This window comes from Pan paniscus, chromosome 1 (assembly GCF_029289425.2).
Source record: "Pan paniscus chromosome 1, NHGRI_mPanPan1-v2.0_pri, whole genome shotgun sequence".
NCBI classification, from domain to species: Eukaryota; Metazoa; Chordata; class Mammalia; order Primates; family Hominidae; genus Pan; species Pan paniscus.
The window spans coordinates 198,069,768-198,121,343 of record NC_073249.2 but is presented as its reverse complement, the minus strand read 5'-3'; the positions used below and the strand labels follow the sequence as shown (position 1 = coordinate 198,121,343).

The 51,576-nt window shown below is 44.3% G+C and overlaps 1 protein-coding gene across 2 annotated transcripts; it reads left to right on the top strand.

Annotated features, from left to right (window-relative positions):
• The first annotated feature begins 13,594 nt into the window (after nt 1-13,594).
• On the top strand, nt 13,595-48,735 carry YTHDF2 (YTH N6-methyladenosine RNA binding protein F2). 2 transcript variants are annotated; one of them, XM_003828101.7, is made up of 5 exons: nt 13,609-16,183; nt 16,694-16,718; nt 17,296-17,375; nt 21,441-23,024; nt 47,889-48,735. In XM_003828101.7, exons 1-5 carry the CDS (start codon nt 16,157-16,159, stop codon nt 47,910-47,912), a joined length of 1,740 nt encoding a protein of 579 aa, XP_003828149.2. In that variant the 5' UTR covers nt 13,609-16,156; the 3' UTR covers nt 47,913-48,735. The 2 variants fall into 2 exon arrangements, with proteins under 2 accessions (XP_063449609.1, XP_003828149.2); XM_063593539.1 differs by lacking the exon at nt 47,889-48,735 and having other exon boundaries at nt 13,595-16,183; nt 21,441-36,763.
• Nucleotides 48,736-51,576: the final 2,841 nt, after the last annotated feature.

The following is a 51,576-nucleotide window of genomic DNA, read 5'->3' as shown; positions in this document are numbered from 1 at the left end:
AAAAATTACATAAACACATGGATTTATTTTTCTAGTTTGAGAACAAGAATGAACAATAGGTTTGGATTGCATATAATGGTAAACATGAGGCTGAGTTAGGACCCAGAGAGAAAGAGCTTCCTCACTGGGCTTTGTAGGAGGTACTCTTAAGAAAAGCACACATAGAATTTACCTGATTTCAAAATTTACTTTTTTTTTTTTTTTTTTTTTTTGTGAGGCGGAGTCTCACTCTGTCACCCAGGCTGGAGTGCAGTGGTGTGATCTCGGCTCACTGCAAGCTCCACCTCCCGGGTTCGCTCATGCCATTCTCCTGCCTCAGCCTCCCAAGTAGGCGGGACTACAGGCGCCCACCACCACGCCCGGCTAATTTTGTTTTTGTATTTTTAGTAGAGACGGAGTTTCACTGTGTTAGCCAGGATGGTCTCAATATCCTGACCTCGTGATCCGTCCGCCTCGGCCTCCCAAAGTGCTGGGATTACAGGTTTGAGCCACCGCGCCCATCCTCAAAGTTTACTTTAAAAAAAAAAAAGGGGGGGGCCGGGCGCGGTGGCTCACGCCTGTAATCCCAGCACTTTGGGAGGCCGAGGCGGGCGGATCACGAGGTCACGAGATCGAGACCATCCTGGTTAACACGGTGAAACCCCATCTCTACTAAAAATACAAAAAATTAGTCGGGCATGGTAGCGGGCGCCTGTAGTCCCAGCTACTTGGGAGGCTGAGGCAGGAGAAGGGCGTGAACCTGGGAGGCGGAGCTTGCAGTGAGCCGAGATCGCGCCACTGCACTCTAGCCTGGGCGAGAGCGAGACTCCGTCTCAAAATAAATAAATAAAATAAAATAAAATAAAATAAAAATTTTAAAAAGTCTCTGATGTTTTCTTTTTCTTTTTTTTTTTTCCTTTGTGAGACGGAGTCTTGCTCTGTTGCCGAGGCTGGAGTGCAATGGCGTGATCTCTGCTCACTGCAACCTCCTCCTCCCGAGTTCAAGTAATTCTTCTGCCTCAGCCTCCCGAGTAGCTGGGACTACAGACATGCGCCACCACGCCCGGCTAATTTTTTGTATTTTTAGCAGAGACGGGGTTTCGCCATGTTGGCCGGGATGGCCTTGAATTCCTGGCCTCAAGTGATCAGCCCGCCTCGGCCTCCTAAAGTGCTGGGATTACAGGCATGAGTCACCACGCCCGGCCCTCTGGTGTTTTCTTAAATATGTCTATACATTATAAAGCAAACTGGATGCCCATAGCCATGATTCAGCCTGAAGACTGACTTACATTTTTTTTCTGAGGTGGTGTTTCACTCTTGTTGCCCAGGCTGGAGTGCAATGGCGCGATGGCAGCTCACCGCAACCTCCGCCTCCTGGGTTCAAGCCATTCTCCTGCCTCAGCCTCCCGAGTAGCTGGGATTACAGGCATGCGCCACCATGCTCGGCTAATTTTGTATTTTTTACTAGAGACGGGGTTTCTCCATGTTGGTCCGGCTGGAATTGAACTCCCGATCTCAGGTGATCCTCCCACCTTGGCCTCCCAAAGTGCTGGGATTACAGGCGTTGGTTGAGCCACCGCTCCCAGCCTGACCTACATTTTTGTTGTGTTTTTATTTTTTATTGAACATGTATACACGAATGAATACAAATCATAATTGTACAACTTGATAAGGCTAGTCAACACCCATGAAACCAGCTTCTAGATCAGAAGAAATAAATTACCAGCACCGCACCTACCACAATAACCACTACCTACCTCTTTAAAACTATAGCTTGCTTTTGCCTCTTTTTGAGCTCTTTGTGACTGGCTTTCTTCACTCAACATTATTGTTGAGATTAATCCATAAAGTTGTTTGAAGTTGTAGTTGGTTCTTTCTCATTGCTACATAGAACATGTGACTTTGGCCGGGCGCGGTGGCTCACGCCTGTAATCCCAGCACTTTGGGAGGCCAAGACAGGCGGATCACGAGGTCAGGAGATCGAGACCATACTGGCTAACACGGTGAAACCCCGTCTCTACTAAAAATACCAAAAATTAGCTGGGCGTGGTGGCGGGCGCCTGTAGTCCTAGCTACTCAGGAGGCTGAGGCAGGAGAATGGAGTGAACCCGGGAGGCGGAGCTTGCAGTGAGCCAAGATCGCGCCACTGCACTCCAGCCTGGGCGACAGAGCGAGACTCCGTCTCAAAAAAAAAAAAAGAACATGTGACTTTGCCACAAATGATCCTTCCTACTAATGGTGGGTAGTTTCCAGTTCGGACTACTATAATAATGCCTCTATGAACGTTCCTGGGGCCGGGTGTGGTGGCTCATGCTTGTAATCCCAGCACTTTGAGAGGCCCAGTTGGTACCATTGCTTGAGGCCAGAAGTTCGAGACCAGCCTGGGCAACATGGTGAACCCCATCTCTACAAAAAAATACAAAAATTAGCTGGATGCGGTGATGGCATGCCTGTATTCCCAGCTACTCAGAAGGCTGAGATGGGAGGATCACTTGAGCCTGGGAGGTCTAGGCTGCAGTAAGCCATGATTGCACCACCACACTCCAGTCTGGGTGACAGAGTGAGACCCTATCTCAAAAACAAAACAAAACAGCTGGGCGCGGTGGCTCACGCCTGTACTTCTAGCACTTTGGGAGGCCGAGGTGGGCAGATCATGAGGTCAGGAGTTCAAGACCAGCTTGACCAACATGGTGAAACCCTCTCTACTAAAAATACCAAAATTAGCCAGGCGTGGTGGTGTGCACCTGTAATCCCAGCTACTCAGGAGGCTGAGGCAAGAGAATCACTTGAAACTGGGAGGTGGAGTTTGTAGTAAGCCGAGATCGTGCCATTGCACTGCACTCCAGCCTGGGCGACAGAGCAAGACTCCATTTCAAAAAAATAATAATAATAAAAAAAATAAAATAAAATAAACTACCATCAGAAGGCTTGACAACAGTGGGTTCACATTTCCTTACAGTAACACTTAACTGGAATGACACATGTCTTAGGACATGACATCTTCACAGACCCTGCCACTTCTATTACAAATGCAGACATGCAGACATATTTATTTTGGTAGCTCTTTTTTTTCTTAAATTCAATAATCTCTTAGGACACGCTTCCCCCAGAAACTGCAAAGCTTATTTATTTATTTATTTATTTTAAGACAGAGTCTCACTCTATCACCCAGGCTGGAGTACAGTGGCGTGATCTCAGCTCACTGCAACCTCTGAGTAGCTGGGATTACAGGCATGTGCCACCATGCCCAAGTAATTTTTTTTTTGTATTTTTAGTAGAGACAGGGTTTCACCATGTTAGTGAGGCTGGTCTCAGACTCTTGACCTCAAGTAATACACCTGCCTCAGCCTCCCTAAGTGCTGGGATTACAGGCATGAGCCACTGCACCTGGCCTTTGCTTTTTTTTCTTAAATTCAATAATCTCTTAGGACACGCTTCCCCTAGAAAACTGCAAAGCTTATTTCTTTTTTTTTTTTTTTTTCCTTGAGACAGAGTCTTGCTCTATCGCCGGCTGGAGTGCAGTGGCGCGATCTCAGCTCACTGCAACCTCTGCCTCCCGGGTTCAAATGATTCTCCTGCCTCAGCCTCCCGAGTAGCTGGGATTACAGGCGCGCCACCCTGCCTGGCTAATTTTTTGTATTTTCAGTAGAGATGGGGGTTTCACCATGCTGATCAGGCTGGTCTTGAACTCCTGACCTCGTGATCAAGGCCTCCCAAAGTGCTGGGATAACAGGCGTGAGCCACCACGCCCAACCTCTTTTTTTTTTGGGACTGAGTTTTGCTCTTGTTGCCCAGGCTGGAGTGCAATGGCTCGATCTCCACTGCAATGTCCATCTCCCGGGATTCGAGCAATTCTCCTGCCTTAGCCTTCCGAGTAGCTGGGATTACAGGCGCCCACCACCACGCCTGGCAAATTTTCCGTACTTTTTTTTTTTAGTAGAGATGGGGTTTCACCATGATGGCCAGGCTAGTCTCAAACCCTGGACCTCAGGTGATCCACCCGCCTTGGCCTCTCAAAGTGCTGGGATTACAGGCGTGAGCCCCTGCACCTGGCCTGCAAAGCTTATTTCTTCATTTTCTTCAAGTCTCTGTTCATATGTTACTTTATCAGAGAGGACTTCCTTAATACCCGCCCTATAAAAAATGGTAACCTCCCCCTGCACTATGGTTCTTGTTTTCCTTTATTCTCTTTACTTTGCTTTATTTTTCTCTGTTTTACTTATGTGATGTATGTTTATTTTCTCCCTCCAACTACAATGGAAGCTCTGTGAGATCAGGGACCTTTCTTTTTCTTTTTCTTTTTCTTTTTTTTTTTTGGAGACAATCTTACTCTGTCGCCCAGGCGGGAATGCAGTGGCACAATGGTGGCTCATTCAGCCTTCACCTCCCTATGCTCAGGTGATCCTCCCATCTCAGCAGGCTGAGCCTCCTAAGTAGCTGGGACTATAGGCACTAATTTTTTTTTTTTTTTTTTTGTATTTTTAGTAGAGACAGAATTTCACCATGTTGGCCAAGCTAGTCTCGAACTCCTGATCTCAGGTGATCCACCTGCCTTGGCCTCCCAAAGTGCTGTAATTATAGGCGTGAGCTACCGCACCTGGCCAAGACTCTTTAATAAATGTGATTGGTATACAACACTTCAAATGTATGTATGGTTTACAGTAGTAAACTATGTTAGTTTCCTCATTGTAAAATGGGTTAAGTAATGCTATCACAAAGGATTATTGTGACTCTTTTTTTTTTTTTTTTTGAGGCAGAGTCTCACTCTGTTGCCCTGGCTGGAGTGCAGTAGCGCAGTCTCGGCTCATTGAAACCTCTGCCTCCTGGGTTCAAGCGATTCTCCTGCCTCTGCCTTCTGAGTAGCTGGGATTACAGGCGCGTGCCTATCGTTGGCCAATTTTTTGTATTTTTAGTAGAGATGGGGTTTTGTCATGTTGATCAGGCTGGTCTCAAACTCCTGGTCTCTAGGGATCCACCCACCTTGGCCTCCCAAAGTGCTAGGATTACAGGTGTGAGACACTGAGCCTGGCTAAACAGTCTTCAAAAGTACTAGAGAAGCTTAAGCCGGGCGTGGTGGCTCACACCTGTAATCCCAGCACTTTGGGAGGCCAAGGCAGGTGGATCACGAGGTCACGAGTTCAAGACCAGCCTGACCAACATAGTGAAACCCCCCCCTCTACTAAAAATACAAAAATTAGCTGGGCGTGGTGGTGGGCGCCTGTAATCCCAGCTACTCAGGAGGCTGAGGCAGGAGAATTGCTCGAACCCAAGAGGTGGAGGTTGCAGTGAGCCGAGATCGCGCCACTGCACTCCAGCCTGGGCGACAGAGTGAGACTCCGTCTCAAAAAAAAAAAAAAAGTACTAGAGAAGCTTAATACCTAAAACGAACCCTTCAATGAATCATTGTACAATCATGATATTTTATTTGGAACATATTTAGTCTTACTATTATTTTTTTTATTGTAGGGATGGGGTCTCAATATGTTGCCCAGGCTGGTCTCAAATTCCTGGGCTTAAGCCATCCTCTCATCTTGGCCTCCCAAAGTGGTGGGATTACAGGTGTGAGCCACCACACCTGGCCCATGTAACTATTTTTTCTTTGCACAGATTTAAATTTCTTTTTTTTTTTTGAGGCAGAGTCTCACTCTGTCACCAGGTTGGAGTGCGTGATCTCAGCTCACTGCAAACTCCGCCTTCTGTGTTCAAGTGATTCTCCTGCCTCAGTCTCCTGAGTAGCTGGGACTACAGGTGTGCACCACCATGCCCAGCTAATTTTTGTATTTTTAGTAGAGACGGGGTTTCACCATGTTGGCTAGGATAGTCTTGATCTCTTGATCTCATGATCTGCCCAGCTTGGCCTCCCAAAGTGATGGGATTACAGGCATTAGCCACTGCGCCCAGCTAAATTTCCTTTTTTTAGAGCCAGGGTCTCTTTGTTGCCCAGGCTAGAGTGCATAGCTCTCTGCAGTCTTGAACTCTTGGGCTCAAGTCATCCTCCCACCACAGCCTCCTACGTGTTGAGACTACAGATATATGCCACCACACCCAGCTAAAATTGGACCAGCCTTCCAGAGGCTCCTTGACTTCATTTCCCCTTGGCACTATCTCCAGAAATCTTGTGTTCCATTTTTCTCTCAAGCCTATTGTCTTAGATTGAGATGGTATGCTGTTTCCTAGCACAGTGATACTCAGACTTATAGATCTCATGTATCAATAAAACAAAACACGTCTTGGAGACCAACACGAGCTTCCCAACATTATATTTTGTGAAATAAGGATTTTCTTTTAATTGCCAAATCTCATTGCCATTTTCTTTTTCCTTTTTTTTTTCTTTTTTCTTTTTTTTTTTTTTTTGAGACAGGGTCTCACTCTGATTTGCCCAGGCTGGAGTACAGTGGCACGATTTTGGCTCACTGCAGCCTCGACCTCCTGGGCTCAGGTGATTCTCCAACCTCAGCCTCCCAAGTAGCTGGGACCACAGGCGTGTGCCACCATACCTGGCTAATTTTGTTTGTATTTATTGTAGAGATGGGCTTTCGCCCTGTTGCCCAGGCTGATCTTGAATTCCTGAGCTCAAGGAATCCACTTGCCTTGGCCTGCCAAAGTGTTAGGATTACAGATGTGAGCCACCGTGCCCGGCCCATCATGTGATTCTCTTTTTCTTCTTTTTTATTTTGTATCTCATTTCATCTTGCAACATTGCCATCATTTGAAAAGAAAGGATATGTTGACATCAAAGAGGTAAGAAATAAATAATCTCAGGATAAAGAAAAGTTCTCTCAATTGAATAAAATTTAGCTTTATGAAAAACTCATTACATGCTGGGTCTGGTGGCTCTGGCCTGTAATCTCAGCCCTTTGAGAGGCCGAGGCGGATGGGTCACTTGAGGTAAGGAGTTCGAGACCAGCCCGGCCATCATAGTGAAACCCTGTGTCTACTAAAAATACAAAAATTAGCTGAGCATGATGGCATGTACCTGTAATCCCAGCTACTTGGGTGACTGAGGCAGAGAATCGCTTGAAGCTGGGAGGCGGATGTTGCAGTGAGCCAAGATTGTGCCACAGCACTCTAGCCTGGTGACAGAGTGAGACTCTGTCTCAAAAAAAAAAAAAAAAAAAAACTCATTACATTGTCATTACCTTTCTCACTTCTTGGAGGACAGGTGAAAATTTCTGCTTTCTCTTCTAGAGTTCCAGTCGAATTTTTTTTTTCCAGTTGAATCTTCAAGGGTCTTTTAATGGTGGTTCTTTCTTGGTTCATGTTCTTTTCTGCCCTATATGTCTCTAAAAGTATCCCTTGAATATGCACAGCCGTGAATTCCTAGCAGCTTAAGGCCACCTGGCCCAGCTGCAGGTTCTTTCTTCCTTTAGTCTGGTTTTTACATTGCTCTTTTCATACCTCTATTCAGAGATTTATAAAACATCTGCACATTAAAAAGGCAATTATCAATTTACCTAGTGATTTTGGTTTCCACAGTACTTTTCTTTTAACATCCCACTAAGCTAGTTAACCAATCATCAATTTACCTGGTGATTTTCGTTTCCACAGTACTTTTCTTTTAACATCCCACTAAGCTAGTTAAACTGCACATTTAACTGCTTATCACAATTGTTGGCCCCACCAGGTTTTCATCTATAAAATGGAGGTTGATGCCGGGCGTGGTGGCTCACGCCTGTAATCCCCGCACTTTGGGAGGCCAAGGCGGGTGGATCACAAAGTCAGGAGTTCGAGACCAGCGTGGCCAACATGCTGAAACCCTGTCTCTACTAAAAATACAAAAAAAAATTAGCCGGGTGTGGTGGCGCATGCCTGTAGTCTCAGCTACCCAGAAGGCTGAAGCAGGAGAATTGCTTGAACCCAGGAGGCAGAGGTTGCAGTGAGCCAAGATTGTGCCACTGCACTCCAGCCTGGGCAACAGAGCAAGACTCTGTCTCAAAAAAAAAAAAAAATGGAGGTTGACATTACTAGAGAGAATTTTGAAAATGAATGAGATAACAGATTAATTCAAACATTTACTTAGCATTGGGTTATACAGATTTATAATAAAAAATGTTCTTTGTCCTTTTTTTTTTTTTTTTTTTTGAGATGGAGTCTCACTCTGCTGCCCAGGCTGGAGTACAGTGGCGTGATCTCGGCTCACTGCAACCTCTGCCTCCTAGGTTCAAGCAATTCTCCTGCCTCAGCCTCCCAAATAGCTGGGATTACAGGCGCCCACCACCATGCCCAGCTAATTTTTGTATTTTTAGTAGAGATGAGGTTTCACCATGTTGGCCAGGCTGGTCTCAAACTCCTGACCTCAGGTGATCTGCCCACCTCAGCCTCCCAAAGTGCTGGGATTACAGGCGTGAGCCACCGCACCTGGCCTCTTTGTCCTTTAAGCAGTTGTAGATTTATTAGAGGGGCAATATGTAAACTAGGTTGTTGTTTGTTTGAGATGGAGTCTTGCTCTGTTGCCCAGGCTGGAGTGCAGTGGCATGGACTCAGCTCACTGCAACCTCTGCCTCCCGGGTTCAAGCGATTCTCCTGCCTCAGTCTCCCGAGTAGCTGGGACTACAGGCACGCACCACCACACCCAGCTAATTACTGTATTTTTAGTAGAGACGGGGTTTCACCGTGTTGGCCAGGCTGGTCTCAAATTCCTGACCTCAAATGATTCGCCTGCCTCAGCCTCCAAAGTGCTGGGATTACAGGCTTGAGCCACCAGGCTGGGCCTAGCAATATGTAAACTAGCTTTTTTTTTCACCTAGTGTCCATGTGGTGGGTGGGCTTGGGGAGAGAGTAGTTAATGAGATTGCTCATGGGCAAAAATTTGGGTGTATGTGTATGTTTCCAGTGAGAAGATTCATTACTTTCATTAGATTCCCAACTGAGTCCAAAACGTCCCCCCACCAATAAAAGGGAAATATTGAAGTAAACGGATGGTTCTAATACACTAAAATAAGTTACCATAAGGAAATATGACCAATATTATGGAGGAACAAAGAATAGCACCTTCTTTCTGCCTGGAGGCAGAAATAATGCTTCACCGATCAGGATCTTGAAGGACAGATAGCAATTGGATAGGGAAGATGGCAAGGCCATTTCAGGCAGAAACAACTGCATGTGCAAAATTACGGGCTCTGGGAAAAAAAATTTTTTTAAAGTTCAGAGTATGGTGGCTCATGCTTGTAATCCCAACACTTTGGCAGGCCAAGGCAGGAGGATTGCTTAAGGCCAGGAGTTTGACACCAGCCTGGGCAACATAGAGACCCTGTCTCTACAAAAAACAAAAAATTGGCCAGGCATAGTGGTTTGTGCTTGTGGTCCCAGCTGCTCAGGAGGCCAAGGCCTCAGGAAGACGAGGTTGAGGCTACAGTGAGCTGAGATCGTGTCACTGCACTCCAGCTTGAGTGACAGAGCAAGATCTTGTCTCAAAAAACACAAAAAATAAAATAACGAAATAATTATATATATCTATTTTTTAAGATGGAGTCTTACTCTGTAGCCCAGACTGGAGTGCAGTGGTGCAATCTTGGCTCACTGCAACCTCTGCCTCCCGGGTCCCAGTTCGAGCAATTCTCCCGCCTCAGCCTCCCGAGTAGCTGGGGTTACGGGCACGTGGTACCATGCCCAGCTAATTTTTGTATTTTTAGTAGAGACAGGGTTTCACCATGTTGGCCAGGCTGGTCTTGAACTCCTGACCTCATGATCCACCCACCTCGGCCTCCCAAAATGCTGGGATTACAAGTGTGAGCCACTGCACCCGGTCAATAATAAATTTTTTAAAAAGTTCAGTGTGACTTCAGTGTGACTGGAGTGACTGGAATTGCCTGGCAATCAATGCTTGAGAAATACACAGGGCTAGAGAGGGACAAGTGTCCTACACTGTGTACACCACAGAAAACCAGCAGAAAATTTTAAGTGTTTTTACACTGTCAGTTGTGTGAGATATATAAACATTTCTCACCAGTGGTCTCTTCTATTCCTGATACATTAATGGAACGACTTGGGCAATGAAGTCTATTGTTCCTGAGAAGAGCTTTGGAAGTCTGGAAAGTTTGTGATTGGAACTCTAGGACCCAGTCCAGCCCATGGCAAAATTCTGAAGCGTATGTAAAATTTTCCCTTTCCCCTTCCTATGTGTTTTCTCTTTCATTCCACCCCCTGCCACAGCCCTCATATATCCAGAAGGATCTCTTTGGTTTCCACCAGAGGCCTAAAGTGGTAGAAATAGAAGGGGTTATTTTTGGAACTCATCTTCCTTATTTCACAGTCTTGGAAATAGACTCTGAGTGAGGAAATGATTTACTCTCCTGGTTTCCCTTCGATCTCTCTGGTTTGGTGCTGGGCCTTACTCTTCTCCCTCTCTTCTGAGGAAATCTCAAGGACTCCTTTGACTTTAGCATCTGTATACCAAAGCCTCTAAGGTTTGGATTCCCAGCCTTGTTTTTCTCTCTGAGCTCTAAACTGTTTAACTGTCTACTGTACATTTCTTTGTTGTTTTTTGAAACAGGGTCTCTCTCTGTTGCCCAGACTGGAGTGCAGTAGGATGACCATAGCTCACTGCAGCCTTGACTTCCCAGGCTCAAGCTATCCTCCCACCTCTGCCTCCCGAGTAGCTGAGACCACAGGTGTGTGCCACCACACCTGGCTAATTTTTTATCATATATATATATATATATATATATATTTTTTTTTTTTTTTGTAGAGACAGGGTCTTGTTATGTTACCTAGGCTGGTGTTGAACTTCTAGGCTCAAGCGACCCTCCCATCTTGGCCTCCCAAAGTGCTGGGTTTACACGCATGAGCCACCATGACCAGCCTCTACAGAACATTTTGATCTGATGTGTTTTTTTTTTTTTTTTTGGAGAGGAGTCTCTCTCTGTCGCCCAGGCTGGAGTGCAGTGGCACTATCTCGGCTTACTGCAAGCTCTGACTCCCAGGTTCACGCCATTCTCCTGCCTCAGCCTCCCGAGTAGCTGGGACTACAGGCGTCCGCCATCGCGCCCGGCTAATTTTTTGTATTTTTAGTAGAGACGCGGTTTCACCGTGTTAGCCAGGATGGTCTTGATCTCCTGACCTCGTGATCCACCTGTCTCGGCCTCCAAAAGTGCTGGGATTACAGGCGTGAGTCACCACGCCTGGCTGTGATCTGATGTTTTATGTTTTCCTGAAACCCAACATGTCCAAAGATAAATTTATGACCTCCCTAATCCCCAGCAAATCTCCTCCAGCATTTCCCACATCAGAAAACCCATACCTCCCCTGCCCAAATGCTCATCTCAAACCAGTTATCATCTTTGATACCAACTTCTCCTTTAGGGTCCTCCCTCCCAATCCAATCAACCACCGAGTCCCCATTTTACCTTCTAAAACTTCTCAATTTTGTCCACTTCTTTTATTTATTTATGTACTTTGTTTTGAGACGGAGTCTCGCTCTGTTGTCAGCTGGAGTGCAATGGTGTGATCTCAGCTCACTGGAACCTCCACCTCCCGGGTTCAAGTGATTCTCCTGCCTCAGCCTCCCGAGTAGCTGGGACTACAGGCGCATGCCACCACGCCCAGCTAATTTTTGTATTTTTAGTAGAGATGGGGTTTCACCATGTTAGCCAGGATGGTCTCCATCTCTTGACCTTGTGATCTGCCGGCCTCGGCCTCCCAAAGTGCTGGGATTACAGGCGTGAGCCACCGCGCCTGGCCTATTTACTTATTTTTTCTACAGACGGAAGGCTCCCTATATTGCCCAGGCTGGTCTCAAACTACTGGCTTCAAATGATCCTCCCACCTTGGCCTCCCAGTGTTGGGATTAGGGGTGTGGGCCACTGTACCTGGACACAATTTTGTCCACTTCTCGCTGTCTTCACTGCCACTACATTAGAGCCTGCCACTATTATTATTATTATTTTTTGGCCTGAACTTACTGCAACACTCTTCTAACTCCTAAATTACTCTCTTCTCCTTAAATCTACTTCCCACACTGCAACCAGAGTAAACTTCTTAAAATGTAAACCAGAGCCTGCTCTGCTCCTATTAACCCTTTATTATTATTATTATTTATTAATTTATTATTATTTTTTTGAGACGGAGTCTTGCTCTGTTGCCCAGGCTGGAGTGCAGTGGCACGATCTTGGCTCCGCCGCCCGGGTTCAAGTGATTCTCCTGCCTCAGCCTCCCAAGTAGCTGGGATTATAGGTGCCCGCCACTACACCCGGCTAATTTTTTGTATTTTTAGTAGAGACGGGGTTTCACGGTGTTAGCCAGGATGGTCTCGATCTCCTGACCTTGTGATCCACCCGCCTTGGCCTCCCAAAGTGCTGGGATTACCAGCGTGAGCCACCGCGCCTGGCCTATTTTTATTTTTTTCTGAGACCGAGTCTCGCTGTGTTCCCCAGGCTGGAGTGCGGTGGTGGGATCTCGGCTCACTGCAACCTCAGCCTCCCAAATTCAAGCAATCCTCCTGCCTCAGCCTCCGGAGTAGCTGAGACTTCAGGCACATGCCACCATACCTGACTTATTTTTCTCCTTTCTGCCCAGTTCCCCAGTATTATCTAGTGCCACCCTCTCTCTCATGGTGCACCATCATGTTGGCCTCCTTCAGTTCCTCACCAGTGCCAAGTTCCTTCCTTGTTCAGGGCCCTTGCACATGTTTTTTTTTTTTTTTTGAGAGAGGAAGTCTCGCTGTTGTCCCCCAGGCTGGAGTGCAATGGCGCGATCTCTGCTGACTGCAACCTCTGCCTCCCGGGTTCAAGCGATTCTCCTGCCTCAGCCTCCCGAGTATCTGGGATTACAGGTGCCTGCCACCAAGCCCAGCTAATTTTTTTGTATTTTTAGTAGAGACGGGGTTTCACGGTGTTGGCCAGGCTGGTCTCGAACTCCTGACCTCAGGTGATCCGCCCGCTTCGGCCTCCCAAAGTGCTGGGATTACAGGCGTGATCCACCGTGCCTGGCCAGCACATGTTGTTCTTTTGTTTCCCTTCTCTCCTTGCCTGGCCTGTTTCTCCTCATCCTTTATGTTTTAGCTGAAGCTCATCTCCTCAGGGAAACCTTCCCCAGCTCCTCTGAGGAGGTTATACCTGTCTGTACTTCCTCATTGCACTTTCCACAACTGTAATTGAACAACTATTTGAATAGCTATTTGCATAGTCTCAGTTTCCCTGGCTAGTCTGCTTCAAGGAGAAATGAACTTTCTCCCCAGCACACTGCCTGGCCCTCAGTAAATATTTGTTGAAAGAGAGATTGAATGCTTCATTTACCCAGTGGCAGAGCTGAACCTAGAATCTAAACATTTCCAGTACAGTATTATTTTCTTCAAACCATGAAATGACACCACATTTCCAGCTTCCCCTCTCTCTTTCCAGTGATTAAATATTATCAGTCTTCTGGGTTCTGTTTCTTCAGGGGCCTGTTAAAAGCCATCATGGTAAACGAATCCAGGTTTAGAGATTACCCTTTTCCTAAGGATAATTTGCATTTTAACTGGGAACTTCTGGCAAACAGAAAGTCATCCCAAAGGAACTAATAAAAACTCCTGGCACCATTCTTTCTTGGAGGGAAAGAATTTTTACTTAAATCGCTTAATGGGATTATAGGAAATGAACTTACACTGTGCCACACATGCTTTAATGTCAGCTTTTAAAAAATTTTTATTTTATTTTATTTACTTTTTTGAGACAGAGTCTCGCTTTATCACCCAGGCTGGAGTACAATTGCACGATCTGGGCTCACTGCAAGCTCCGCCTCCTGTGTTCAAGTGATTCTCCTGCCTCAGCCTCCCGAGTAGCTGGGATTCCAGGTGCCCACCACCACGCTCAAGCTAATTTTTGTATTTTTAGTACAGACGTGGTTTCACCGTGTTGGTCAGGCTAGTCTTGAATTCCTGACCTCAGGCGATCTGCCCTCCTCGGCCTCCCAAAATACTGGGATTACAGGCGTGAGCCACCGCACCCGGCTTTTTTTTTTTTTTTTTTTTTTAAGTTTATCTTCACGACAAACCTGTTGGATAGGTATCATTATCCATCATCCCCTTTATCAAATGAGGGAATCTAAGAAAGGTTTTAGTCGTTTACCCAGTATTGCACATCTGGGTGGGGAAACCATTATTTAGACCCTTTGTCTCCCAGCATATGACTTCTCGTCTAATGCTGTTTTTACAATGCCATGTTGCCTCCAAGGGTAAGTATAGGCAACTGCTTACAGTTTATACATAAATCTGGGCCATGGAGCTAAGTGGCTGATTATTATTATTTGTTATTTATTTATTTATTTATTTTGAGACGAGTCTCGCTCTGTTGCCCAGGCTGGAGTGTAATGGCGTGATCTCGGCTCACTGCAACCTCTGCCTCCCGGGTTCAAGCGATTCTCCTGCCTCAGCCTCCGATTAGCTGGGACTACAGGTGCATGGCACCATGCCCAGCTAATTTTTGTATTTTTAGTAGAGTCGAGATTTCACCATGTTGGCCAGGATGGTCTCGATCTTCTGACCTCATGATTCGGCCCGCCTTGGCCTCCCAAAGTGCTGGGATTACAAACATGAGCCACCGCGCCCGCCGTAGCCGAGTATCTTTAAAAAGAAGTATTACTAGGTTTATTCTATTCCCTTGATGGAATCTATGCTCCCAGACTTGACATTTTACTGTCTCCATTAAAAGTCCTTCACCTTTGGTGCCTGACCTTATTCATTCCTACCATAAATGTGATTATGGGCAGAGAAAAAAAGTGCTTTGAGCACTTTGACCAAATTATGATGTTAAATCCAAGATGCCATGTTATTTATTTTACCGAGTCCACCCAAGCCTCCTATATCCAGCGTGTGGATAGTACGAGGTTGACAATTAGTGCATTAGTTACCTGTTTACCACGACGTACTTGCAATAACAAAAGCTATTAGATGGGCTTTCCTAGTATCAAATATTCCTGCATGAGTTGGCTTTGCTTCTGATTGAAAATACTTTTGCCCATCCTTTGCATCTCCCCTATATTCTGGTTCCCTAATACAGAGTCTCGTAGGGGTAGAGAGATACCATTATGTTAGTGTCAGATACACCTGGCTATTTAATAGTTTTGTAAACTTGGGCACATTACTTAAGCTTTCTGTTTTTCCAGTCGTAAAAAACCGAAAGACTGATAGCGATTTTGAAGTTGTCGAAAAGACTTTAATGTGTTTGAAAATACCTAACAACAAAGCCTGGCCCACAGCTGGTATTTCAATAATGTTAATTTCCTTGCTTCCCTCTTGAGGTCCTTAAGATTCATAGGTTCTCCGGACTCCTTGAAAGTTTTGTGTAGATGCATGAGGTGTATTTTTCTTGGAAATAAAGTCCACAGTTTAACAGATTATCTTGGGGCCAGCGATTTCCCCGAAAATAAATTGTAGATTCTCCTTCCTGCAATGCTAAGGGGTGAATCTCTTTTGCGGGAGACTGGATTCTTTCGGTGTGTGTTTTGCTCTCTGGGTACTTCTTCTCTAGTCGGCTAACAGAGGAGGATGACCAAGCCCCTCGCGGGGGCGGGGGCGGGTCACTCCCGGACAGGGCCTCCATGAAGTTTCCCTGGGGACTGTGTGACTCCCTAGGGGTCGGGTTACCTCCCAGATGGGGGTGGGGTATCACTTGCAGCTGGAAGGCAGGTTCATTTTAAGGTCTTGCGGGCTTCGGAGGCCCCTCCCTCACTGAGAAACCGGCTTTTGTCGTTCTTCTGAAGCCAGAGCTAGTCTTTCCAGGTGTTAGTCGAAACCTCGTGGTGCGACCCTGGTCGTCCCAAACCCCCTAGGCCTTAATCCTGGGGCGGGGAGGCCGTGAGCACAGCTTCCGCTCCTCCAATCCGCCAGAGGGCGCAGCGGCCGGCCTCTCCCTTCCCGGGGTTCTTCGCGCCGGGCCCCTTCCGCGTGGGTGAGTGAATGTGAGAGTCAGCGCTCGCGCCGCGCGCGCCGTCCGCCTCCGCTGTTCGGCGCTCTGCTTTAGGCGGTGAGGGGCGGGCGCGCGCGTAAAAGCATAGAGACGGGCGTTGAGCTCTTGGGCTAGAGCGTCGCCGAGTCGGAGCCGGAGCCTGAGCCGCGCGCTGTGTCTCTGCTGCGTCCGCCGAGGCCCCCGAGTGTCAGGGACAAAAGCCTCCGCCTGCTCCCGCAGCCGGGGCTCATCTGCCGCCGCCGCCGCGCTGAGGAGAGTTCGCCGCCGTCGCCGCCCGTGAGGATCCGAGAGCCATGTCGGCCAGCAGCCTCTTGGAGCAGGTACAGGCCCGGCCCGCATGCCTCGGCCATTGTGTGAGGCGAGAAGGAGCCCGACTAGGCCCGGGCCCGCCGCCCCCGGGCAGGCCGAGCCGAGCCGAGGCGTCGTCTCTTGCGGGCCAGGTTTCGGGCCTCTCAGGCCGGCCGCGCCCGGCGCCTCTCCCTCAGCCTGCTCTTCCCGCTTCTCCTCCGGCCTCGGATCCCACGGGCCGGGCCGCGCCGCGTTCCCTTCTTTCGGCGGGCCTCGTTTTCCTTCCTTGTTTCCTTCCCCTTCCTTAAAGCCCTGGGTTCCTCGCGTCGCCAGTGGCGCGTCTGCCGCGTTTTCTCCCCTGCCCCACGGGCCTGGCGCTTTCCCCCGCCTCCCATTTTCAGCCTCTTCCTCACTACCATTCCTGACGCCTCCCCTCGGGCCTGCTCCTTTATTCTCCCTTCGGGCCCTGCCTTAATTTGTTCTTCCTTTTCCATTTCTCCTTTGGACAACTTGCTGCTCGGCGACGTTTCCTTCCCCTGCAGAGACCAAAAGGTCAAGGAAACAAAGGTAAGCCCCACTCCGCCGGTGGCCCTGAGCCGGGAGGGGGACGCGGGGCGGTGGGGGCGGGGTCTCCGGGAAGCGCCCCGGGCGGAGGACCTTTCGGAAGCCGCTTAGTTCGCAGGTGCCGCACACTTAAGTATTTGACCCTTTCGGTGTGTTCTTGCAGCTGGCGAACAGCTTTTTCGCTAACAAGGAGTAATTCATTAAGGGTGGGGGTGGATTGGGTTTTGAAACGCTCCAGGTCCTTAGTTTCCTGTAGGTCTTAGAAGGCCTTTGTTTTTCATCCTCGTGGATCACTCTCTGGAAGTACTCTCATGTGATGGGGGAGGGGAAGCGGGAGGGAATGGAAATCCAGAGGAGCCAATGAAATGACCTTTTTAGATCAACTTGCTCTGGGTGGAGGGGGACATTTTCACTGGCGACTGTCGCTTCAGCATTCACTGTCATCTCTTACCCTTTTGAAGTTCAATCTTACGTGCTTTGTTAACTAGTAAGGTTTTTCTCTGGTTAGCATATATGAACTAATTTGAAAGGGAGATTGTAGGATTGGGACACTCCTAATTGAATTTTTTTTTTTCTTTAGTACAAAATGGATCTGTACATCAAAAGGATGGATTAAACGATGATGATTTTGAACCTTACTTGAGTCCACAGGCAAGGCCCGTGAGTAGTTAACTATTTACATATCTAATCGAAGGGTGTGGTATATTCTTTCTCCGCCTTCTACCAATAAATCCCATTTTCTGAGGATTCATTTTTTTTTTCTTTTTTCTGTTTTCTGTTTTTTTGAGACTGAGTCTCGCTCTGACGCCCAGGCTGGGGTGTAGTGGCGCAATTTCAGCTCGCTCCAACCTCCGCCTCTCGGGTTCAAGCGAATCTCCTGTCTCAGCCTCCCGAGTAGGTGGGATTACACGTGTGCACCACCGCACACAGCTAGTTTTTCTATTTTTTTAGTAGAGACGGGGTTTCATGTTGGCCAGGCTGGTCTTGAACTCCTCAGATGATTCACCCGCCTTGGCCTCCCAAAGTGCTGGGATTACAGGCGTGAGCCACCACGCCTAGCCGAGGATTCACTTTCTTAATACCTGTATTTTTTCTCTGCCCTCTATCAGGAAATCCCATGTTCTGAGGGTTCACCTCCTTAATACCTATTAATGTATTATAAAACAGTTAACTGCAAATGTCAGGCCGTTGAGATTCCCATCTCTGTAATATCAGCAACCATACTGTATTGAGAACGTAATACTGATAACACTCTACTGGCAGTAACATGTGCATGAGTAATTGTCTTCTTCCTTACCAAGAATGTAGCAGTGCAGAATTTAGGGATTCTTACAGTGTTAAATATTCTGAATTTTCACCCCAGAGAACTTTGGATTCATATGATAGGGAAAGTTCTAATGTAAAATCACCTGGAGGCGGGAAGATCTCTTGAGCCCAGAAGTTTGAAGCTGCTACCTACGATCATACCTGTGAAAAGCCACTGCGCTCCAGCCTTGGTGACAGAACAAGATCTGGTCTCTAAAAAATAGTCACCTGAACTTCATTCAGTGCTGCAGGACTGGCTGGCTTTCTTTTCTCTAGTTTATGGGTTCTTAGATTATCAGAACTATTTTGGAGTTAGGAAATTTTTTTTTTTTTTTTTTGAGACGTAGTGTCAACTCTTGTCACCCAGGCTGGAGTGCAGTGGTGCAATCTCGGCTCACTGCAACCTCTGCCTACCAGGTGATTTTGCCCGCCTCAGCCTCCCAAGTAGCTGGGACCACCATGCCCGGCTACTTTTTTAAATTTTTTTGTAGAGATGGGGGTTTCACTATGTTGCCCAATCTGGTCTTGAATTCCTGAGCTCAAGAGGTCCGCCCTCCTCGACCTCTCAGAAGTGTTGGGATTACAGGTGTGAGCCACCATGCCTGGCTGAGTCAGGAAATTTTTGAGTTGAGCTGCACCTACATCTGTGGAGACTAACTTTATTTCTCACCGAAGGGAGGTATAGGATTTATAAAATGGAGTGAAAGTTAAAATACTGTTTAGCACAAATGAAGATCAGTAACGTTGGAGGTTTTTGTGGCATAGTCTTTTAAAGTTGCATGTAGATTCAAATACTAATATGACCTGTGCATGTAGAAACTTGTTTGATTCAGCAGTTCTTTTGTATTATTATCTCTGATTCCAAAGACAGTTACACTGTTGTAACTAATTTAACTCCCCAGATTAATAGGCCAAAAGGAAAACTGGCAATATATCTTCCAAAATGCCCTGAAAGGTCAAGAAATTTATAAGTTCTGAATGTATGCTGTATGAAACATAGTTGGTAGTCCTGAATAACTGCATGCCCATATATGGATCTGATTATCACATAAAACTTGTAGAATCCCTGTGTAAAATTTTCAACACTGAAAGTATAGAAACCACTTGAGCAAGTGATTGGAAAAAAGTTTTCACAAAACACAACCAGTTAATCAGGAAAAGTAGGGAAGGAAGTAGAGGAATGAACTATTAATAGGTTCCTGCTATTGAAGTAGTTTGCTTACATAATCATTATAACAGGGAGAGTTGGAGCATTTAGAAGCATAATTCTAGGTAGTTCTTGTAAAACATTGTGTAATTCAGATTTTTGAGCTTGAGCATGTGGGAGCCTGCCAGTTCAGGTACAGACATTCAGCTGTGTCTTGGCATAACCTGTGATATTAAGTGCATTTGATTTTTCTTTCTCAGGTAAGCCAAAGCTTAAATGTCTTTGTTTAAAAAAAATTTGGCTAATAATATAAATCTTAGATGAGTAGATGAGGAAGGGTAACCTGAGAATCTAGTTCATTGTCTAGAGTAAGTCATCTACTTTTTAGCCAATTTTTCATTACCGTATTTTGGAATAATACTTCAAGTTTAATCTGTTGATTATAGGCTGAATTTCTTATATATGTGGATTTGGGTCTGCTAAAATTTTTAACCTTACCTTCATGAGAAATTTTAAATGTGAAAAGGGTATGTGTGAAAAGACTTCTTTTGTTTTTATGTATTTAATTATTTATTTATTTATTTTTGAGACAGTCTCTCACTCTGTCACCCAGGCTGTAGTGCAGTGGTGCGATCTCGGCTCACTGCAACCTTCACCTCCTGGGTTCACACCATTCTCCTGCCTCAGCCTCCCGAGTAGCTGGGACTACAGGCGCCCGCCACCATACCTGGCTAATGTTTTGTATTTTTGCTAGAGACGGGGTTTTAACTGTGTTAGCCAGGATGGTCTCGATCTCCTGACCTCGTGATCCTCCCGCCTTGGCCTCCCAAAGTGCTGGGATTACAGGTGTGAGCCACCGCGCCCGGCTATTTATTTTTTTTGAGACGGAGTCTTGCTCTGTTGCCCAGGCTGCAGTGCAGTGGTGCAGTCCGGCTCACTGCAACCTCTGTCTCCTGAGTTCAAGCAATTCTCCCACCTTAGCCTCCTGAGTAGCTGGGATTACAGGCAGGTGCCACCACGCCCGGCTAATTTTTGTATTTTTAGTAGAGACGGGCTTTCACCATGTTGGCCGGGCTGGTCTCCAGCTCCTGGCCTCAAGTGATTTGCCCGCCTCAGCCTCCCAAAATGCTGGAATTACAGGCGTGAGCCACTGTGCCCGGCCTGTTTTTATTTTATTTTTTGGAGACAGTCTGGCTCTGTTGCCCGGGCTAGAGTGCAGTGGTGCCATCTGGGCTCACTGCAACCTCGGCCTCTTGGATTCAAGTAATTCTACCGCCTCAGCCTCCTGAGTAGCTGGGCCTACAAGTGTGTGCCACCATGCCTAGCTAATTTTTTGTCTTTTTAGTAGAGACTGGGTTTTACCATGTTGGCCATGCTGGTCTCGAACTGACCTCAAGTCATCCACCCCTCTCTGTCTCCCAAAGTTCTGGGATTACAGGCGGGAGCCACTGCGCCTGGCCATATTTCTCATTTTACATCCTCCAGAAACCACTGTGCATTTCCTTTTCAGGTTATAACTGAGTAGTGGGATCTATTGATATTCCCAGATAGTTTGCCAAGAGGCTAACACTATAAACTGGTAGTGAACCTTGCTTTTTGGTTTATGATTGAGGAACGGCTGTACAGACATTTGGGCTAGAACTTGAAATTTCCATTTCTTTTTGTTATTCTTGTTTTATTATCACCTGGTTTGTGTAGGAAGTTGATAAAAGGATTACCTCAACACTCAGGACTTAAACAGTTTGTGAAATGCTAAGTTTTCTCTTTACTTAGTTGTAGTGCTAAAGCTAAGGCCCATATTCACTGTATCAGCTTAACTTTAAATGTTTAAACATTTCAGTTATTACACCAAAATTTCTTATGATATAAAAAATGCCCTTGTGTTTATAGGAAATCATCTGATGTGCTGCACACTTTTTTTTTTTTTTTCCCCTGGAGATGGAGTTTCACTCTTGTTGCCCACAGGCTGGAGTGCAGTGGTGCGATCTAAGCTCACTGCAACCTCCGCCTCCTGGGTTCAAGTGATTCTCCTGCCTCAGGCCTCCCAAGTAGACAGGGTTTCATCGTGTTGGCCAGGTTGGTCTCGAGCTCCTGACCTCAGGTGATCCACCCGCCTCCACCTCCCAAAGTGTAGGGATTACAGGTGTGAGCCACCGCGTCCGGCCTGCACACTCCTTTTTATAGTATATTTGAATTGCGTGACTAGGTGGGGGGAGGAAATAGCCTGATGTTAATTTTTTGTGTTTTGATTTGCCTTTTTTTTTCTTCCACAGAATAATGCATATACTGCCATGTCAGATTCCTACTTACCCAGTTACTACAGTCCCTCCATTGGCTTCTCCTATTCTTTGGGTGAAGCTGCTTGGTCTACGGGGGGTGACACAGCCATGCCCTACTTAACTTCTTATGGACAGCTGAGCAACGGAGAGCCCCACTTCCTACCAGATGCAATGTTTGGGCAACCAGGAGCCCTAGGTAGCACTCCATTTCTTGGTCAGCATGGTTTTAATTTCTTTCCCAGTGGGATTGACTTCTCAGCATGGGGAAATAACAGTTCTCAGGGACAGTCTACTCAGAGCTCTGGATATAGTAGCAATTATGCTTATGCACCTAGCTCCTTAGGTGGAGCCATGATTGATGGACAGTCAGCTTTTGCCAATGAGACCCTCAATAAGGCTCCTGGCATGAATACTATAGACCAAGGGATGGCAGCACTGAAGTTGGGTAGCACAGAAGTTGCAAGCAATGTTCCAAAAGTTGTAGGTTCTGCTGTTGGTAGCGGGTCCATTACTAGTAACATCGTGGCTTCCAATAGTTTGCCTCCAGCCACCATTGCTCCTCCAAAACCAGCATCTTGGGCTGATATTGCTAGCAAGCCTGCAAAACAGCAACCTAAACTGAAGACCAAGAATGGCATTGCAGGGTCAAGTCTTCCGCCACCCCCGATAAAGCATAACATGGATATTGGAACTTGGGATAACAAGGGTCCTGTTGCAAAAGCCCCCTCACAGGCTTTGGTTCAGAATATAGGTCAGCCAACCCAGGGGTCTCCTCAGCCTGTAGGTCAGCAGGCTAACAATAGCCCACCAGTGGCTCAGGCATCAGTAGGGCAACAGACACAGCCATTGCCTCCACCTCCACCACAGCCTGCCCAGCTTTCAGTCCAGCAACAGGCAGCTCAGCCAACCCGCTGGGTAGCACCTCGGAACCGTGGCAGTGGGTTCGGTCATAATGGGGTGGATGGTAATGGAGTAGGACAGTCTCAGGCTGGTTCTGGATCTACTCCTTCAGAACCCCACCCAGTGTTGGAGAAGCTTCGGTCCATTAATAACTATAACCCCAAAGATTTTGACTGGAATCTGAAACATGGCCGGGTTTTCATCATTAAGAGCTACTCTGAGGACGATATTCACCGTTCCATTAAGTATAATATTTGGTGCAGCACAGAGCATGGTAACAAGAGACTGGATGCTGCTTATCGTTCCATGAACGGGAAAGGCCCCGTTTACTTACTTTTCAGTGTCAACGGCAGTGGACACTTCTGTGGCGTGGCAGAAATGAAATCTGCTGTGGACTACAACACATGTGCAGGTGTGTGGTCCCAGGACAAATGGAAGGGTCGTTTTGATGTCAGGTGGATTTTTGTGAAGGACGTTCCCAATAGCCAACTGCGACACATTCGCCTAGAGAACAACGAGAATAAACCAGTGACCAACTCTAGGGACACTCAGGAAGTGCCTCTGGAAAAGGCTAAGCAGGTGTTGAAAATTATAGCCAGCTACAAGCACACCACTTCCATTTTTGATGACTTCTCACACTATGAGAAACGCCAAGAGGAAGAAGAAAGTGTTAAAAAGGTAACCCACTTATTATTATTAAGATTTTTAGGGAAGGAGGAACCAGAGAGAACAGAAGAGGTATTATACAGTGAACCATTAATAAAAACTCTGTAAATGAATACAGTATCACCTAACAGTTCAAGGCTTTATAGAAGTATAATTGGTTTTAATACTTGAACCCTAATGTGAAGGAATGTGAGAACATTAGTAGAGGACAGAAATACGGACTTTGAAAGGAAAGCAAAAACAGTACAAGGAAATCAGACAGAAACAGTACATGATGCAGAAAGAGGTGAAGAATGAGTCAAAGAGATGCAGAGGGGTAATGGAAGTGATAAAACCATAGAAATTAAAGCAGAAGATTGAGTCTATAATATGGCAGAGAAAAATCGAAATGTTCTCTGTTGGATTAACTTGGCCTAGCTGGGGTTTTGTGGTTATTTTCAAGAGTCAATACGTCATCACCAACTCTTGAAATCACTTCTGTCTTTCCTGTGACAATTGGCGGTGTAAAAGAGTCACTTCTGATTTCCTCTGTAACAAGTGGGAATCTTGGGCAGAATGATGAGGAATGGATTCAAACTAGAGTTGAATTTGAAAGAGTTGGTAGCGTTTGCTCTGTGAGTATTGAGTGAATGTAAACTTTAGGATTATAAGAGGATGATAAAACTGGTTGGAGCAGATAATGATATATTATCTGGGATTTATACTTACTTTTTTTTGGACAGGGTTCTCTGTTGCCCAGGCTGGAGTGCAGTGGCATGATGTCGGCCCACTCCAGCCTCCACCTTCAGGGCTCAAGTGATCTCCCCATCTCAGCTTCCTGAGTAGCTGGGATCACAGTCATGCACCACCATGCCCGGCTAGTTTTTCATGTTTTTTGTAGAGCTGGGTTTTGCCATGTTGCCCAGGCTGGTCTTGAACTCCTGAGCTCAAGTGATCTGCCTCTGCCTCCCAAAGTGCTGGGATTACAGGTGTGAGCCACTGCAGCTGGCCTAGACATTGTTAAATGTAGGAAGTAGGTGAAAAGTTTATGAGCAAGGAGAAATTTTTCTTTGAAGATCTGTATATTAGTGGTTGAGAGAATCCTGAGTTGATTAATCTCAAATATAAAATAAAGTCTAACAAGCAATGTTTTCCTTAAATTTGTTATGAATTCATAGGGATCTTATACGTGATCTAGGATCTGAGGCATTGTTAGGCTGCTCTATGAGAATTTATTCCTTTTAGCAGTGGAGGAAGGGCTCGTTGGTACAATCTTCTTGGAGGTACATAGTTGTTAAAGTAGGGATGGTTGCTATTTTATCTTCCAGTGGGTACAGATTAATAAGAAATGGGAGTTACACTTGTCAGTGACACTAAAAGCATTGGGAATGGAGAACCAGATTATTGAAAAGTTGGCTAATAAACTTCCTTTTTGATAGTCCTTTAAACTCCTCTCTTCCCCACAGTTAAATAGTTTAACTTAAAGTCTTCCATATTAGGCCTGGCGTCGTGGCTCACGCCTATAATCCCAGCACTTTGGGAGGCTGAGGTGGGCATATCACCTGAGGTCAGGACCAGCTTGACCAACATGGAGAAACCCCGTCTCTATTAAAAGTACAAAATTAGCCGGGTGTGGTGGCACATGCCTGTAATCTCAGCTACTTGGGAGGCTGAGGTAGGAGAATCACTTGAACCCCGAAGGCAGAGGTTGCGGTGAGCCGAGATCGTGCTCTAGCCTGGGCAACAAGAGCTAAACTCCCATCTCCCCCCGCCCCCCCCCCCAAAAAAAAACTAACATATTTTGGCCTGGCGTGGTGGCTCACACCTGTAATCCCAACACTTTGGGAGGCCGAGGCAGGAGGATTGCCTGGGCCTAGGAGTTTAAGACCAGCCTGGGCAAAGTAGTGAGACCCCATCTCTCTAAAAAAAAAAATTAGCTGGGCATGGTGGCACACACATGTTGTCCTAGCTACTTTGGAGGCTGAGGAAGGAGGATCCCTTGAGCCCAGGAGTTAGAGGTTGTAGTGAGCCATGATTGCATCACTGCACTCCAGCAGGGGCAACAGAGTGAGACTCTGTATCAAAAATAAATAAAATTTACAGTATTTTGTAGAAAAAGATAGTTTATTGGTGCTTTTTGCTAGACATCTGAAGGGCTCTAAATGGTCATCAGGCTTCTGTTTCTAGAGGGACAAGTAAGGAGGCCATGATCTTTTAGGCATCTTTTAGTAGCATAGCAGATTTATAGACGTCTGAGGGGCATCTAGGTGCTTGGTTTGTCCACTTGAAATGTGTACTATCTTATTAATCTTTATAATAAAATTCTGTCCTACATCTTGTGATTAAAAGCAGGAAGGAAATGATGAATTTAATGCACAGCATAGTTGTTAAGATAGACTTGTATGTGTTAGGGCCAGTGGGGAAATACAGGGTCATTTTCTTTTCAATTTTGCATTGCTGGGGCCAGATGAAGAAATATGGGTTTAGAAATGGAGTAGCAGGCTGGGCGCGGGTGGCTCATGCTTGTAATCCCAGCACATTGGTAGGCAGAGGTGGGCCGATCACTTGAGGTCAGCAGTTTGAGGCCAGCGTGGTGAAATCCCGTCTCTACTAAAAATACTAAAAAAAAAAAAAAAAAAAAAATTAGCTGGGTGTGGTTGTGGGTACCTGTGATCCCAACTACTTGGGAGGCTGAGGCAGGATAATTTCTTGGACCCGGGAGGCAGGGGTTGCAGTGAGCTGAGATCATGCCACTGCACTCCAGCCTGGGCGATAGAGACTCTGTCTAAACAAACAAGTAGCAAATTTGGGTTTTGTTAATTTAGCTTTTGGCCAGGCTCTGGCTCACGCCTGTAATCCCAGCACTTTGGGAGGCCGAGGTGGGCGGATCACCTGAGGTCAGGAGTTTGAGACCAGCCTGATCAACATGGAGAAACCCTGTCTCTACTAAAAAATACAAAATTAGCTGGGCGTGGTGGTGCATGCCTGTAATCCCAGCTACTTGGGAGGCTGAGGCAGGAGAATCGCTTACACCTGGGAGGCGGAGGTTGCAGTGAGCTGAGATGGTGCCATTGCCCTCCAGCCTAGGCAACAAGAGTGAAACTCCGTCTCAAAAAAAAAAAATTCAGCTTTTAATCAAGTATGTATTTTGATTATGTTTGCTAGAGTGGTTCAGTTAATGATAATTGAGCTTGATATGTAGGTGTAAGATTCGTTTGTTGGAATTGACCAGCCTTTTAATGTTTTCATAGAATGAGTGCAATAATAAACAGAATTTAGTGTCTTTGGTAAGCTAACTAATGGCTCTTTTTAAAAACCATTGCCCAGCGCGGTGGCTCATGCCTGTAATCCCAGCACTTTGGGAGGCCGAGGCGAGCAGATCACGATGTCAGGAGTTCGAGACCAGCCTGGTCAACATGGTGAAACCCTGTGTCTACTAAAAATACAAAAATTAGCTGGGCATGGTGGCAGGTGCCTGTAATCCCAGCTACTACTTGCAGTGGGCTGAGATTGAGCCATTGCAATCCAGCCTGGTGAAAGAGCAAAACTTGTCTAAAAAAAAAAAAAACCATTCCATAAAGACTTTTTTTTTTTTTTGAGAGACGAATCTCACTCTGTCGCCCAGGCTGGAGTGCAGGGGTTTCGCTGTGTTAGCCAGGATGGTCTTGATCTCCTGACTTTGTGATCCTCCCGCCTCTGCCTCCCAAAGTGCTGGGATTTTAGGCGTGAGCCACCACGCCCAGCCCATAAAGACTCTTGATAAGTGAGTATCCTAGTTCTCAGCTGGTGAGCAAACCACCAAATAAAGGCTTCAATTATACTTCTGTCAGGTTACTTTTTAGTTTACTCTCTTGTAAGAACTGCTGGCACTGGCCGGGCGCGGTGGCTCACGCCTGTAAGCACAGCACTTTGGGAGGCTGAGGCGGGCAGATCACAAGGTCAGGAGATCGAGACCATCCTGGCTAACACAGTGAAACCCCGTCTCTATTAAATAAACTACAAAAAATTAGCTGGGTGTGGTGGTGGGCTCCTGTAGTCCCAGCTACTTGGGAGGCTGAGGCAGGAGAATGGCGTGAACCCAGGGGGCGGAGCTTGCAGTGGGTCAAGATGGCGCCACTGGACTCCAGCCTGGGCGACAGAGCGAGACTCCATCTCAAAAAAAACAAAAAACAAAAAAAAAACTGCTGGGATTTCAGGAAGATGCCTATGATTGCTTCTAAGCCCGGTTACCATTTTAGTTAGTACTGCCTTACTCTCCTGTTGGTTACTATTTTCCTTAACATCTTTACATAACTGATTGTAAACTGTTCTTACAATCTTTATTAGGCTTTAAAGAACAAGCAGGTTTTATGAGAATGGGGCTCATAGCTCATTGAGACGGTAGACTCCCTTAGGTGAAGTGTTTGTGTGTGTACCTTTGTAGTATTTACGAGATTGCAGAAGCTTTCATGCCAGATGGGTGGTAACCCCATAAAGAAGTAGGGAAGTACTTAAACTTCATCCTGAAGGTGTCACAGCTGTTTTAAAGTTCCATGATTGGGCAGTATCTTGGCAGAACACACTGAAGCAGAGCCACAGCCATTTTTGCCTAGCATTATTACTGACTTGTTCTGCATGATCTAATTGAGTAACATAGAACCTTCAAGCATTAGATCTGTCAGGCTTGAAACTTAGAGCAAATTTTAGTGACATGTTTGATAGATGTGACTTACTTTTATTTTTTTAAAAAGCAATATACTGTGCTTTAGGTGTGGTTTACCTTGTTGAATACTGCAGATACTATTGTGTGACCTTTCTGCGTTTATTTAGAACCTTTCCCCAGTTAAGTATTCCCTATGACATCACTTTTGTTGGCTTCATAGTATTGTCAGACTTACTATAATTTACCAATCCCTAATTGTTGAATATGTCAACAATTTGTATTTTATTTTTTCTAATTAAAATAACACTACACTGAACATCCTTTTGTATAAATATTTACATCTGTCCTTTAGTAGTTAAATGTGTCAAAGGTGTATGGTTTTTTAAAATTAGTATTTTACCACAGACTCAGAAATTCTTACTAAAGGGGTATGTGCTTTGTGGTCTTGGCTAATTTCTGTATATATTGCTACATAAACCTTTTTCTTTTTTCCTGAAAAGTTTTGTTGAGGGAATCATTGTGCAACTGTTATCTAGAAGAAGGCAACAGTTAAGAGCCTTTCTTTCTTTCTTCCTTTTTTTTTTTTTTTTTTTTTGATACGGGAGTCTCGCTCTGTCGTCCAGGCGGGAGTGCAGTGGCGCATTCTCGGCCCACTGCAAGCTCCGCCTCCCGGGTTCACGCCATTCTCCTGCCTCAGCCTCTTGCGTAGCTGGGACTACAGGCGTCCGCCATCACGCCCGGCTAATTTTTTTGTATTTTTAGTAGAGACGGGGTTTCACCGTGTTAGCCAGGATGGTCTCGATCTCCTGACCTCGTGATCCGCCCGCCCCGGCCTCCCAAAGTGCTGGGATTACAGGCGTGAGCCACCACCACACCCAGCCGTGTTTCTCTTTTGACTCAACTTTGGAATAGTCTGGGAGAAAGGAGAGTTAACTTTCCTGAATGAGTGAATTTTTTTAAAGAAATTTCATAAAATAATTGGTTTAATTTTTGTCTTGTTTCTAGCCCTTTAACTACAAGTAAAAATGAGGGAAGTAGTCAAGAATAAGGGAAGCAGTCAAGTAGAGAGGACAAAGGACTAATTCTTTTAAAGTCCAGCATCTTGTTAGGTTCAATGGATGATGGAGCTGTGGGAGACAAAAATTAATGAAATAGAAAAAAAAGTAGACTTAATTGGGTACTTGGGTAAATGATTTTTCTGAATAACTGCAGAGCAAATGGAGAGTGAGGAGAGAGTTGAGTTACAGAGGAAATGTGATTGTGGTGGCAACAGTTTGAGTTTTAGTCTAAAAAAAAAGTCATTGGTATTAAATGGGACCAGTAGGATTTTTTGACTTTTCACTGTATACCCTTTTGTGCTATTGAAATTTTTGAAAAAAAAGTTTTTTTTTTTTTTTTTGAGATGGAGTTTCACTTTTGTCACCCAGGCTGGAGTGCAATGGCGTGATCTCGGCTCACTGCAACCTCTGCCTCCCAGGTTCAAGCGATTCTCCTGCCTCAGCCTCCCAAGTAGCTGGGAGTACAGGCGGCTACCACCATGCCCGGCTAATTTTTGTATTTTTAGTAGAGACAGGGTTTCATCATGTTGGGCAGGCTGGTCTTGAACCCTTGACTTTGTGATCCGCCTGGCTTGGCCTCCCAAAGTGCTGGGTTTACAGGCATGAGCCACCATGCCCAGCCCAAATTTTTTTAAGACTAGATTCTTCATGTCAAAAGACAAAGCTAGAATGAATGGTGGATAGAGGTTATATGGAGAAATATTTTTGTAGATGGAAAACTTGCTAAAAACGAAGTTCTTAGTCACAGAATTTCAGGTAGAAACTAAAAGAGATGTTATAGAAACTAAACTAGGGATGTTGTAGAGGGGGTTCATACATAGGGTAGTCTGGACTAGAGAAACCAAGGGATAAAAGAGGATTAGCTGACTCAGGATAACATTTGAGGTTTGTGAAGATGAATTTGTCCTTTGAAACAGATCTTTTTAGAAAGGTTGTTTCATAATTTCTGACCGAAGTATTTGTTACACGTAAAATAAGTAAGAACGGACTTGAGGCCAGAAAGCTGTGGATGACAGAAGGGATTGGTGCATTCTCAGTGAATTTTGGTACAGATTAGGTATGTGGGTAGTTTTTAAATATGTTTACTATATATATATATTAATGAAAAATTGTTTCCTAAACTGTGAAAAGGCTTATTAAAGAAATTTAGAGGCTGGATGTGGTAACTCATGCCTGTAATTCCAGCATTTTGGGAGGCTGAGATGAGCACATCACTTGAGCCTAGGAGTTCAAGACCATCCTGGGCAACATGGTGAAACCCTGTCTCTACAACAAGTAAAAAAATTAGCCAGGCGTGGTGGCTCTTGCCTGTAATACCAGCTAGTTAGGAGGCTGAGGTATAAGAATCGCTTGAACTTGGGAGATGGAGGTTGCTGTGAGCTGAGATTGTGCCACTGCATTCCAGCCTTTGTGACAGAGCGAGACTGTCTCAAAAAAAAAAAAAAAAAAAAAAAAAAAAAGGCTGGGCGTGGTGGTGCACGCTAGTAATCCCAGCTACTCAGGAGGCTGAGGCAGGAGAATCTCTTGAACCCAGGAGGTGGAGGTTGCAGTGAGCAGAGATTTTACCACTGCACTCCAGCCTAGGTGACAGAGTGAGACTGTCTCAAAAAAAATTCAAGTTTCTGTGATATAAAAGAGGAAAACATCCTCACTTGAGCTAAATATATTAAATCCTTAGGAAGTAAATAACCATGTGATACTGTTGGCTCCCATTTAGTATCTTACCACCCCACCACTGTTTTATTGACTCTTCAGATCTAGTGAGTGGGCATCCTGTTTTAAACCAGGATGACAAACATGAGCATTTTTTGTAAAATCCTAAGGCCATCTATGTCTATTTTTGTCTTGCAGATAAATATACTTGTCTATCTGCCAAAAGGGTTAAGGAAATTTTATTTGTATTACTCATCACCTTCCTTGCTTTGTAAATAGATAAAATGCCTCTTTCTGCAGCCTCCTTAAAGGAGGACTAGAAGAGAATAGATAACATTGAATTTGGATCTCTGAACCATGCCCCTTGTATCTATCTTTCAACAAACGTTTGTGTTAATTGCTGGGATGGAACAGAGAAACAAGGCACCATCTTTGCCTTAGAAGCAGAGGGTTTTAGGAGGACAGCAAAATGGATAAAATATGGGATAAGAGCTGTAATAGAGGAATGAATACATTTTTGGCATTCTGGAGAAGTGATTAATTACTTGGGGGAAATTAAGAATTCATGGAGGCAATAACATTGGAACCCTGCCAAATAAGTAATAATAGAATGATAAGCACTCAAATGGCAGCACAGTGCTTGGCACATAGTACACACAGAAGCTTAGCTATCTTATCTAACACTGTAATTCTCATATTTCAGATAAAGGAAGAGGCTCAGAGGTTATTTATCCAAAGTCTCATAGCTAGTAAGTGTTGGAGTTGGTCTTTAACAGAAGTCTCTCCAGCGATGTGTTGGAGCTGGCTAGTTGGAGCCAGCTGTTTAGCTTTCAAGAATACCTTTCTGCACATCAAATTACATTATAATTACCATCGTATTAGGTAATATTCAAATTCATTACTCTTGAGGTTATTTACAGCTGTTGTATCAATATATAATATGCTGTTGCACACTGATAACACATTGGTAATCTGAAATCAGCTGTGGTGTTGTTGTTGTTGTTGTTTTTGAGACGGAGTCTCACTTGTTGCCCAGGGTGGAGTGCAGTGCAGTGGCGTGATCTCAACTCACTGCGTTCTCCACCTCCCGGGTTCAGGGCTGCCTCAGCCTCCCAAGTAGCTGGGACTACAGGTGCTTGCCACCACTCCTGGCTAATTTTTGTATTTTTAGTAGAAGTGAGGTTTCACCATATTGGTCAGGCTGGTCTCGAACCCCTGACCTTGTGATCTGCCTGCCTCGGCCTCCCAAAGTGCTGGGATTACAGGTGTGAGCCACCATGCCTGGCCCAGCTGTTAGTTACATCGTGGAAATCGACAAATGCTGTATATAAATCAATGTTTAATTTTTGCTGATTGTCTAGACTTCATAGTGATGGAGAAAATATTGATTGCAGATTAAATTTGTGTGTCACGACTGTAGCTCTTAAATATTTTTCTTCAATAACACAAAAATTTGTCCTGCACAGTGGCTCACGCCTGTAATCCCAACACTTTGGGAGGCTGAGGTGGGAGGATTGCCTGAGCTCAGGAGTTTGAGACCAGCCTGGGCAGCATAGCGAGACCTTGTCTCTACAAAAAATTTTAAAAAAATTAACCAGACTTGGTGGCGCATAACTAAAGTGTAGCTACTCAGGAGGCTGAGGCAGGAGGATTGCTTGAGTCCAGGAAATGAAAGCTGCAATGAGCTGTGATCATGCCACTGCACCCCAGCTTGGGTGACAGCAGGAGACTGTCCCTAGAAAAAAAATTTTTTTTGAGGAAATATTCTGATATTTGAAAAACTATTACCCAGTTTAGCAAAGAAGTTGCTCAAAACATGTTTCATGTTTGTATATTGGAACTTACACCTGGAGAGCCACTGAGTCTCTAACCCCGAAGCTCATGGACTACTCCATGATCTATAAAGTTTGCCAGATAGAAAAGTAGAGAAATGGCTAGGTGCAGCGGCTCATGCCCGTAATCCTCGCACTTTGGGGAGGCTGCAGCAAGAGAATCACTTGAACCCAGGAGTTTGAGACCAGCCTAGGCAACATAATGAAATCCTGCCTCTACCAAAAAAAAAAAAAAAAAAAAAAATCAGCCAGGTGTGATGAGGCACACCTGTAGTCCTAGTTGCTCAGGAGGCTGAGACAGGAGGATTGCTTGAGCCCGGGACATCAAGTCTGCAGTGAGTCATGATGGTACCACTGTACTCCAGTCTGGGCACAGTGAGACCCTGTCTTCCAAAAAATGGCATTCTAGTAAGAGCATGTTAAAAACATAGTCTTGAGAATGCTTATGGTATGTTTTCAGAATGAGAAGTTTAATGTGGTCTAGAATGGTAAGTGATAACGCTGGAGAGATTGATTGGGAAAGTATATGAAGAGTTTCAGGATTTTATTCTTTTTTTTTTTTTTTTTTCCTGAGACAAAAATCTCGCTTTGTCCCCCAGGCTGGAGTGCGATGGCGCAATCTTGGCTCGCTGCAGCCTCCCCCTCCCAGGTTCAAGCGATTCTCCTGCCTCAGCCTCCCGAGTAGCTGGGATTACAGGTGCCTGTCACCACGCCCAGCTAATTTTTGTATTTTTAGTGGTGACAGGGTTTCATCATGTTGGCCAGGCTGGTCTCAAACTCCTGACCTCAGGTGATCTGCCTGCCTTGGCCTCCCAAAGTGCTGGGATCACAGGTGTGAGCCACTGCGCTCGGCCTAGGATTTTATTCTTTACCTGTGTTTTAGTTTGGTTGTAAGGAAGGGTAGTTAATTAGGGAATAACAGTTTGGAGGATGGGAAGGATGAAACACTTACTGAGCATTGACCTTGTTAAGCACCATGCTAGGTACTTTCATAGCCTTACTTTAATCCCCATACCAACCTGGGAGGCAGTATCCTGTATTTATAGATCAACAAATGGAAGCTTAGGAAAGCAACTTATCAAAACATCTATGAGGCTGGGTGAGGTGGCTCACGCCTCTAATTCCAGCACTTTGGGAGGCCAAGGTTGGCAGGTCATTTGAGGCCATGAGTTTGATACCAGCCTGGCCAACATGGAGAAACACTGTCTCTACTAAAAATACAAAAAAATTAGCCGGGCATGGTGACAGGCGCCTGTAGTCCCAGCTACTCAGGTGGCTGAGGCAGGAGAATGGTGTGAACACTGGAGGCGGAGTTTGCAGTGAGCTGAGATAGCGCTACTGCACTCCAGCCTGGGCGAAAGAGCGAGACTGTGTCTCAAAAAAAAAATTGGCTGGGCGCGGTGGCTCATGCCTGTAATCCCAGCACTTTGGGAGGCTGAGGTGGGTAGTTCGCAAGGTCAGGAGTTCAAGACCAGCCTGGCAACATGGTGAAACCCCATCTCTACTAAAAAATTAGCTGGGTGTGGTCGTGGGCGCCTGTATTCAGGGGGCTGGGGCAGGAGAATCACTTGAAACCAGAAGGCGGCAGTTGCAGTGAGCCGAGATTGCTCCACTGCACTCCAGCCTGGGCAATGAGAGCAAAACTTCGTCTCAAACAAACAAACAAAAAAATTAGCCAAGAGTGGTGGTATGTGCCTATAGTCCTATAGTCCCAGCTACTCAGGGAGCTGAGGGATGAGAATCACTTGAACCTGGGAGGCAGAGGTTACAGTGAGCCGAGATCGCAACACTGCATTCCAGCCTGGGTGACAGAGCGAGACTCCGTCTCAAAAAAAAAAAAAAAAAAAAAAAAAAAGGTGGGAGATGGCTCAGAGACTAAACGAGATGCTTTTACAGTATTCTGGGGAAAAAAAGATGATGAGGGCCTGAACCAGGACAGTGGGAACGGGAAACTGGATATGAAGAATGTGGTAGACATATTTGTTGACTAGTTTTTCAGAAATTAAAGATGATGAGAGGAGCAGCAGTTTAGGGTTAGGATTTGGGGTTGTATTGGCTTTTGGAAATAGTTTCAGGTGCCTGTGATAGTAGCAGCAGCCAGGTGATAGTAGGCAGCTGGGAATCTGGAGCTCAGATTGTTGACAGGAATTTGAATTTTCAACCCTCAGGATAGGTAAAGGCATGGAAGAGTTTGACTTTTCAAAGATTCTTGTAATAAGAATGGCTAACAGTTATTGAATGCTCTGTACAGTGTCTAGCATACAGTTGTCTTGAATGTATATTTAAATGTATGTTCATTTAATTCTTGTATCCTTGTGAGGTGTAGGTATAAGTAGCTCAGTTTTACTGATGAAAACATTAAAACACAGAAAAGAGTAAATAACTTTGCAAAGGCACATGAGATACGAAAGTAAAGCTGGTGTTCTAATTCTGCAGTGTGGTTCTAGAGCCAACACGAGTGAGAGAAAAGGACTATGGAAAAAATTCCCCAGAAATAACAAAATTTGAAGAATAAAGAGGGAGCAAGTGAAAGAGATTGAGAGAGAATAGTTTGAGTTTTAGAAAGAGAATAAGGAAGGGGCTATTCAGGTTGACTATTCCTAATTTGAAAATCTGAAGTGCCCCAAAGTCTGAAACTGAGTGCACACATGACACTGAAGAAAATGTTCATTGGAGCATTTCCTATTTTGGATTTTCAGATTAGGGATGCTCAACCAGTATGTATCTACAAATATTCAAAAAATCTGAAATCCAAAACATTTCTTACCCCAAGAATTTCAGATAGGGGATACACAGCCTGTATGGAACTTCAAGCAGTATGGTAGAGTACACTTAACTCAGAGGCTGCAGAGAGGTAACAGATGACTGCAGATGCCAGTGATGTCTGTTGAATAAAAAGTTGCTTTGCTATTAGAGACTTGAAAGTTTTGATCTCCGTACTTCATTCAAAAGACTCTGCATGTTTCTTTATCTTTGTGTTTGCAGAGTCGGTATCTTTCAACCTCTGTTCCAAGCCTTAAAGAGCTATTATAAAGCTCTTTTGTTTGCCTAGTATGGGCTGTTTTGGTAAATTAGACTATGTAAAAATGTCTGAAATACAGAGTTGAATATGAAGAATGGCAGCATTTTGATTTTGATGTGGCTAAAGATTGATCCAGGGAGGACTGCTATTTTTCCATGCTTAAACATTTGTGGGACAAGGGCTAGTTGGCAATGCTAGAATTGTTTAGTATATCTTGAATAGTTTAAAGCAAGAATCACTCAAGTATGAGCCATTCTGCTTACCTACCAGAAGTAAAGATTACTCCTCTAACAGTTTTTAGCATTGGAATTCTTTTTTTCCCTGCAAACAAAACTTTTCTTGGAACCTCATGAATGATTTTTACATGTTCAGCTTCCCTTCTCCCAGAAGATACCTGAAGCATCTCTCCTATGAAGCGTAATTTGAAACACACTAGATGACAGTGAATTTTTTAAAATGGGAATGATGCATGGAAGATGAGGTAGAGGGATCTGTTTTGATATGGGAGAAGTATGAGGATTCAGCAAGTTCAGCATCTCTTCTAAAGGTGTTGGGTGATTTAGTCTGGGCGCAGGTTTGGAGGGATGAGGAAGAGTTACCCAGGAGGGAGATAGGGAAGGCTTACAGCATTGGCTTTGCCTGCCTGCCTGCCTGCCTGCCTTTAAGGGACAACATGATGAAGGACTGTTCTTATAGTTCCTTAGGAGTTTATGTAGAGGAGAAAAAAAAGCTCTTTTCTTTGAATTAGGGCAAACGTTCTCTTCCTGCTTTTTTACATTCATCATTGAAATCCTGTAAGTCTGCACATGAGCAAGGAAAAAGTGGCAGCTCAGATCGTTGCTTCTTTCTCCTGCACAAAGCAGGTACCAGTTTAAATATGCATGCTGCTGCCACCTCCTGGACCAAATTCTAGTTCCAGTGGGCCCAATTAGTAGTACCCTAATGCTTTTCATTCCTTGCCGAATAAACAAATAGTCCCTCGTTGAACTGATTTAACTCCAGTTAGCCATTGGGAAAAGATATCAAGGAATTACGATGTATCAAATGAAACATTCTAGGGCAGCATATATTAAAGTACTAATTGATACAGTGTGAGACCAAGTATAGAAAAATAGCAAAATCAGTTAGAGCTAGAGTTACCAAGAAACTTTTATGGAAGACTTAATTTGAATTGGGTCTAAAAGGATGGGTAGGAAAAGACAGAAAGATGAAGAAAATGGCCAATCCCCTGTGTGAACTGTTGGATATAGAGTGGGAAGGGACAGGGGCTGGCAGTTGTTCTACTTTCCAACTCATTTGCACTTGGTATTGCAATTTCTGTTGGTTCTCAAGAGATGTTCAGTGTGCCTACTGCTTATGTCAGAATTCCAATTTTGCCTATATCACTTGGTGTACTACATGAAGCCATTTTAAGAAGATAGACTTAAAAGCTCTTCATGTGAGTTTTTTTGAGTAAGTGTGGATAGCATATAGAACTTAAGCGTTTGCATGTAAAAATCTTACAATGTGCAAACTATAAATATTTGCAAGTTTTGCATTTGTTTTTATTATAAAATGTAACCAAATTATAAAAAGCGTAGAAAACGAAAGAAATCACCTGTAATTCCTGTACTACAACAAAACTACTCATCTTGGCATTTTTTCTTTTCTTTACCTATGTAATTAGTTTATACAGTTATAATCATCTTGTATATAGTGTTCATTTCATCCTCTTTTTCTTAGTGCTTTAGGTATAATATTTACCCATATTTAGGCATTTGCTGGATATCTATAAGGCGCTTGTCATATATCCTCAGTCTCTTGTAATAATCCTGTAAAAGAGTGAAGATTATCTTCATCTTCCAAGTAGAGACCTGAGATTGAATAAGGAAAAACTAGATCACTACCTAGGAAGTAGAACTGGGATTTGTTTTGCCCCAAGGCTCTTTTTGTTTTTAGGCCATGCTATATCTTCATACTTATTTAAAATTGCTAACTGGCCGGGTGTGGTGGTTTACACCTGTAAACCACCTAGGATCACTTGAACCTAGGAGTTGGAGACCAGCATGGGCAAGCAATAATAAAAAGAAATTAGCCAGGTGTGGTGGCATGCACCTGTGGTCCTAGCTACCTGGGAGGCTGAGGTGGAAGGATCCCCTGAGCCCAGGAAGTTGAGGCTGCAGTGAACTAGGATCATATTACTGCACCCTAGTGTGGGCAACAGAGTGAGACCCTGTCTCCAAAAAACTAATAATAATAAAATTGCTAACTGTGTTTTCGTATCTGCTGATGCCTGTAGTCAGTCCCCTTTGTGGACATATAAAGAGAACATAATTAGTTGGAACGTAAGTATGTAAGCACTCAGTTTTAATTTTCCCATCACAAGTCTCAAAATGGAATGAATTAGATCTACTCTACATGACCTCCATGACCATTTGCTGAAGGTTGTAAAAGTTGCTGCTAATTACAGGCAGCAGGAATAAGGAAGAGTATAAACGGTTCTGGATAATGCACAGCGACAGGTTATTATAAGTAGAACCGTTTTAGTCTACCCCACTGTCATGTTATACATGAACTGCAGGGTTACCTCACTTTGGTGGCAGAGCTAGAATTAGAACCTAGACAAGTTCTTGGCTAATTCAAAGTTTTAGTTATGGCAAAAGTTACTTTAGTTGAGGTCGGTGGGCCTGCACAGTGGTGAGGAGAGGGGAAGTACGGTGGACCTGGACGTGAGAGCTTCAGTATATAAATGCCAAAAAATGGTAACTGATTTAAAACAACTTTTGAGTCACCTTGAAAGTTTAAAAAATACATTGATAACCTAGGTTCTACTTACAGACTTAACTGAATTAGAAATTTTATTTAATAAGCTCCCTAGGTATTTCTTGTAGGATTAGAAATGATTGAAGAGAAGTTTTTCAGTTAGTACAGAAAGTACCCTCTGAGAGTTCTTACTTTGAGATTCTTGTTCTCCCTTACCTACTGAATGAGCATCTTTGGAGGTGAGGCCTTGGAATCTGCATTTTATCAGCTCTACAAGTGATTCTCCTGTATTTTAAATTTGGGTGTATAAAGTTGATATTGGTAGAGCATGAATTATGGATTTTGTGGTCTTGATAATAAATATATAGGTACTGGAAAGACCTGGGGCTCTGGAGGAAGAGTTGGTTTCATATCTGCCGCTGTCACCAATATTGAAGATGGAAAATCCTCTGAGCCTAAATATCTTTAAAACTTAGGGAACATACCTAATTGGGTTAATAGGAAGATTAGATATACAATCATGCATCCCTTAGCGATGGGCATATGTTCTGAGAAATGCATTGTCAGGTGATTTTGTCCTGCAAACATAGTGTACTTACACAAACCTAGATGGTAGAGCCTACTACACAACTTAGGCTATATGGTATAATCTGTTGTTCCTAGGATACCAACCTGTACAGCATGTTACCGTACTGAATAGTATAGGCACTTGTAATGCAATGATAAGTATTTGTGTATCTAAACACAGAAAATGTACATTAAAACACAGTATAAAAGATAAGGGGACTGGGTACGGTGGTGCACGCCTGTAATCCCAGCACTTTGGGAGGCTGAGGCGGGTGGATTACGTGAGGCCAGGAGTTGGAGACTGGCCTGACCAACATGGTGGAACCCCATCTCTACTAAAAATACAAAACCTAGCCGGGCGTGGTGGTGCACACCTGTAATCCCAGCTACTGGGGAGGCTGAGACACGAGAATTGCTTGAACCCGGGAGGCGGAGGTTGCAGTGAGCTGAGATCGTGCCACTGTGCTCTAGCGTGGGCAACAGAGCGAGACTCTGTCTTTAAAAAAAGAAAAAGAAAAACTTACATTTTTAACATCTTTTTAAAAACTATGGCAAACACATTAGCCTAGACCTACACAGGCTCAGGATCATCAGTATCAGTGTCTTAACCACCACATCTTGTTCGATTGGAAAGTCTTCAGAAGCAGTAACACACAGCTGTTATCTCCTAAAATAGTACCTTCTTCTGGAATACCTCCTGAAGGACCTATCAGAGGCAGTTTTACAATTAGCCTTTCTTTTAATAAGTAGTACATTCTAAAATAATGATTAAAAGTATAGTAAATATATAAGCCAATAACATAGTAGGGGGTGTGTGTGTGTGTGACGGAGTCTTGCTGTGTCGCCCAGGCTGGAGTGCAGTGGCGCTATCTTGGCTCACTGCAAGCTCCACGTCCCAGGTTCACACCATTCTCCTGCCTTAGCCTCCAGAGTAGCTGGGACTACAGGCGCCCGCCCCACCACACCTGGCTAATTTCTTGTATTTTTAGTAGAGACGGGGTTTCACCGTGTTAGCCAGGATGGTCTCAAATCTCCTGACCTTGTGATCCACCTGCTTTGGCCTCCCATGGATTACAGTCGTGAGCCACCACACCTGGCTTTTTTTTGAGACAGAATCTCACTCTGTTGCCCGGGCTGGAGTACAGTGGTGTGATTTTGGCTGCTTACTGCAGCCTCCACCTCCCAGGTTCAAACGATTCTCCTGCCTCAGCCTCCCAAGTAGCTGGGACTACAGCCGCGTGCCACTACACCCAGCTGATTTTGTATTTATGGTAGAGACAGGGTTTCACCATGTTGGCCATGCTGGTCTCAAACTCCTGACCTCAGGTGATCCGCCTGCCTCTGCCTCCCAAAGTGCTGGAATTACAGGTGTGAGCCACTGCGCCTGGCCGAGTTTGTTATTAAGTATTATTTATTATACATAATTTTACGTGCTATAGTTTTATACGACTTGCAGTGCGGTAGGTTTGTTTACACCAGCATTACCACAAACAAGTGAGTAATGTTTTGTGCTACATCCTTACAGTGGCTTCGACATCGCTAGGTGATAGGAATTTGTCAGCTCCATTATAATCTTACTGATCTGTCATTGACTGAAATGTCATTATATCGTGCATGAGTGTGTGTGTGTTTGTGTGTATTTTTTTTTTTTTTGAGAGGAGGCCTCACTTTGTCACCCAGGCTGGAGTGTAGTGGCCTGATCACAACTCATTGCAGCTTTGACCTCCTGGGCTTAAGCATACTTTTTCTTGCAGCCTTCTAAGTAGCTGGGACCACACAGGTGTTCGCCACTATGCCTGGCTAATTAAAAAAACTTTTTGGAGAGATAAGGTTTCACTGTGTTGCCCAGGCTGTTCTTGAATTCCTGGGCTTAAGTGATCCTCCTCCTTTGGCCTCTCAAATTGTTAGGATTCCAGGTGTGAGCCACCATGCCTGGCCTAATGTTTAAAAATTTCTGGCTGGTGCGGTGGCCCATGCCTGTAATCCCAGCACATAACGGAGGCCAAGGCAGGTGGATCACCTGAGGTTGGGAGTTCGAGACCATCCTGACCAACATGGAGAAACCCCGTCTCTACTAAAAATACAAAATTAGCTGGGCATGGTGGCGCACGCATGTAATCCCAGCTACTCAGGAGGCTGAGGCAGAAGAATCGCTTGAACCCAGGAAGTGGAGGTTGCGGTGAGCCGAGATTGCGCCATTGCACTCCAGGCAACAAGAGCGAAACTCTGTCTCAAATTCTAGTAGAGTCAGGTTCTCAGTATGTTGCCCACGCTGGTCTCAAACTGCTGGTCCCAGCCTCCCAAAGTGCTGGGCTTGTAGGCAGGAGGTACCATGGCCAAAACAGATATTTTTAATAAAATATTATAGCCTTGCTTTAAATTGGAGAACTGATGAAAAATACTTTGTCTCTTTATCTGGGGAAGTTAGCATCTTAATTATATATGACTTGATGTTTCATATATATATGACTTGAAGTCTAAAGTCAAGTCATTACTTATTCACGGCATTGGAGACTATAAAGGTTGATTCTATTAAACCATATCAAGCAATGGAAGTAATTTTTGTGTCATCACATCACTTTTAAAAACATATTTTCCTAGCCGGGCATGGTGGCTCACGCTTGTAATCCCAGCACTTTGGGAGGCTGAGGCGGGCGGATCACGAGGTCAGGAGATCGAGACCATCCTGGCTAACACGGTGAAACCCCGTCTCTACTAAAAATACAAAAAATTAGCCGGGCATGGTGGCGGGCACCTGTAGTCCCAGCTACTCGGGAGGCTGAGGCAGGAGAATGGCATGAACCCGGGAGGTGGAGCTTGCAGTGAGTGGAGATTGTGCCACGGCACTCCAGTCTGGGCAACAGAGCGAGACTCCGTCTCAAAGAATGACTCCCTTCTAAGCATTTTATATTGTCAGCTGGGGTGCTGAACTTTGGGTTTCTTTCAAGGTTCATGGGGGCATAGGAAAAACTAGTTGAGAGCTATATAGATTTAATTTTGTGGGAGAGATAAACATTTACCAGATTTTAATGTTAATAAAATTATATCCAGGTGAATATGAATATGCCTCAGTTGTGTTTTATGGCCCACTTGAAAGTGAAGGGAGAGGGAGGGATAGAACAGTGCAGTAGTAAGTAGAAAGGTTATTAAGCTTAAATAGAGGGAAGCCAAATAGGCAGATTTACTGTTTTTGAATATTATATGAAGAGATTGCATATGTGCAGACTTTAACATTGCCACCTTATGGCTTTTTGTATATTTCCTCCAGAGACTGAATTTTCTATTTTATTTTATTTTTAATTTTTATTTTTGAGACAGAATCTAGCTCTGTTGGCTAGGCTGGAGTGCAGTGGCGTGATCTTGGCTCACCCGGGTTCAAGTGATTGATTCTCCTGCCTCAGCCTCCCGAATAGCTGGGACTACAGGCATGTGCCACCACGCTTGGCTAATTTTTGTATTTTTAGTAGAGATGGGGTTTCACAATGTTGGCCAGCCCTGTCTTGAGCTACTGACCTCAAGTGATCCACCTGCCTCGGCCTCCCAAAGTGCTGGCATTACAGGCATGAGCCACTGCACCCAGCCGAGTTTTCTATTTTGTAATCATAGATTTAAAGTGAGGAGGACCTAAGGTGGATGGGTGGATAGAGATGTTGACATTATTTCTAGTTATTTAAGCCACAGACCAGATCTGTCTGGACTTGTAGTTTCCTAATTTATTCATAGTTAATATCTTTAATGTTTTTATTTGAGACAGAGTTTTGCTCTTTTGCCCAGGCTGGAGTGAAGTGGCATGACCTTGGCTCGCTGCAACCTCTGCCCCCTGGGTTCAAACAATTCTCCTGCCTCAGCCTCCTGAGTAGCTGGGATTATAGGTGCCTGACACCAGGGCTGGCTAGTTTTTTATTTATTTTTAATTTTTATTTTTTATTGAGATGGAATCTCCCTCTGTTGCTCAGGCTGGAGTGCAGTGGTGCGATCTCAGCTCAGTGCAACCTCCACCACCCAGGTTCAAGCGATTCTCCTGCCTTAGCCTCCTGAATAGCTGGGACTACAGGTGTGTGCCACCATGCCCAACTAATTTTTTGTATTTTTAGTAGAGATGGGGTTTCACCATGTTAGCCAGGATGGTCTCGATCTCCTGACCTGGTGATCCGCCCACCTCAGCCTCCCAAAGTGCTGGGATCACAGGCGTAAGCCACTGTGCCCAGCCAATTTTTTTTTTCTTCTGGGATTATGGGCGTGAGCCACTGAGCCTGGCCGACAATTTATAATTGTATATATTTATGGGGTACAAAGTAATCTTAATTTTTTCAAAGAACCAACTTTTGGGTTTTTTTTTTTTTCCTATTATATGTACTTTAACTCATGCCAGCTCATATCTTTATTATTATTATTATTTTTTTTAAATTAATTAATTAATTTTATTTTTTTTTGAGACAGGGTTTCTCTCTTGTTGCCAAGGCTGGAGTGCAATGGTGTGATCTCGGCTCACTGCAACCTCCATCTCCCAGGTTCAAGCGATTTTCCTGCCTCAGCCTTCCTAGTAGCTGGGATTACAGGCATGTGCCACCACGCCCAGCTAATTTTGTATTTTTAGTAAGAGATGGGGGTTTCTCCATGTTGGTCAGGCTGGTCTCGAACTCCCGACCTCAGGTGATCCGCCCACCTCAGCCTCCCAAAGTGCTGGGATTACAGGCATGAGCCACTGTGCCCGGCCCAATTTTTTATTTTTATTTATTTTTATTTTTTTGAGACGGAGTTTTGCTCTGTCACCCAGGCTGGAGTACAGTGGCGTGATCTCAGCTCACTGCATCCCCTGCCTCCTGGATTTAAGCAGTTCTCTGCCTCAGCCTCCCAAATGGCTGGGATTACAGGCGCCCACCACCACGCCCGGCTAATTTTTTTTTGTTTTTTTTAGTAGTGGGGGTTTCACCATCTTGCCCAGGCTGATCTTGAACTCCTGACCTCGTGATCCACCCACCTCGGCCTCTCAGAGTGCTGGGATTACAGGCGTGAGCCGTCGTGCCCGGCCCCAATTTTTTATTTTTAGTAGAGATGGGGTTTTGCCATGTTGGCCATGCTGGTCTTGAACTCCTGATCTCGTGATCCACCCACCTCGGCCTCCCAAAGTGCTGGGATTACAGGCGTGAGCCATCGTGCCTGGCCTCAATTTTTTATTTTTAGTAGAGATGGGGTTTTGCCATGTTGGCCATGCTGGTCTCGAACTCCTGACCTCAGGTGATCCCACCTTCCTCGGCCTCCCAGAGTGCTAGGATTACACAGGTGATCCACCGTGCCAGGCCTTAATGTTTTTTTGTTTTTTGTTTTTTGTTTTAAGATGAGGTCTCGCTATGTTCTCTAGGCTGAAGTGCAGTGACTATTCACAGCTGTGATCATAGTTCATTACAGACTCAAATTCCTGGGCTCAGATGATCCTCTTGCTTCAGCCTCCCAAGTAGCTAGGACTGAACAAGGTGTAAGGCCCTCTGTGCCTGGTTTAAATTCATCTTCATCTGTTACCCAGGCTGGAGTGCAGTGGTGCAATCTCGGCTCACTGCATCCTCCTGCCTCAGCCTCCCCAGCAGCTGGGACTATAGGTGTGTGCCAGCATGCTGGCTAATATTTGTATTTTTTTTTGTAGAGATGGGGTTTTGCCACCTTGCCCAGGCTGGTCTCGAACTCTGGCCTTAAGTGATCCACCTGCCTCGGCCTCAAAGTACTGAGATTACAGACATGAGCCACCACACCCAGCCTGTAATTATATAAACATTAAAGTCTTATTAAGTGTTAAATATAACTTAGTGCACCTAACTTTTTTGCAGAAGAAATAAATTCATTTCTTCCCTTCCCCCCAGTTTTATGTTTTGAAATACATTTTTAAAAAAAGTTTTTTGAGAGACAGGGCCTCTGTCACCCAGGCTGCCAGGCTAGAATGTAGCGGTGGCATCATAGCTCACTGTAACCTCTAACTCCTGGGTTCAAGCTGTCCTCCCACCTCAGCCTTCCAAGTAGCTAATCCAAGTAGCTAGGATTACAGGCACGCACCACCACATCCAGCTAAGTTAAATTTGTTGTTGTTGTTGTTGTAGAGACAGGGTTGCCCAAGGCTGGTCTTGAACTCCTGGCCTCAAGCACGTCCCCTGCCTCAGCCTTCTAAAGTGTGAGTGGCAGATGTGAGCTACCATGCTGGGCCTTGGAATAATTTCAGATTTACTCTTCCACATTTTGCCACATTTGCTTTATCATTTGAATGTTTTTAAAATGTGTATATATAATGTTTTCCTGAGCCAGAGAGTTACAGTCTAGACATCATGTCTTTTCTCCTAGGTATTTTAGTGTGTAGTTCCCAAGAACAAAGACATGCAGTTACATAACCACAGTGCATTTATCAAAATCAGGAAATTTAATTGACACAATGTTGTTACCCACAGATCTTATTCAGACTTTATCAGTTGTCTTAATGTCCTTGATAGCAATTTTTTTGTGGTCCAAGTTCTAGTCCACGAACATTTGGAGACCATGGTTTCATGTCTCCTAAGTTGTTATTTGTTGTTTTCATTGTTTTGAGATAGGGTCTCATTCTGTTGCCTAGGCCAGAGTGCAGTGGCACGATCATGGCTCACTGCTGCCTTCATCTCCCCGGGCTTAAGTGATTTCCCAGGTTGCTGGGACTACAGGTGCATGCCACCACACCCAGATAATTTTGTGTGTGTGTATGTGTGTATGTATGTATTTGTAATGTAAGACACGGGCTTTGCCAGGTTGCCCAGGCTGGTCTTGAACTCCTGTGCTCAAGCTATCTGCCAGCTTCTGCCTCCCAGAGTGCTGGGATTACAGGAGTGAGCTATTGCGCCCAGCCCTCCTAAGTCTGTCTTCACTGGTTTCAAGTCTGTCTTCACTGGTTTCAAGTGAGGTTGTATCCTTCTCAGTGCATCATACTGGGAGGTACAAGATGTCTGTTTATGCCATTACTGATAATGTTAACTTTGGTCACTTTGGGTAAAGTGTTGTCCACCAGGTTCTCCACTTAATTTTTTTTTTTTTTAATACGTGGGAAAATAGTTTGACACTATGTAAATAACTTGTTTCTCATCAAACTGTCTCCTTTTAATTCTAGCATTGATAATTCTTGCTTGATTCAGGTATTACTATGATAGGTGTTTACTTACCATTAATATTACGTAATGCTCAAGTCACAGATTTGGCCAGTGGGAGGTCCTTCAAGAAGGAGCCTACTGATGCCCTGGCTTCCCACTCTGTTTCCAATCTATACTTTTCCTTCTCTCTTTTTTTTTTTTTAATGATGGGGTCTCATTTTGTCACCCAGGCTGGAGTACAGTGGTGTGGTCAGGGCTCACTACAGCCTTGACCTCCTGGGCTTAAGCCATCCTCCCAGCTCACCCCCCAAGTAGCTGGGACCACAGGCACATGCCACCACCATGCCTAATTAAAAGGTTTTTTTTTTTTTTTTTTTTGTAGAGACAGTGTCTCCATATGTTGGCCAGGCTGGTCTTGAACTCCTGGCCTCAAGCAGTCTTATCTGCCTTGGCCTCCCAAAGTGTTGGGATTACAGGTGTGAGCCACCACTTCTGGCTGTTTTGGTATTGTTGTGTTAAAATTGAGAAAGTTTGACTTTTGAAGCAATATTGAACATAGGTATTTGTGAGACTTAAAATTGCACATTATAAAGAGGAACAAATTTGGTGTTTAAAGAATGAGACAGTGCTGTAGTAAATATAATTGCATGATGCTGTTTTGAATTTTTTCTTGACTATTTTAAATGCTATTAAGTATGCCAACTAACTTAAATATAAACATGTTTCTTAGGAAAAAGGACATCTATAGTCTAAGTTTCTAATTCAGTGTTACAATTTGGGACAAATAATTTATTGTCTGTATTTCTGGAGTTACATTAAGAGATAATAGGTGGAATTTCATTTTATTTATTTATTTTTTATGTATTTATTTATTTATTTTTTGAGATAGAGTCTCACTTTGTCGCCCAGGCTGGAGTGCAGTGGCACGATCTCGGCTCACTGCAAGCTCCGCCTTCCGGGTTCACGCCATTCTCCTGCCTGAGCCTCCTGAGTAGCTGAGATTACAGGTGCCTACCACCACGCCTGGCTAATTTTTTGTATTTTTAGTAGAGATGGGATTTCACCGTGTTAGCCGGGATGGTCTCGATCTCCTGACCTCGTGATCCGCCTGCCTCGGCCTCCCAAAGTGCTGGGACTACAGGCGCGTGCCACCACGCCCAGCTAATTTTTGTATTTTTAGTAGAGACGGGGTTTCACCATGTTGGCCAGGATGGTCTCAATCTCTTGACCTCATGATCCACCTGCCTTGGTAAAAATGTAAAATTTAAAAAATTCTGAGGCCAGGCGCGGTGGCTCACGCCTCTAATCCCAGCACTTTGGGAGGCTGAGGCAAGCAGATCACGAGGTCAGGAGTTCGAGACCAGCCTGGCCAACATGGTGAAACCCCGTCTCTACTAAAAATACAAAAAATTAGCTAGGCATGGTGGTGGTGCCTGTAATCCCAGCTACTCAGGAGGCTGAGGCAGAATGGCTTGAACCCGGGAGGCCGAGGTTGCAGTGAGCGAAGATCGCGCCATTGTACTCTAGCCTGGGCTACAAAGCGAGACTCTGTCTCAAAAAGAAAAAAAAAAATTTTTTTTTAAATTCTGTGCATGAAGTAATGTGTGAAATGGAAGAATTTAGGATAAGTTTCTGAAAGACTCATAAACAGTGATTCTTAAGAAAATGAGCATTGGGATTTATTTCAGGGAAAACGTAAGTATTGTAGTCAGATTACCACCTCCCTAGGGAAGGAGGCCAGATGTGTGGGTTTTTTTTTTTTCTGTCTGTGGACTAAGGGCTTTCTATATGTCAGCTTATTAATTCTCCATAACCCTGTGAGATACTTACCTTCACTTTACAGAAAAGGAAATTGAGGACTTATGAGTATGTCCAAGGCCTTGGGACTAGTTTGGGATTTGAATTTAGGTCAGTCTGACTCTAACACTCTAGTGTACTATGTATGTATGTATTCTGCTTTATCTGACCAGTCATGTATGTTTGGGTTACTTCCATTAGGCCCATATTTTTGGGGGGCCTGACAACTAAGTATTAATCTAAACAGTATAATAGGAAAGCATGTAATGAATTTTCAAGTCAAAAGTAATTTTGCATTAAGGTGTTTAAGTGTTTAAAACAAAGTAAAAGCCAGTTTTTCTTTGTGGGGAATGTTCTACCTAGAATAATTAATTTTCTAATAATTCTAAATAATTAAATTTCTGTTGAGTTATTCTGTGAAGTTTTTAAATTCATAAGCATGTTCAGATAATTTTTAACCATTTCAATTTTTTTCTTACCTCTGTAGGAACGTCAAGGTCGTGGGAAATAAAAGGCAGTTCTACACAGACTGCAGCAACGGTTGCATCTGCATATCCTAAGAGGAAAAAATGACCTTCAAGAGAATTAGGACTTTTTTCTTAATTTCACTGACTTCAGAGACGATTGCAGACTTGCAGTTTAAGTATTGGAATTTCACAAAAGACATAGGACTTAACTGGAAAATGAAAAAAAAAAGAAAAAGAAAAAACTAAACAAAAAATCCCTCTAGGTAGTTTAGGTGAAAAATGTCCCTTTTATTTTGGCTTTGGTTGTGATTTCAGAGCATAATGCTATGTTTTTTTGTCTTTTTACTATGTTTTTCGGATTTTTAAGTCCGTAAGTGCATACAGTTTTCTCTAATTTTTAAACCCTTTCCTCCTCCCATTTTGACATTTGCACTTGGAGAACACTTGAGTTGTGAAGGTTTTGGGCATCCACCCCAGAAAGTGGGAATTTGATTTTATCCTTCCGAACTGGAAGAACATTTTTATGAAGAATTTTTGTCTAGGAGAATATAACAGTGTTACCCAAGGTTGTGTCTTTAAGGGTGGTTCATTTTCTCTGACCTTTTGTTACTCAAAGTAAAGTACTAGGAGTCCTAAGAAATGTTCTGTTCTTGTACATTATACTGATTAAGTCAGGATTAATTTGATTTCAAAGCTAAGAACAGTGGTAAAAACTCGTTTACAGAAATGCATTTTGGAAGAGAAAAATACTGTAAAACGTGTAGTGAATGTTTCTTCAGTTTCTTGTTCAGCCAATGAGGAAAGGGCATTGCCTTTCTTTTTACCATTAATCACTTCTCAATAAACGTGAGATCCTGTTGAGCATCACTTCTAGTACCATTTAGTATTATTTGAGTCTGCTGTGTTTTAAGAAATATTTGGAGTATAAGGGGGTATAACAGGTGAGACAGCAACTAATTTTACAGAGTTTGTGCTAAGAGTAAACACTTGAGGCTTGCTTTGTACCCAGGGCTGGTTAACCATGACCTCTGCAAAAGCAAGGTGGGCTGATATTCATAATGCTTTATTTCTGGATACTTTGCAGAGAATGTAGAGTCATTGCTAAATCATTTGTTCAACAGATATTAAGACTATTGGGTGCCTGGCACTATGCTTAACTCCATGGAATCTGGCCAGCTATCTTAGATGCAGAGGAAGTAGAGCCCAGGAAATAAGTGTTTAATTTGAAATATTGGTTTTAGATAATATTCCATATGGATGCAGATCCCTGACAATAAAATTTCTGTGGTCTTGGGTCTTTGGGAACCTTATAACAATTGTAATAGCATTTCGTTTCTTCTTGTTTATTTTCAACAGTTTTAGAGGCTTCTCTATCTTAAAAGATTTTTAGCTCTTAAGATGTTCCCATTTTAGGCTGGTCACAGTGGCGCATGCCTGTAATCCCAGGACTTTGGAAGGCTGAGGCGGGTGGATTACTTGAGGTCAGGAGTTCGAGACCAGCCTGGCCGACATAGTGAAATCCTGTCTCTACAAAAATTACCTGGAGGATGGTGGAGCATGCTTGTAATCCCAGCTACTTGGGAGGCTGAGGCAGGAGAATTGCTTGAACCCAGGAGGTGGAGGTTACAGTGAGCCAAGATTGTGCCACAGCACTCCAGCCTGGTGACAGAGCAAGACTCTGTCTCAAAAAAAAAAAAGTTTCCATTTTTAGAGTTGCATGTGTGAAAACATCTAACATTTATACTAAGAAAGGGTTATGGAAATGGATTTTAATACTGTTGGACAGAGTCGTGCCCTCAAAATTACTGAGTTCTACACAGCCCAGGACAGTAAAGTCAGGAGTGCCAATAAAATTATTAAATGCTGGTTTCTAAATAGCTAGCTAGCTTGCTTGCTTTTCTTTCTTCTCTCTCTCCTTCCTTCCTTTCTTCCTCTCTCTTTCCTTCCTTCCTTCCCTTTCCATTCCTTCCTTCCCTTCCCTTTCCTCCCTTCCCTTCCCTTCTTGCCTTCCCCCCTTCCCTTCCCTTCCCTTCTTCCCTTCCCCCCTTCCCTTGCCTGTCCTTCTTTCCCTTCCCTTTTCCTTTTCTCTTTCCTTTTCCTCTCTTTTCTTTTCTCCTTTCTTTTCCCCTCTTTTGTTTTTTCAAGACTCGGTCTCACTCTGTCTCCCTGGCTGGGGTGCAGTGGTGCGCTCTCAGCTCACTGCAACCTTCACCTCCCGGGTTCCAAGTGATTCTCCTGCCACAGACTCCTGAGTAGCTGGGATTACAGGTGTGCGCCACTACGCCCGGATAATTTTTGTACTTTTAGTAGAGATGGGATTTCACCGTGTTGGCCAGGCTGGTTTCGAACTCACAACCTCAGGTGATCTGCCCACCTCGGCCTCCCCAAGTGCTGGGAATACAGGCGTGAGCCACTGTGCCCAGCCAATAGCACCATTATTGACATTTGCAGTGAAAAGCTTTTTTTGGCCTGTCAGAGGCACAGTACAATATTGCTAAATATTTCTGGCTGCCATCCTTTTTGAAGCACATTTACCTCAAATTTTGGGGGAGTTCCTTGTGTTTTTATCAGTAGGAAGGTGCTAGATTTCCTACTAATATGTATGGCACTCATCGTTTTCACTTTTAGCCCAAACTTCTGTGACTTGTAGAGGACTCCCTTGGGCTTCTTTAGTATTTGACCTTGAGAAGGGAAAATCCAGAGAAAAGCAAATTCAAAAGCAATTTTAACTAGATTTTCCTACATAGTATTTCAAGTTGGATATGAGATTATTCGAGATGATTATTTGCAATTTGAAATGTTAGCAACATAGTAGTTCCCAGTATTTTATAGCACACATAGAAAGTAGTGTTTCAGCTTTTAAGAGTAGACTGAAAAGAATTTGGAGCCCCTAATAAGGTTGCATACTTAGCCTTCCCTTTTGGATTTGTGAATTTTAGAAAAACCACACTGGCTTTTCTTGTAGTATAAAAAATCAGACTGTTCTTTTACTAAAGACTCCAAAATGCAGCTAAACCAGTTTTCTTATTGTTAAAGACAACTTTGCCAGTATTTTTAATAGAGACAGGGTTTCTCCATGTTGGCCAAGCTGGTCTGGAACTCCTGACCTCAAGCGATCTGCCTGCCTCGGCCTCCCAAAGTGCTGGGGTTACAGGCGTGAGCCACCGTGCCCAGCCTGAGGCTGGTGCCTTGGGAGGCCGAGGCAGGCGGATCGCTTGAGGTCAGGAGTTTGAGACTAGTTTGGCCAACATGGTGAAACCCCGTCTCTACTAAATATACATAAATTAGCTGGGTGTGATGGTGTGCACCTGTAATCCTAACTAGTCAGGAGGCTGAGGCAGGAGAGTTGCTGGAACCTGTGAGGCAGAGGTTGCAGTGAGCTGAGACACCACTGCACTCCATCCTCAAAATAAATTTCACTTTCCCTCAATTTTATTTTAGCTGTATTTGATTGGTTATCTTCTCTTAGTGTGTTCCATTATATAAAACGTTCTGAAATAATTTTAGACTTAGGCAAATGTAGTATGGAGAGTTACCATACTCTTCACTCAGCTTTTCCCAAATGTTAACATCTTGTATAACCATAGTAAAATTATCAAGACTAGCAAATATTGATGCAGTACTATTAACTAATTTGAGTTGTGTCAGTTACACTGTGTCGTCTTTTGGGGTTCAGCATCCAATCCAGGATCCCACATTGCATTTAAT

Coding starts and splice junctions, on each gene's coding strand:
- YTHDF2 (XM_063593539.1), top strand. CDS start 16,157: ATGTCGGCCAGCAGCCTCTTGGAGCAG. Junction 16,184..16,693: donor CCAGCAGCCTCTTGGAGCAG/GTACAGGCCCGG, acceptor CTTCCCCTGCAG/AGACCAAAAGGTCAAGGAAA. Junction 17,376..21,440: donor TGAGTCCACAGGCAAGGCCC/GTGAGTAGTTAA, acceptor TTTCTTCCACAG/AATAATGCATATACTGCCAT.